This window comes from Mus caroli, unplaced genomic scaffold (genome assembly GCF_978045245.1).
Source record: "Mus caroli unplaced genomic scaffold, Mus_caroli_1 scaffold_1, whole genome shotgun sequence".
In the NCBI taxonomy this organism is placed as follows: domain Eukaryota; kingdom Metazoa; phylum Chordata; class Mammalia; order Rodentia; family Muridae; genus Mus; species Mus caroli.
In genome coordinates this window covers 151393259-151465005 of record NW_028227256.1, presented here as the reverse complement: position 1 = coordinate 151465005, position 71747 = coordinate 151393259, and the positions used below count along the sequence as shown (strand labels likewise).

Below are 71747 nucleotides of genomic sequence, written 5' to 3'. Positions count from 1 at the left end.
CTCAGTCTGGATCAACAATCACCATTTCCCAGGAGAGTTCTAGTTGTACCTTGTTGGTCCATGTGACTTTTAATAGTGCCATGTTTTCAAAATCATCTGAGTTTGGAGAACAAAATGCAAAATCACCCTGTTCCAGTATAGACGAGGGGCAAAAGAGTAGAGAAGAGAACGCTACAAAATGAGTTGCTCCAACGCTCAAAAGCAAACCTGCTGGTGGCTTTGATGCTGTCTGGGCTGTCCCTGCCCCACTGCTGGCTCACTGCTGGCTTTGTCTCTGATGTTCCCTTCCAAATTGTTTGTGCCTCTCTTGCGCAACGCCAGAGCTATGAATATAAGACAAGAGGAAATGAACTTGGACCGTGCCTAGGGATTCTTACAACCCCCAAGGACCTTTTTAGTAGGTCCCTGCCTTGCTGTAAATTTAAATCTCCCAGACCATCCTTCTAGCTCCAACAGGGTCAAGGACTCTCTGCCTGGAAAAATCTAGGAGTCAGCCAACAACAGGTCCAGAGTCCTGTTAGGAACATGACGATGACAATGACCAAAGCTTCTCCCACCTCTACTCACTCCTAACTATTTGTTGGGAGTTTTGTTTTAATATATATAATTTATATAAATAATATTTATATTTATATATGAATATATAGTATATTTATATAATAATATATACTTATAATGAATATAATAAAATATTTAACTATTATACATATAAAATATTAAAATACATAAATATACATTTTCATTTATTTTTTTAGATTTATTTATTTATTATATGTAAGTACACTGTAGCTGTCTTCAGACACCAGAAGAGGGCGTCATATCTTATTTCAGGTGGTTGTGAGCCACCATGTGGTTGCTGGGATTTGAACTCTGGACCTTTGGAAGAGCAGTCGGGTGCTCTTACCCACTGAGCCATCTCACCAGCCCCTAAATATACATTTTTAGAAGGCAGGGCCTCATGGAGCCCAAGGTGTCTCTAAGAATGCAAGGAAAGCTGGCCTCCTGATCCTCCTGCCTCTGCCTCTGGAATGGGATTGTAGACATGTGCCATGCCTTATTATGTCTAAACCTTTTGTTTTATCTCGCTGTGTCCCCAAGACTCTCCGGTATGATATGTTGTAATTACACACTGGGTGAAAAATATTTAGAACTCAAAGAGCCAAGCTGATACTTTCATTTTCTTACTTACTACTTGGTGACATTTGGTGTTTCAGCCCCTCTGAGTTTCAGCCTCCTAATTCAGAGGGGCAGAACATGCAAGAATGGCTAGCTGGCACTGGATAAATCTGCTCAGATTTACACCTATGCTCTTGCAGAGGACCAAAGTTCAGTTTCCAGCATCCACATCAGGTAGCTCACAACCGCCTATAACTCCAGTGCCAGGAGATTTGACACCCTCTGCCCTCCGAGAGCACCTACACACATGTGGCACATATAAACTCGGGTAGACACACATGTATGCACAAAAATAAGTATTTTTAAGAGAGTGTCTATTTTAGGAGCCATGGATGAGTTGCTAGAGTTGGTAGAGTGCTGGCTTAGCATCTGTCTTACTTAGGGTCTCCATTGCTGTGAAGAGACACCATGGCCAAGGCAACTTTTATAAAGACAAACATTTCATTGGAGATGGCCTACAGTTACAGAGGTTTAATCCATTATCTTCATGGCAGGAAGCATGGCAGCCAGTGTCCAGGCAGACATGGTGTTCTAGAAGGAGCTGAGTGTTCTACATCTTGATCTGAGTGCATCCAGGAGAAGACTGCTTTCCAGACAGCTAAGAGGAGCCCACCCCAAAAGTGACACACTTCCTCCGACATGACCGCACCTACTCCCACAAGGCCACACCTCTTAATAGTGCCTCTCCTTGGACCCAGCATATTGAAATCACCACAGTTTCCACAAAGTCTAGGTTTGATCCCTAGTTCTGAATAAAACCAGGATGTAGTGGCTCATGCCTATAATCCCAGCACTCCAGAGTTTTAGAGGTGGGAAGATAACAAGTTCAAGGTCATCTTCAGCTACATAGCTAGCCTGAGGCCAACCTCTGCTACTTGAGATCCTGTCTCAAAACAACAAACAAAAAAATAATTTAAAATGTTGCAAGACATAGTAGTGCATGCCTTTAATCCCAGTACTCAGGAGGCAGAGGCAGGTGGATCTCTGTAAGGTCCAGGCCAGCCTGGTACACAAAATGAGTTCCAGGACAGCCAGGGCTACACAGAGAAATCCTGTCTCAAATAAACAAACAAATAAATAAAATGCCTATTTTACAATATAAATAACAGCTGTAATTAAGAGATTTCAGTGATGAAGAAGGGAGATTTCTATTGATTGTAACATGGCAGTGCCGATGTGTGGACATAGAATAGATATGGCATAAACTCCCAAAACAACAAAACAATAAATGCTAATTTCTGGGTTCTGGTTGGTTCTGTTTAGTTTGACAGCACTGGGGCCTGAAGTCAGGTCCTCACACCTGATAGACAAACATCCTTACCCCTGAACTATATATATCTCAGACCCTGCTTGTACTTTTTTGTTTGTTTGTTTGTTTGTTTGTTTGTTTTTGTTTTTCAAGACAGAGTTTCTCTATATAGCCCTGGCTGCCCTGGAACTCACTTTGTAGACCAGGCTGGCCTCGAAGTCAGAAATCTGCCTGCCTCTGCCTCCTGAGTGCTGGAATTAAAGGCATGCACCACCACGCCCAGTTCCCTGCTTGTACTTTTATTTGAAGACAGGTCTTACCAAGTCCTCAACTGGCCATCCTTCTGCCTCAGCCTCCTAAGTATTAGAATTAGAGATATATGCTACTAGACCCAACATTAATAAGTACTACCTCTAAATAAGGCATGAGGTTTGAGGAGTGTGATGGTTTGTATATGCTTGGCCCAGGGAGTGTCACTATTAGAAGATGTGGACCTGTTGGAGTAGGTGTGTCACTGTGGGTGTGGGCTGTAAGACCCTCATGCTAGCTGCTTGGAAGTGAGTATTCTGCTAGCAGCCTTCAGATGAAGATGTAGAACTCTCAATTCCTCCTCTACCATGCCTGCCTGGATGTTGCCATGTTCCCACCTTGATGATAATGGACTGAACCTCAGAACCTGTAATCCAGCCCCAACTAAATGTTGTCCTATAAGAGTTGCCTTGGTCATGGTATCTGTTCACAGCAGTAAAACAGCAGTTAGTACTAAGACAAGGGGAAAATTAAAATTTTTCGTTTTATTTAGCAATTAATGTGTGCCAAGTGTCATCCTGGATATTGGGAGTTATATAGGAAAGGTATTAATGAATGAATTCATGCCAACAGGGTCCTCATAAGTAAATAAGTATCAAGTTAAAAGGCAACATATCTTCTTACTTTACCATGATGTCAGGAAAAATGAGTATGCATTTATGTTTGCATGCATGCACATGAGTGTGAAAGAACCTAGTGGGGAAACCCCCACTCAATTCCCGTTAGGTGTGCACCCAAGAATCACGAACAGATGACCATCTTGATGTAAAAGCATGAGGTAGTTTAATGGCGGAGCTCCAGGTCAAAACGTATCTCACGCAGGAGACAGTGGTTTCGACCCCAAGGCTTGGAAGTTAGGGACTTTTATAGAAAAGGGGTGGGGCTGGGGGAGGAATTGGCGCGGTTTCACATGATTGGTCCATTTAAACATCAATAGACTGTTAGAAGGGCGGGAGATAGGGAGGTGCCGGGCCAGTCCGGCATATCATTCTCTTTATCTTTATGGCTAAGCAGCTTCAGGAATGTCTTAACGACAGGCCTGCCCGGGCATGTCCTGACCTGTTCTGCTATGTTCTCAGCCCCAGGTTTCAAAGCTCACAAAAAAAAACTCTTTGGGCTATTTGACATACATTACATGAATCACAGGTCTCAAGTTTTATTTCCTTTCAAGTGCAGCTCCTGCAGAGAGAAGAGGTCATCAAATGGCTTGGAGTCAGAGTTATAGGCTGTGGGAACTAAAAGGGGCTGTAGGGGAAAAAGTGGGGAGGGAGGATAGCCCATGTCTGGCCAGAGTTCCTCCTATGCTCTGGGCAGGCAGACACGGGAGGGCTGCCAGACGCTTTCCACTCAGCCACGGGTGGACATCTAAGCCACTGACCCCACTTGACAGGGGTGGACAAGGGGCAGCCCCTGATGGAGGCCCCAGAGCGACACCCTGTAGCCCCGGGGTTATGGAAGAGAAGGCAGAGGGAAAGTTCCCACGCAGGCGAGAGTAAGCACAGCAAGCCGTGATGATCAGAGACAGTCTATGGTTTTAGGTCTTTATTGTAGAGAGGCAGGGAGAAAGAGAAAAGGTAAGAGAGAGAGAGAGAGAGAGAGAGACCAGCCATGACCAAGCGGAGAGAAGGGGGAGGGGGAGGAGTCAGAGAGAGAGAAGAAAGGCTAGAGAGTAAGAGGAAGAGAGAGGAAGAGAGTGAGAGGAGAGAGGAGAATAAGGGGAGTAAAAGCAAGAGAGTGAGGTGGGGCCAAAAGCCCATCTTATAGTATGCTGTTATCTTTACTGTTGCTAGGTAACTGGGGAGGAGTTTAGCCTGAAGGTCAGAAGCTTGGGACATTGTCTACATGACTTCTAGCAATGCTTCTCCTGTGGGGGCTGTGGGGGCAGTAACTTCAACAGGAGCCAGGGTCCAGGAGACATGAGAGAACTCCTTCTGTCCCATGTAAGTGAATTATCACCACTGGGTCCCGGGGTTCAACATCTAGCCTCAACTGGAAACCAAGCTGTCTGTGTATAGCCCAATTCCCCACAATAGGTCACCCAGTATAGGTGCTGGGAATCAAACTTGAGTCCTTGGCAAAAATACTATGTGCTATTAACCACTGTGCCATGTATCTGAGCCTTCCCCCCAATTTTATTTACATATAAATTTTGATGTCTATTTATTTATTTGCTTTGTTACATCTTTTGAGATTAAGTCTCTAGAGTCTCACTATATAGACCAAGCTGGCCTCAAACTGGAGGTTATTCTCTTGCCTCTGCCTTCAGAGAACTGGGATTATAGCTGTATTTCACAACAGGCCAAGTTATGATATTTTTTTGTAGTTTTTAAAAAAAAAAAAAGAGTTACTTTATTCTTAGAGATATGTATGTGCACACCAGTGAAGCTGCCTGAGGGGAAAGCAGCATCAGATCCCCCCCCCTGTACCCCCTCCTAGTGGAGTTACAGACAGTTGTAAATTGACCAGTGTGGGGGCTGGGAACAGAAGTAGGGGTATCTGTTACTCTGTAAGAGTGGTTCACGCTCTTAGCCACTGAGTCATTTCTTCTTCCCTCTTTACACTGAGTTTTAAAATGCTGTCAGAGCAGAAGGGACCAGAAAGCCCAGTTTAGCTCAACAGCTGCAGAGCCCTTATAGAAGAATAGGCAAGCACACTGTCCTTGGCAGGATTCTTAAGCATCCAGCAGCATGGTTAACTTCTGAGCTGGGGAGATTCTGTTCTTCTCTTCCTTCTGCAAGCAAGTTTCTCAAAAAGGAGGGCAGGGCAGGTAAGAGTACCTGCCACCAAGCCTGGCGACCCGAGATCTGCATAGTGGAGAGAGATGAGTTCCAATAGTTACGCACACATACATACATACATAGATATAAAGTGTTTAAAAAGGAAGTTTTAATTTTAAAAGCAGGACAAAGTAAAGAGACTCTATATCCCTCTTTTACTTTCTTCTCTGGGGCTAGTGGCCAATTTTAAAATTGAAACACATTTGTAAGGCCACTGAGATAAAAAAAAAAAAACAAACAATCAAACAAACAAATTTTTGATTCAGAAATTAATCAGTCAAGACCTAGATGCGGGCTAAGGATATAACTTGGTTGGTAGAAAAATTGCCAGACAAGCACAAAGCCCTGGATTCGTTCACCAGGAGAGAAGAGAATCTACCAGGCCTGGTGGTAGATTCCTAAATGCAGCATTTCGGAGGTGGAGGCAGGAGGGTCAAAAGTTCAAGGTCATCTTCTTATGCTTAGTAGGTTCGAAGCCATACTGGGATAGATGAGATTCCCATTTTAAAAAGTTTCAAGAAAAGGAAGAGAAGGTGAGGGAAGAAAAGTAAAGGGAGAGAGAAGGGATACTATTCCATCGCATATGAAAGTGTTTCAACTTCATAAAGTTTGCTTTGACATTTAATGGGAGCAAGGCAGTGACTCACAGTGTTCAGACACCAGTGACTCACCAGAGGGGAAAGACAAGCAGTGTTTGAGATAACCCTTTGCTAAAATATATCAACCAAATTAGAGACATTCATTATCCAAGTGCCTTACCATGGACTCCCAAACCTTGTTTACTCGGACCAATGAGAGCATCTTGGTCATATATTGATTCTGCAGAGGAAGCCAGAAGCCAAAACATCAGCATATGGTGGTCAGCCACCCCCACCCACTTGGATATTGAATAGAAGACCACAAGGACTTCTACTTTGCCTCCTTTTGCTGAGTTTACAGCAGTGACAGTGCAGACTACCTCCCAGGAGCCCTGTAGCGACATCTGTAGACCAAAATGGAAGGCGGGAGTGTGGCGGGCATCTATTGAGTGAACACCAGAGATGCATGTTACTATATTACAAGGCCCAGGATAGCCCTCAGAACCAAGTCACTTCTCTCATGAGGCCAGTCAGTTCTGGGGAAAAGAACTCTTGGAGGGTAACTTGGGAAAGAGAAGTGTCTTGTAATGCAGAAAGAAGACAGACTTAGAACATTGACAGCTTTTGCATATCATGGAATATGAGAAGAGGCAGGTACTTCGAATGGAATCTCCCACAGAAGTTTGTGACCAGAAGAAGAAAGTGAGCTGCCAGTGGCTTCCCAGACTGCCATCTCCCTAAGGCTGCTCAGGTAGATCTTATGGGGCTGGAGAGATGGCTCAGCTGTTGAGAACTTCTCTTGCTCTTCCAGAGGACCTGAGTTCAAGTCATTCATACCACTCATTGTGGTGGGGTAGTCACCAAAGAAGACTGCTTGGACATGGGTTTAAGCCAGTAGAAAGCCTTAATTAGCCATCCAGCCACTATTCTGAGTGTTCAGGATCCCAGTGTAGCCTGAATCTTTCTCAGGGTGAGTTTCTAAGCACCAAAGCCACGTTCCAGGCTGACACACTTCAGTTAACAAGAACAGTTACCCAGAAGCAGAACTACAGAAGCCAAAAATCAAAGTTAGTACATTTAGAGACTTTCACAGAACTATGGGCTTCAATGGATTAGACCTTTGTTCTAGTTTTGGCAGATAGTTCTGTCTACGGGCTGAGTTTTACAGTCGGAATGGTACACTTCCACCATGGAGTTGGTTGTACTAAGGTCTGGGAGCCTGTTATACCACATCAGGTTCACAACCACCTGTAACTCCAGGCCTAAGGGGATTCAACACACCAGTACACACATATATACACATAATTAAAAAAAATAATAAAAATAAGCCTCCCTTAAAAAAAATGATTAGATCTGATGAAATTCAGATCTGATGAAACTGTCTCTCTTTTCTTTGTTTTTGTTTTTTTTTTTTGTTTTGTTTTGTTTTGTTTTTTCGAGACAGGGTTTCTCTGTGTAGCCCTGGCTGTCCTGGAACTCACTCTGTAGACCAGGTTGGCCTCGAACTCAGAAATCCACCTGCCTCTGCCTCCCGAGTGCTGGGATTAAAGGCGTGCGCCACCACGCCCGTGTCTCTCTTTTCTTAAGGGCGAAATTATTATCTGGAATTCTTCATGTCCAACCTTTAAAAACAACTAGACAGGATCTCACTATATCACCCTGGCTTGTCTGGAACTCTTTATGTAGACCAGGCTTGCCTCAAACGCAAGAGATCTGCATGGTTCTGCCTCCTGAGTGCTGGGATTAAAGGTGTAAACTACCACAATGAAGGAATGTTCAACTTTTTGAGACAGCAGGCAACATTGCCCTTTACAAAGTCCATGCTCAAAAACAACACAGTTGATTATAAAAGAAATCACAAAAATCTTAGGATATTTTAGTCAAGTTTATGATTTTTGCTGGTCCAAATTCATAGTTACTACTGTCTGAATATATCCAAATATGGCCTACAGTAAGGCTTGGACAAACTTGATAAATGCATACATACATAAAGCTATTCCTAATTATTAAAAAGTAATCTTACCACAGAAATAATCATCCATCCACAGAACACTGGTCAAATAAATTTATGAGTCCAAACATAGTAATGCTTAACTATAATCTCAGTGTTTAGAATATAGAGGCTGAAGAATCAGGAGTTCAAGGACAGACTGGACTACATGAGGCCCTGTCTCAAAGACAAACTAACCACCACACAAGGTGTCAGGCACCTTTATTCCCAGGACTCAGAAGGTAGAGACAGGCAGATCCCTGTGAATTCAAGGCCAGTCTAGTCTAAATAGCAAGTTCCAGGTCAGCCAGGACTACGTAGTGAGCCTAAAAGCAAAAACAAAAACAAAAAAAAAAAAAAAAATGAAAATAATAATAATAAGCCAAGAAGTTAACAAATAAATATGACATATGTCTTCATGTAAGAAAACTTGTTCTGTCCATGAAGAAAAAGGAGCTGAGTGTGGGGAAAGAAATGGGCATCAGTAGTGGGACTCAGTGAAAAGTCAGTGAAAGTGTTAGCTGGTTCTTATAGATACAGAGATTCTAGGCTGCTTCAAGTGCTTCCTCATGGCCTAGGGGGAGGAGTCAAGAAAAGATGAGAGAAAAGAACGGACTTAGTCATATCTATCTGGCTTAGTCATTGTTCTATTGCTGTGAAGAGACATGATGATCAAGTTAACTTTTACAATGGAAAGCATTTAACTAGCCATGGCTTACAGTACAGAGGTTGAGTCCCTACCATCATGGTGGGAAGCATGGCAGCACACAGGCACACATGGAGCTGGAGAAGGAGCTGAGAGTTCTACATCCAAGTCCACAGGCATCAGGAAGAGAGGGAGCCACTGGGCCTGGCTTTGACATCTGAAACCCCAAAAACTCACTCCCAGTGAGACTTTCTACTCCAACAGGCCACAACTACTCTAATAGGACCACACCTCTAGTCCATCTCAAGTAGTGCCACTCCCTGATGACTAGGCATTCACATATAAGAGCCTATGGGGGGTGGGGGTGGGGGTTCGTATTCACCCTACACACTTCCTACTTTTAGTTTTCATTTTGATTGATTTAATTCATTTTTTGAGACAGGGTCTCATCTAGGCCAGGCTGGCTTCACATTTTATACATAGCTGAGGATAACCATAAACTTCAAGTTCTGCTGTCTCCTTGTCCCAAGTGCCAGGATTACAGCTGTGTTCCACCACACATCTGGCACATGTTCTTGAGGGATTTGTTCATTTATTTGTTTGTTTATGAAACAGGGTATTAATAATGCCCCAAGTAGCCATTCCTTGCCTTTTTCCTGTTGTGAAAGGCTTACAAGTGTGTGCTGCTAAATTCAGTTTATCGAGGAACCTCTGTACTGCTTTCTATGACCACAGGCATTTACATTCTCAATGTTCCCCAATGATTAGGGATGGTAATTCTTTTCTCTCATTTCCTTTGGCCAGTGAATACATTTGTATATAGTATTACTTTCTTTAATTTACTGTGGGTGTGTTCACATACATGCATAGCCTACTGAACATGTGACAGAAAAGTCAGAGAAAAACCTGCAGTAGTCTGTTATCTTCTTCCACCATCAGGATCCAGGGACTTAAACTCAGGTCATCAGAACACATTATCATTTTCACAAACTTAAAACCAAGCCAGCTATGCGGCTTGGACCTATAATCCAAGCACTTGAGAAGCTAAGGTAGGAGGATTTCTGTAAGGGTAAGCCTCAGGGCAGCCAGCCTAAACTACAGTGTGAGACTTTGCTGCAGGAATATCTAAATAAGAATTAATATATTCTACATGTGCCCACCCTGGGAACACGCGGTTGCTCTGCTTACATGCCAACCTTGAAAAGAACTCAAGCTGCTTTCATGAAAATTATCTCATTTATCTTCACAAAAACACCGAACAATTAAACGAGGGTGGTGGGGGTGGAGACAGGAATCTGGGCTTGTTAGAGGCTTGGTACATCGTGTGAATCCAGAATAAGATCTGTTCTCTCTGGCTAAGAGGTGGCAAGGGCACAAAGGAGAGAGCGTTAGATTCAACAGAGGGAATTGTCTAATACAGCGAGAGCTGGGCCTGGTGGTGCAGGCCTGCAGTTGCTGCTAGGGAAACTGAGGCAGGAAGTTCACAAGCTCAGTTCCTACGTGACCTGCAGTGAATGCAGTACTCGCCCGGACAACTGAGTGAGCGCCTACCTCAAAAATAAAACCGGGAAAGAGAGCTGGGCAGCAGAGGATGGGGTCACACACCAGAAATACCAGCACTCGGGAGGTGAAGGCAGGAAAATCCCGAGTTTAAGGCTAGCCTGAGTTATAGTGACTCTGTCTCTAAAAATGGCTGGGTGTGGTAGCCCACACCTTTAATCCCAGCACTCATGAAGCAGAAATTTGCAGATCTCTGTGATTTTGAGACCAGCCTAGTTCACATAGTAAGTTCTACCCTGCCTGGCTACAAAAGGAATGGATTGTCTAAATAAAACAACAACAACAACAACAACACACACACACATACATGTATATGTGTGTGTGTGTCTCCAAATTGGTAGTGCACATCTGTAACTTCAGTATGTTGTAAGTGGAGGCAGGAATTCAAAATAATCCTTGGCTACTTAGAGTTCAAGACCAGATCAAGCTAATCATGAGGCCCTGACGTACTCCCCTCCCCAACAAAAAGAAATGAAAGAAAAATTTAATCAAAGCCAGCCCCAGTGGTAAAGGCCTGCAGTAGCTATTCAGGAGGCTGGGGCTGGAAGATGAAAAGTTCACGGTCTGCAAATACAAAATGAATTCAAACCCAACATGGATAACTTAGTAGGACCCTGTCTCAAAATAAAAAGGAGAAAGATGCGGGGCTGGAGAGAAGGCTCGGCAGGTAGGAGCATTGGCTGCTCTTCCAGAGGGCTCAGTTCCCAGCACAGGGCAGCTCACAGGTGTGTGTAACTGCAGCTCCTGGGCATCTTTGTCTCTGACCTTCAAACGCTCTTGCACTCATGTTCACATGCAGATACTCGCACCTGCATTTATTTAATGTATACTAGTGTTTGATCCACATATATGCTGCATATCCCATGTATACCTGGCACCCACAGAAGCCAGAAGAGGGTATTGAGTCTCCTGGGAGTGGGGTTACACATGGTTGTGAGCTGCCATATGGGTGCTGGGAATTGAACCTGGGTCTTTTGGAAGAGCAGTCAATGCTCTTAACCACTGAGCCATCTATCTTTCCAGCCCTACCTACGTATAATTTTAAAAAGTAATCTTATAAAAAGTTTTAAGTCAGCTGGGTGTGGTGGCACACACCTTTGATCCCAGCACTGTAAATCCTGTCTTGAAAAACAACCAAGAAAATGTTTTAAATCAAAAGAGGAATGTGGTAGAGGGCCTGCCTAGCATCCGCAAGGTCCTGGATTCTGTTTCCTGTCCATAATAATAATAAAAATAAAGGAAGGGAGGGAGGGAGGGAGGGAGAGAGAGAGAGAGAGAGAGAGAGAGAGAGAGAGAGAGAGAGAGAGAGAGAGAGAGAGAGAGAGGATAGAAAGATTGAAGAATGGTGTCCCAGTGACATTTTTAATACTTTGTATTTTCCACAGGTGTATGCATGTGGTATATAAAATATATAAGGGAAGGCCTGAGGGAAGACAATGAATTGTTAAGAATTTTGACTTCCTAGGATGGTAAAAGGATAGGATTGTTAAAGGGGACTTTAGCCTCTCTGTGTCTTAAATTTTTACAAGGCAGTTAAGCGGTTGCTTTCGATGTTTAACTGCCTCCAGAAGAGCTGATATCCTTGTCCAGAGAGCTCTGACTTTTCAGACTTGTTCAAGTCTAGTTCAGTACGATCTATGCAGCAACTGACCATTTTTAATTGTATCATCAATCAATCTATCTATCTATCTATCCATCAATCATCTGTCTAGCTATCCTCTCTCTCTCTCTCTCTCTGTGTGTGTGTGTGTGTGTGTGTGTGTGTGTGTGTGTGTGTGTGTGTTCTTAAGCCTGTGGTCAGATTCTATTCAGTGCTAACACATGGAGCTTAATGAACATATTGGGTATATACCCCCCAATACTTAGGAAGACACTAGTCTAGCCTGGCTTTGAACAGGAAAAGGGTTTGCTACTTCACCCTCAGTGTCCCTAGAGTCTCCAGCTCAGAGCATGTGTCAGCCACATGACCCACTATTCAGAGCTCCAACACACAAGAAAATGTGGACTTGAACCAGGGAGCTATGGGATTTCACACCTTCCTAAGCAAACACACACACACACACAAACACACACACACACAGAAGCAGAGTGTGATGCCACACACAAACGTAATTCCTGGTACTCAGGAGACAGAGGCTGGGAGGATCAGGTGTTCAAATCCATTCTTGGCCACAAAGCAAATTCCAGGTCAGCCTACATGAGACCGTGTCGCCCAAAATCCCAAACCAAATAAAGGAAACCTTGCAGAGAGAGGAGAGGGATGAGCATGGATCCAGTATTCAGGGCTATAGATCCCAGTCTACTTATAGCACTGGCAAGTGGGGACAGAGGAGGGCATGGAGTGAGGAGGGGAAGGGAGTGGAAGGATGCTCTTGATAACTGTTTGTTTGAACCTGCCTAGGCAGCTCCCTCAACATTTGTTTAAACAGCAAGCTAGGAACTGGGATGAGGGGATGCAACTGAAGAAGTCTTGGGAGAGAGGAAAACAATTGTTTCACCCTCAGTGTGTGCATTAGTTAGGATTTCTATTGCTGTGAAGGGACGATATGACCATAGTAACTGTCTCTCTTTTTTTTTTCAAAAAACAATTTATTTATTTTGTATTTGCATTAGTGTTTTGCCTGCATGTATGTCCGTGTGAGGGCGTCAGATCTTGAAGTTAGAGACGGTTGTGAGCTGCCATGTGGGATGCTGGGAATTGAACCCAGGTCCTCTGAAAGAGAAGTCAGTGCTCTTAACTGCTGAGCCATCTCTCCAACTCTCCAACCATGGCAACTCCTAGTGAGGTAAACACTTAACTGGGACTGGCTTACAGTTTCAGAAGTTTAGTTCTTTATTATTATGGGAGGAAGCATGGCAGCACACAGGCAGACACAGCCCTGGAGAGGTAGCTGAAAATTCCACATCTGGATCGGCAGGCAGCAGGAAAGAGAGTGGACATTGGGCCTGCCTTGAGCTTCTGAAACCTCAAAGTCCACACACACACACACACACACACACACACACACACACACACACACACCCATTGCACTGGTCCTCCAGCAAGGCCACAGTAATAGTGCCACTCCCTATGGACCTGTGGGGGTCATTCTCATTCAAACTGCAATATGGAAGCCTGAAGCTTAAAATCCCAGGTCACATTTCATCAAGACAATGGGACTGTTTTCACATGGGCCAAATCTCTCCAGATGTGACGCCCAGAGCCTACTGTTTAGTTATAGTCAGAGGAGCAGCCAGAGTAGACTGAGAGGCCATTTGAAAGTAGTTCTGGTTTCTTAATATCTCTGTGATAAGCCACAATAATCAAAAGTTACTTGGGAGGATAGGGTTTATTTGGCTTGCACATCTAGGTCACAGTCTATTATTAAAGGAAGTCAGGGCAGGGATCTGGAACAGGTACCATAGGAGAATGCTGATTGGTGGCTCACTTACTGCCTTAGGCTCAGCTAGCATTCTTATACAGATGGACCACCTGCCTAGGATGCTAAGTTCCATAGTGGGCTGAGAACCTCTTGCATCAATTGGCAATCAAGACAATGCCCTATAAATATACCCAAAGCCAATCTGAGGCAGCTCTTCAATTGAAATTCCCTTTCCCCAGTCAACTTTATCTGTCAAGTTTATAATTAAAAACTAATCAGGGGGTAGTAGTGGCGCATGCCTTTAACTCCAGCACTTGGGAGGCAGAGGAAGGGGGATTTCTGAAAAAACAAACAAACAAAAAACAAAAAAACAAAAACAAAAACAAAACCCAAAAAACCAACCAAACACCGGCACCCTCCCAGCCGGAGGACAGAGACCTGCCCTGCAGAGAGCACCATCTTGGCTCCGGGACTCCGCCGAACTTAGTCTACAGGTTAGAGTGAGGACCACAGAGGCAGACAGCTTCTGGGACAGGCGGGAGCCACAGAGCCGCTGAGGCAGCACCCTTTTGGGGCCGCAGACTTCCGGCACCCTCCCAGTCGGAGGACAGTGACCTGCCCTGCAAGGAACGCCATCTTGGCTCCGGGACTCCGCCGAGCTTAGTCTGTACAGGTCAGAGTGGGGACCACAGAGGCAGACGGCTTCTAGGACAGGCGGGAGCCACAGAGCCGCTGAGGCAGCACCCTTTTGGGGCCGCAGACATCCGGCACCCTCCCAGTCGGAGGACAGTGACCTGCCCTGCAGGGAGCGCCATCTTGGCTCCGGGACTCCGCCGAGCTTAGTCTGTACAGGTCAGAGTGGGGACCACGGGGGCAGACGGCTTCTGGGACAGGCGGGAGCCACAGAGCTGCTGAGGCAGCACCCTTTAGGGGCCGCAGACATCCGGCACCCTCCCAGTCGGAGGACAGTGACCTGCCCTGCAGGGAGCGCCATCTTGGCTCCGGGACTCCGCCGAACTTAGTCTGTACAGGTCAGAGTGGGGACCACAGAGGCAGACAGCTTCTGGGACAGGCGGGAGCCACAGAGCCGCTGAGGCAGCACCCTTTTGGGGCCGCAGACTTCCGGCACCCTCCCAGCCGGAGGACAGAGACCTGCCCTGCAGAGAGCACCATCTTGGCTCCGGGACTCCGCCGAACTTAGTCTACAGGTTAGAGTGAGGACCACAGAGGCAGACAGCTTCTGGGACAGGCGGGAGCCACAGAGCCGCTGAGGCAGCACCCTTTAGGGGCCGCAGACATCCGGCACCCTCCCAGTCGGAGGACAGTGACCTGCCCTGCAGGGAGCGCCATCTTGGCTCCGGGACTCCGCCGAACTTAGTCTGTACAGGTCAGAGTGAGGACCACAGAGGCAGACAGCTTCTGGGACAGGCGGGAGCCACAGAGCCGCTGAGGCAGCACCCTTTTGGGGCCGCAGACATCCGACACCCTCCCAGCCGGAGAACAGTGACCTGCCCTGCAGGGAGCGCCATCTTGGCTCCGGGACTCCGCCGAACTTAGTCTGTACAGGTTAGAGTGAGGACCACAGAGGCAGACAGCTTCTGGGACAGGCAGGAGCCACAGAGCTGCTGAGGCAGCACCCTTTTGGGGCCACAGACATCCAGCACCCTCCTAGCTGGAAGACAGTGGTCTGCCCTGCACAGGAGCCCTCTGCCTCAGGAGCAGGAAGCACATCTTGGATCCAGGACTCCACTGAACTTAGGAACTTAGTCTGCACAGCTGAGAGTGTGTACCACAGAAGCCTACAGCTTCTGTGACCTGCCAAAGCAACACAGCATCTGGGAAAGGTCCTGTTTTCCGCCTTCTTCTTCGGCCAGGAGGAGGTCCAAACCCCAGATATCTGTACACCTTCCCTTTAAGAGGAAAGCTTGTCAGCAGGGAGTGCTCTAACCACTGAAACTCAGAGGAGAGAGCCTGTCTCCCAGGTCTGCTGACAGAGGATACTCAGAATCCCCAGAAGAACAACCTCTGAACAGAGACAACTATAACAACTCCAGAGATTACCAGATGGCGAGAGGTAAAGGTAAGAATCTTACTAACAGAAACCAAGACCACTCACCATCATCAGGACCCAGCACTCCCACTTCGCCCAGTCCAGGGCACCCCAACACACCTGAAAAACTAGACCTGGATTTAAAAGCATATCTCATGATGATGGTAGAGGACATCAAGAAGGACTTTAAAGAACTACAGGAGAACATGGCTAAAGAGTTACAAGTCCTTAAAGAAAAACAGGAAAACACAACCAAACTGGTAGAAGTCCTTAAAGAGAAACAGGAAAACACATCCAATCAGATGATGGAAATGAACAAAACCATACTAGACCTAAAAAGGGAAGTAGACACAATAAAGAAAACCCAAAATGAGGCAACACTGGAGATAGAAACCCTAGGAAAGAAATCTGGAACCATAGATGCAAGCATCAGCAACAGAATACAAGAGATGGAAGAGAGAATCTCAGGTGCAGAAGATTCCATAGAGAACATGGGCACAACAATCAAGGAAAATGGAAAATGCAAAAAGATCCTAACTCAAAACATCCAGGAAATACAGGACACAATGAGAAGACCAAACCTACGGATAATAGGAGTGGATGAGAATGAAGATTTTCAACTCAAAGGACCAGCAAACATCTTCAACAAAATTATAGAAGAAAACTTCCCAAATCTAAAGAAAGAGATGCCCATGAACATACAAGAAGCCTACAGAACTCCAAATAGGCTGGACCAGAAAAGAAATACCTCCCGACACATAATAATCAGAACAACAAATGCACTAAATAAAGATAGAATACTAAAAGCAGTAAGAGAAAAAGGCCAAGTAACATATAAAGGCAAGCCTATCAGAATTACACCAGATTTTTCACCAGAGACTATGAAAGCCAGAAGATCCTGGACAGATGTTATACAGACACTAAAAGAACACAAATTCCAGCCCAGGCTACTATACCCAGCCAAACTCTCAATTAACATAGATGGAGAAACCAAAGTATTCCACGACAAAACCAAATTCACACATTATCTCTCCACGAATCCAGCCCTTCAAAGGATAATAACAGAAAAAAACCAATACAAGGACAGGAACCACGCCCTAGAAACAACAAGAAGGTAATCCCTCAACAAACCTAAAAGAAGACAGCCACAAGAACAGAATGCCAACTTTAACAACAAAAATAACAGGAAACAACAATTACTTTTCCTTAATATCTCTTAATATCAATGAACTCAACTCCCCGATAAAAAGACATAGACTAACAAACTGGCTACACAAACAAGAACCAACATTTTGCTGCTTACAAGAAACTCATCTCAGAGAAAAAGATAGACACTACCTCAGAATGAAAGGCTGGAAAACAATTTTCCAAGCAAATGGTCTGAAGAAACAAGCTGGAGTAGCCATTCTAATATCAGATAAGATTGACTTCCAACCCAAAGTCATCAAAAAAGACAGGGAGGGGCACTTCATACTCATCAAAGGTAAAATCCTCCAAGAGGAACTATCAATCCTGAATATCTATGCTCCAAATACAAAGGCAGCCTCATTCATTAAAGAAACTTTAGTAAATCTCAAAGCACACATTGCACCTCATACAATAATAGTGGGAGACTTCAACACACCACTTTCACCAATGGACAGATCATGGAAACAGAACCTAAACAGGGACACAGTGAAACTAACAGAAGTTATGGATCAAATGGATCTGGCAGATATCTACAGAACATTTTACCCTAAAACAAAAGGATACACCTTCTTCTCAGCACCTCATGGTACCTTCTCCAAAATTGACCACGTAATTGGGCACAAAACAGGACTCAACAGATACAAAAACATTGAAATTGTCCCATGCATCCTATCAGATCACCATGGACTAAAGTTGATCTTCAATAACAAAATAAATAATAGAAAGCCAACCTTCACGTGGAAACTGAACAACACTCTTCTCAATGATACCTTGGTCAAGGAAGGAATAAAGAAAGAAATTAAGGACTTTTTAGAGTTCAATGAAAATGAAGCCACAACATACCCAAACTTATGGGACGCAATGAAAGCATTTCTAAGAGGAAAACTCATAGCTTGAGTGCCTCCAAAAGGAAACTAGAGAGAGCACACATTAGCAGCTTGACAACACACCTAAAAGCACTAGAACAAAAGGAAGCAAATTCACCCAAGAGGAGTAGACGGCAGGAAATAATCAAACTCAGGGGTGAAATCAACCAAGTGGAAACAAGAAAAACTATTCAAAGAATCAACCAATCAAGGAGCTGGTTCTTTGAGAAAATCAACAAGATAGATAAACCCTTAGCCAGACTCACTAGAGGGCACAGGGAAAGCATCCTAATTAACAAAATCAGAAATGAAAAAGGAGACATAACAACAGATCCTGAAGACATCCAAAACACCATCAGATCCTTCTACCAAAGGCTATACTCAACAAAACTGGAGAACCTGGATGAAATGGAGAAGTTCCTAGACAGATACCAGGTACCAAAGTTGAATCAAGATCAGGTTAATGATCTAAACAGCCCTATATCCCCCAAAGAAATAGAAGCAGTCATTAATAGTCTCCCAACCAAAAAAAGCCCAGGACCAGATGGGTTTAGTGCAGAGTTCTATCAGACCTTCAAAGAAGATCTAATCCCAGTTCTTCACAAACTATTCCACAAAATAGAAACAGAAGGTACTCTACCCAACTCATTCTATGAAGCCACAATTACTCTAATACCTAAACCACAAAAAGACCCAACAAAGATAGAAAACTTCAGACCAATATCCCTTATGAATATTGATGCAAAAATCCTCAATAAAATTCTTGCTAACCGAATCCAAGAACACATCAAAACAATCATCCATCCTGACCAAGTAGGTTTCATCCCAGGGATGCAGGGATGGTTCAATATACGGAAATCCATCAACGTAATCCAGTATATAAACAAACTCAAAGACAAAAACCACATGGTCATCTCGTTAGATGCGGAAAAAGCATTTGACAAGATCCAACACCCATTCATGATAAAAGTCTTGGAAAGATCAGGAATTCAAGGCCCATACCTAAACATGATAAAAGCAATCTACAGCAAACCAGTAGCCAACATCAAAGTAAATGGTGAGAAGCTTGAAGCAATCCCTCTAAAATCAGGGACTAGACAAGGCTGTCCACTTTCTCCATACCTATTCAACATTGTACTTGAAGTCCTAGCCAGAGCAATTCGACAACAAAAGGAGATCAAAGGGATACAAATTGGAAAAGATGAAGTCAAAATATCACTTTTTGCAGATGATATGATAGTATATATAAGTGACCCTAAAAATTCCACCAGAGAACTCCTAAGCCTGATAAACAGCTTCGGTGAAGTAGCTGGATATAAAATTAACTCAAACAAATCAATGGCCTTTCTCTACACAAAGAATAAACAGGCTGAGAAAGAAATTAGGGAAACAACACCCTTCTCAATAGTCACAAATAATATAAAATATCTTGGCGTGACTCTAACTAAGGAAGTGAAAGATCTGTATGATAAAAACTTCAAGTCTCTGAAGAAAGAAATTATAGAAGATCTCAGAAGATGGAAAGATCTCCCATGCTCATGGATTGGCAGGATCAACATTGTAAAAATGGCTATCTTGCCAAAAGCAATCTACAGATTCAATGCAATCCCCATCAAAATTCCAAATCAATTCTTCAACGAATTAGAAAGTGCAATCTGCAAATTCATCTGGAATAACAAAAAACCTAGGATAGCAAAAACTCTTCTCAAGGGTAAAAGAACCTCTGGTGGAATCACCATGCCGGACCTAAAGCTCTACTACAGAGCAATTGTGATAAAAACTGCATGGTACTGGTATAGTGACAGACAAATAGACCAATGGAATAGAATTGAAGACCCAGAAATGAACCCACACACCTATGGTCACTTGATCTTCGACAAGGGAGCTAAAAACATCCAGTGGAAGAAAGACAGCATTTTCAACAAATGGTGCTGGCACAACTGGTTGTTAACATGTAGAAGAATGCGAATCGATCCATTCCTATCTCCTTGTACTAAGGTCAAGTCTAAGTGGATCAAGGAACTTCACATAAAACCAGAGACACTGAAACTTATAGAGGAGAAAGTGGGGAAAAGCCTTGAAGATATGGGCACGGGGGAAAAATTCCTGAATAGAACAGTAATGGCTTGTGCTGTAAGATCGAGAATTGACAAGTGGGACCTCATGAAACTACAAAGCTTCTGCAAGGCTAAAGACACCATCAATAAGACAAAAAAACCACCAACAGATTGGGAAAGGATCTTCACCTATCCTAAATCAGATAAGGGACTAATATCCAATATATATAAAGAACTCAAGAAGGTGGACTCCAGAAAGTCAAATAACCCCATTAAAAAATGGGGCTCAGAACTGAACAAAGAATTCTCACCTGAGGAATACCGAATGGCAGAGAAACACCTGAAAAAATGTTCAACATCCTTAATCATCAGGGAAATGCAAATCAAAACAACCCTGAGATTCCACCTCACACCAGTCAGAATGGCTAGGATCAAAAATTCAGGTGACAGCAGTTGCTGGCGAGGATGTGGAGAAAGAGGAACACTCCTCCATTGTTGGTGGGATTGCAAGCTTGTACAACCACTCTGGAAATCAGTCTGGCGGTTCCTCAGAAAATTGGACATAGTACTACCGGAGGATCCAGCAATACCTCTCCTGGGCATATATCCAGAAGATGTCCCAACCGGTAAAAAGGACACATGTTCCACTATGTTCATAGCAGCCCTATTTATAATAGCCAGAAGCTGGAAAGAACCCAGATGTCCCTCAACAGAGGAATGGATACAGAAATTATGGTACATTTACACAATGGAGTACTACTCAGCTATTAAAAAGAATGAATTTATGAAATTCCTAGCCAAATGGATGGACCTGGAGGGCATCATCTTGAGTGAAGTAACACAATCACAAAAGAACTCACACAATATGTATTCACTGATAAGTGGATATTAGCCCAAAACTTAGGATACCCAAGATTTAAGATACAATTTGCTAAACGCATGAAACTCAAGAAGAATGAAGACCAAAGTGTGGACACTGTGCACCTTCTTAGAATTGGGAACAAAACACCCAGGGAAGGAGTTACAGAGACAAAGTTCGTAGCGGTGATGAAAGGATGGACCATTTAGAGACTGCCGTATCCAGGGATCCATCCCATAATCAACTTCTAAACGCTGACACCATTGCATACACTAGCAAGATTTTGCTGAAAGGACCCAAATATAACTGTCTCTTGTGAGACGATGCTGGGGCCTAGCAAACACAGGAGTGGATGTTCACAGTCAGCTATTGGATGTATCACAGGGCTCCCAATGGAGAAGCTAGAGAAAGTACCCAAGGAGCTAAAGGGATCTGCAACCCTATTGTTGGAACAACATGATGTACTAACCAGAACCCCGGAGCTCTTGTCTCTAGCTGCATATGTATCGAAAGATGGCCTAGTCAGCCATCAATGGAAAGAGAGGCCCATTGGACTCGCAAACTTTATATGCCCCAATATAGGGGAATGCCAGGGCCAAAAGAATGGGAATGGGTGGGTAGGGAAGTGGGGGGCGCTATGGGGGACTTTTGGGATAGCATTGGAAACGTAATTGAGGAAAATATGTAATAAAAATATTAAAAAAAAAAAAAAAGAAATTAAAAAAGAAAAAAAGTAAAAAAAAAAAAAAAAAAAAAAACCAACCAAACAACAACAACAACAAAAAACCCAAACAAACAAACAAAAAAACTAATCGGGACCAAAGTCAGGGTTGGAGACCATAAAAGAGACAAGCACACCAGTTCACTGGTGTTAAAGGGGAAAACATTTGGAGAAGTGAGGCAGCCAAGCTCTTTGAGAGGGCATGGAGGATGGGGATGAGACCAGCTTACCAGATAGATGTATAGGTAGTTGGGTTTGTCCAACCTTTTTTGTTATTTCGCTTTGTTTTGTTGAGTCAGGGTTTCAGTGTGTAGCTCTGGCTGTCCTGGAACTCACTCTGTAGACCAGGCTGGCCCAGAACTCACAGAGATCCACCCACAGTCAACCCCATCAGCCTCCGGCTGTCCACCCTTTCTTAAAGTCTTGCTGTAAACAGAGGGCAAATATACCAACAGCTTAGCAATGATAAAGTTAAGGAGAAGAGGAAGGCAGAGTTGCCTAGGCAAAAGTGACCTTCAGTTAACAACCTTAAGGAACCTTAAGACACTGGCTAGCTACGAGTTTGGTGTTTGTGACCAGCCACACCACACCCTCTGCCACCCTACCTTAAAGATAGGTGCCTCTCGCCTCTTCTTCACTTCAAGTCCATTCCTCTTTTATTGTTTTTGTGGTCTCCCAGAAAATATGAACTTCAGATGGACATTCTTTAATAACCTAAAACCAGCAGAAAAAAAGAGGAAGTGGACACAAAGTTCCACTCCTAACCAAGAAGCTATAAACTGATCCCTGCTGAGACAAGGAAAATCAGTGTGCTCCAACAGAGCCATGCTAAGTACATCACCACACTCCAGGGGAGGAAGAGTTAGCCAACACAGAACAGACTCCATGTTTTTTGTTTTTTAGTGTTTTTTACTTTGTCTTGTTTTGTTTTGTTTTTTGGTTTTGTTGTTGGGTGTTTTTGTTTGTTTGTTTTGGTTTGGGTTTTTTTTGTCATCTTAATGCTTGGATATTTTAGTTTTTGAGATAGAGAAAGAAGATGAGCAGGATGAGTGGAGAGGTGGGAGGAGTTGGGGCATAGGAAAGAATATGATCAAAACATATTACATGAAAAAATTAAATTAAAGATCTTATTAGCTAAGGAAAATGGCAATTAACAGACATGCATAGTATTCTGCTTGTTTTAAACATTGATACTTGAAATAAAAAGTGACTTTGCAAACAGACAACAACAAACAAACACCTAAAACCAAAGATATAAACTCATGATGGTAGATGCCAAATGACTGGGTTAATGCACCCATTTAAATTATACTATGGGCTGGAGATACAGCCGAGTGGTACAGTACTTGTCTGGCATGCACAATGCCCTGGGTTCACTCCCCAGCAGCTCAGAATAAATTAAATAAAAAATACTGTGCAGGCAACATTATACAACCAGACCTTGATAGAAATTGGAGAGTGCTTTCCAATTGACTGGGAAGAAGCCAGAAGCCCAGACCTTGAAAGTTGGGAAAGCATGTGTGTCATCCAATCCAACGTTCTTACTTTATAACTAAGAAAACCAAAGGTCAGAGAGGAAGTGAGTTACCCAAGATGCAGAGCTAGTTTGGGGGTTGTAAAAGCCAACGCAGGGTGCGTCCACCAGGTCTTTACATGTCACATCATGAGTTCCTGGGAGCTGGATTCTCTGAAGAAATTCATACAGGTTCATGTAGACATTTGAGGGCAGAGTTGAGACTTGATGGTGAATTATCTGACTTCCAAGTTTTGCCTATGTGCTTAATTACTACTCCTAATTCCCTGAGTAGTCTTTTCTCTGCAGTCCCAGAAAGTAGCATCAAGAGGTTGGAGTTAGCAGGAGCAATGGTTCAAATCCTATTACTGCTTATAATTGCTCATGGACTCACATCATCACTCTTATTCTGCCTGGCAAACTCTAACTATGAACGTATTCATAGCCGTACTATAATTATAGCCCGTGGACTTCAAATAATCTTCCCACTTATAGCTACATGCTGATTAATAGCAAGCCTAGCTAACCTAGCTCTACCACCATCAATTAATCTCATAGGTGAAAAGTTAGGCAAATCGTCCTTTCTACAGCTTCAGATTTTCAACAGTTAAGCAAAGATTATCTACCTTGCACACAGAGTTGCAGGAACAGTATAAAACCAGCTGAGAGTGACTCAAGCCAGGCCTGTGGCCAGCCCTCCTACACAGTCTCACATCAGAATCCAGGAGACCAGTGACTTCGGCCTTGGGCCCCAGTTTTGAGTCACAGAGAAGACCTCCAAAATTCTAGGTGGTAGCAGCTAGTTGGTAGGGAAATCTTGGGCATTTGACTTGAAGCTAGGCTTACACAGCAAGCACACTTGCCAATGCTCTTTAATTTGCTTTGAAAATTATAGTTACTTAAAGGCATGGTAGGGCACACCTTTAATCACAGCTCCTGGGAGGCAGAGGCAGGTGAATCTCTTGAATTCCAAGCTAACCTGGTCTACATAGTGAGTTCCAGGACAGCCAGGATTATGTAGAGAAGTCCTATCTCAAAACAAAAACAAAAATCTGACAGGGTCTCTTGGAGGAATGAACTATGTCTAGTTTGAGGGTTGTAGTGAAAGATCCTGACAGAATGTAAAAGGTCACAGAAGCCCTGAAATTGGCAAAATAGATTTCATTGTTAGTAGAAGTAGCTTCACTGATTTAGAAAAATAGAGGTGCACAATGCTCTGGCCACTCCTTGAACCTGTGTGTCTGCCAATGTTCTGACCATTCCTTGAGCCCAGGTGTGTGCCCACTGCTGCACCTCACTGCCAGGTGTTTGTGATATTGGTTGCTGGGATAGAGTCGGAAAATCTCCCCAGCAACCACAGCCGGGGCCAATCCGGAGTTGCTACACCTGCACCAGACTCTTTCTTTGTACCCGTTCCATACCCATTTCTTGAGAATAGACATTGTTTAGATCTGGAAATCCCCTACTCCCCCTTCTCCTTTCCCCCCTGAGGGCCTATAAAAACTGAGACCCCTTTCCCCTCGAGGTCGACTCCTCTACCCCTGCGTGGGATATGAGTCATCCCCAGAACTCTGGCTTTCCCCGAATAAAGCCTCATGTGGTTTGTATCAAGCTTGGTCTCTCATGAGTTCTTTGGGGTCTGCTATTGTCCTGAGGCTTGAGTGAGGGGCTCCTCTCGGGGTCTTTCAGTAGATAGAACTCGGTAACAGGATATTTTTTTCGCCCAAGTTTGACTTCCAGTTCTTAGAGGAAATAGGAGGATTCCCACCCCCCACCCCCCAAAAAAACCTTACTATTAAGAAATGCATTTTGGGGACTGGTGAGATGGCTCAGCGGGTAAGAGCACCTGACTGCTCTTCTGAAGATCCTGAGTTGAAGTCCCAGCAACCACATGGTGGCTCACAACCATCCTTAAGGAGATCTGACTGGTGTGTCTGAAGACAGCTGCAGTGTACTTACATATAATAAATAAATAAATATTAAAAAAAAAAGAAATGCATTTTGTGGCTACCCAATAACTGGCCCAACTTGAGAACCAACCCATGGGAAAGCACCAATCCCTAAAGTTATTAATGATACTTTGTTATGCTTGCCAACAGAAGCATGTTGTCCTCTGAGTGGCTCCACACAGAAGCTGACTCAGATACAGACACCCACAGCCAAACAGTGGATGGAGCTTAGGGACTCTTATGGAAGAATAGGAGGAAGAGTTGTGGGCCCCAAAGGGGATAGGAACTCTACAGGAAAACCAACAGAGTCAATTAACCTGAACCATTGGGGTTCTCAAAGTCTGAACCACTAAAGAAAGCAGGGGTGAGACGGAAAAGAAGGAAGTTCATGTAAGTGGAGGGGCTTTGGGAGTCCAGACTCTGGTGACTAAGCCTGGCTGCAGACCTGGGGAAGAAAGGCAATCTGAGTCCAAAGGTGGTCAGGTTAACAGCATCTCTTCTTGCTGGGGGAGGTCAGGGTTTGGTTTGAGTTTTGGTGTTTTGCTCTTTGAGGGACAAGTTCTCTTGAGAATAGCCCAGACTCAAGAGCCTCTGCCCTCAGTCTACAGGTGTGTGCCAACTCCCTCAGCTTAGTTTTATCTAAGACTTTAAACTGGTTGGGTAAGGCCCATACACAATATGGGGCGGGAAGTCTTTCATTCAATGTCTACCTATACAAATGCCAGTCTCACTTAAAAAAATAAATAAAAAACTACCTTTACTGGCAAAATCCAAAACTGTTGGCCAAACATCTAGGCATTTGCCAGGCTGATACTTAAAGTTTGCCCAACACATTTTCTTTCCTAAAAGCTTTGTATAAATAAAGACTATGAAGATAAAAGGGAGCTTTGTATAGTTGCTTCTCATGCCTTATCAGTGTTTGCATAAAGCTTTATAGAAACCATCTGAGGTGTTCAAGTTCTAGCAAGCTGAAGAAGTTTCCAGGCAGTTGTAATTGTACACCTGAGGTGGGTTTATTGTCTAGGGCAGTGGTACTCAACCTGTGGGTTGCGGCCCTTTGGGGGTGGAGCAAGGGGTAGGGAAGGATATCAGATATCCTTCCTATCAGATATTTACATTATGATTCATAACAGTAGCAAAATAACAGTTATGAAGTAGCAACAATTAAAAAAAATAACTTTATGGTTGGGAGTCACCACAACATGAGGAACTGTATTTAAAGTTGGCAGCATTAGGGAGGTTGAGAATCACTGCAGAGGGAGAGGGGGAGGGGGAGGGGGAGGGGGAGGGAGAGGGAGTATTGTGAAGTTTTTTGTGTTGTTTTCTGCTTTGCAGTAGAGCCTTGCGCAGAGCTACAGATTTTCTTTGCCATGAAACTGGGGGTTTTGAACCTAGGGCCCTGTGCATGTAAAACAAGCCCTCTCCCACTGAATTATATGCCTAGCCACACACCTCCTCCTTGGTGTTTTTTTTTTTTTTTTTTTTTTTTTTTTTTTTTTTTTTTTGGTTTTTCGAGACAGGGTTTCTCTGTATAGCCCTGGCTGTCCTGGAGCTCACTTTGTAGACCAGGCTGGCCTTGAACTCAGAAATCCGCCTGCCTCTGCCTCCCGAATGCTGGGATTAAAGGCGTGCGCCACCACGCCCGGCTGTTTTGTTTTGTTTTGTTTTTGTTACTGTTTGGGGGTTGTTTGTTTTTGGAGACAAGATCTTGTACACCCAAGGTCAGTTTAGAACTGTCCATGTAGCCAAAGCTGACTTTGAACTTCCTTTTTCTCCTGCCTCCTCCTTATAGGTGTGTACCACCTTATCTGATTTTATGTAATGCTAGATAAATAAACAACATTCCCAGCACTAACCATTAGCTCTTTTCTAAATTTTGTCTTGATACAGTCTTGCTAAATTGCACAGGCTAGTCTCTAAGGCTCTTAACTCTTCCCAGGCAGCTGGGATTGCAGACATGCACTGCTGTACTTAGCTAAACACTAAATTTGTATATGTTTTTGTTTGTTTGTTTAGTTGGTTGTGTTTTTGAGACAGGGTTTCTCTGTGCAATTGTCCTGGAGCTCACTCTGTAGACCAAGCTGGCCTCAAACTCACAAAGATCTGCCTGCCTCTGCTTCTCGAGTGCTGGGATCAAAGGTGTGCGCCACAGCGCCTGGCTTGTTTCGATTATTCGATGTGGTGCAGTGACTCAAGGTGAGAGTATGATGAAGGTTACAGAACCCTGGATTTCCGAGGGATGCTAGCATTTGGGCAGGAAAGTCTGGAGACCAAGAGTTTACAGACAGCTTGCACTACATAAAAACATACCCAAAGCAAAGAGCACTTCTTCGGATGGTATCTCTAAATTTGCAAAACTAGACAGAAAATGGGTTCCCAACAGTGCCTCTTGAAGGAAAAGGATGAGGCGATTTTTCCAGATCACGTCTTCTGGAACGCTTGTCTGCCTGCCTTCCCTGACAAGGCTGCATGACCCTCAGGAGAAGGCACTAGGCAACAAGAAGGACACAAAAACTATAGCTGCTCTGGGCCAAAGGGAGGAGGGGACCTGGAACCCGAAGCTGCTATTTTTGTCTTCTCCAAGCTTGGTGGCAGGCAGGAATCTCCAGCAGGACAAATCTGCAGAGCCTAGGAGCCAGGAGGTCATATGGCTCTGACAAATGCAGGGCCCCACCCCTGCCCCACCTCCCTACACACCCCCAGGAACCTCCTGTCATCAGCCATCTTCGTCATCACCAGCCTAAGATAGAGGCATCCTGCAGCCTTTGCAGGAAAGGTCAGTTGACTTAAATAGCTGTCACCAAAGCTATGACTTTCCTGGCTGGAGAAAGGAAACCAGAGCCCTGAAAGCTGAGGTGCCATGGGGGCTGGACCCACCTCTAGGGTAGGGGAGGGACTGACAGAAAAAGGAGCCTAACAAGATTTGTCAGACATCTGCTATGTCCCTGACACAGGGCTTTGGCACAACTGCAGAGTGGCCTTACTTAGTCCCGAGGGCTGTACGTCGACAGAAGCATTTCAGAGGAGATGAACCTGAATCTCAGGGAGATTAATAAAGTGACGTCCCCTTCTCTACCACCTGAGCACCCCAGAATCTCAAAACTCCAAACTGCAGAGAAAGATAGCAACAAACACTTCTTCTTGTTGCTTCTCCAGCATTAAGATTATAAACTTGTAGCTGGGCGTGGTGGCACACGCCTTTAATCCCAGCACTTGAGAGGCAGAGGCAGACGAATTTCTGAGTTTGAGGCCAGACTGGTCTACAAAGTGAGTTCCAGGACAGCCAGGGCTACACAGAGAAACCCTGACTCACAAAAAAAAAAAAAAAAAAAAATATATATATATATATATATACACACACACACACACACACACACACATATATATAAGCTTGTGTCTTGATTTTTGTTGTTGTTTGTTTGTTGTTTCTGTTTTTGTTGTTTGTTTGTTTGGCTACTTAACACAACCCTAGAGTTATCTTGAAGAGGAATCTCAATTGAGAAATACCCCTCCATCAGATCAACTTGAAGGCAGCTTTGTAGGGCATTCGTGACCAATGATTGATGTGGGATGGGAGGGGGAGGGCCCGGCCCACCTTGGGCGGTGCTATCCCTAGGCATGTGGTCTTGATAGTATAGGAAAGCAGGTTGAGCCTTGGTGGACAGTAAGAAGCCACTCCGGGCACTTCCTGTTTCAGTTCTTGCCTCCAGGTTCCGGCCCTGGCTTCCCTCCTCTTCTCAACGGGAACAACCTTAAGCTGAAACAAACCCTTTCCTCCAGCAGTTGCTCTAGGCTGTGCTGTTTCTCACAGCAATAGAAACCTCACTAGGAGAGCATGCACCACCAAGTGTAGGTGTTGCCAGTAATTGTATAAATTCCAGGGATAATTTTATGAGTAAAAGCATATATTATGCATATGATGTCTGTATATTAGCATGTATACACATGTATTTATATACAATAGACTATATTTCTTTTAAAATAATATTTTCTTATACATTCCTTATATATTTATATAATACATTTATGTATAAATATGTTATACATAAATTCTACTGTATATAAATATATGCACCCCCCCCCCATCACCACAGTTACTCTCTCGTCCAAAGTTTCAGTCAGCTGAGGTTAACCTACATCTGAAAACACTCAGTGAAAAATCCCTGACTGCAAAAGTTAGATCGTGCTTTCTAGCATGTGTGCGAGCCTGGGTTTGACCCTCTTCATCCCCCAAAGTCAAACAAGTTCTAGGCATTAGATTGTATATATGGCAGTAAGAGTAGCAGGGATAGCCTTGCTACTCTGCCTGCCTGGGTCATGAACCATCCTTTGTTCAGAATTTGTGCTAGCAATGCTAATTAGCACCTGAGAGTGGTCTCCATCATCAGATCACAGTGCCAAAGTGCCCCGTGTTAAATATCCCATGTTAAGTTAGTAAGGGCAGGAATGGTGGCTGATAATGTGGATATATCTAAGACCAGCTTTGGACTTCCCTAGGGGGCAAGATGAAAGTTCTTTCTTTTTGTTTGTTTTGTTCTTTTGTTTCTTTTGTTTTTCTAGACAGGATTTCTCTGTGTAGCCCTGGCGGTCCTGGAACTCACTTTGTAGACCAGGTTGGCCTTGAACTCAGAAATCCGCCTGCCTCTGCCTCCCAAGTGCTGGGATTAAAGGCATGCGCCACCACGCCCGGCAAGAAGAAAGTTCTTAATCAGTGATAGAAAACAAAAACAAAACCCAAGTGCTGATATAGTTAAAATATATGATAAAACCAAGTCTTCTGTCTGTAATGTGTGTTCTTTCTACTATATGACCTCAAGCTGTAAACATTCCAGGCAAGAGCAATGTAGGCAATCGGCGTGATGGCACACACCTTTAATCCCAGCATTTGAGAGGCAGAGGCAGGCGGATTTCTGAGTTCGAGGCCAGCCTGGTCTATACAGAGAAACTCTGTCTCGAAAAAACAAAACAAAACAAAACAAAAGAGCAGTCTAGCCTGGGGCTCACACTGAGCCAGCCCCCCACCCCCACTTTGAGAACCTGCCACAGGGAGATTGCCTCTGGTTTGAGTTCCAAGGGGGTGGGTTTTATTTTTCAAAGATTTATTTTTAGTTATGGAGATCAGGGGTACCTGTAGGTCCCTGCAGAGGCCAGAAGATGCGGGTTCCCTGGAGCGAGAGTCATGTGAGTGGTGTGAGCTGCCCTGGTGGATGCTAGGAACTGAATCTAGCTCTTCTGTAAGAGGGGAGTATGCTTTTAACCACGGAAACATTCTCTTGGCCCCTCAGTGGTGAGTTTTATGAGACCCTATCAAAAGAGAGAAAGAGACAAAGAGAGACAGAGACGCACAGAGAGTGAATTAGCCTGTGTACGTTTAAGAAAAATATGGGCCGGGCATGGTGGCGCACGCCTTTAATCCCAGCACTTGGGAGGCAGAGGCAGGCAAATTTCTGAGTTCGAAGCCAGCCTGGTCTACAGAGTGAGTTCCAGGACAGCTAAGGCTACAGAGAGAAACCCTGTCTCAAACAAAAAAAAAAAGAAAAGAAAAAGAAAAATATGGTCTATATGGGACTTGTTGCTATCTGAATTTTCAAGAATCTGTCTATCTGCACTGACAATCAAAACAGCCCTAACCTGGAGTGTCCCCAGACTCTTATATCCCAGTCCTGCCTGCTTAGAAAGAATGGGAGTTCCTAGGGTCTCAGGCTTTGTCAGAACAGAAAGTAAAGAACTACCTGGAAATGTGGCCAGTGGCTGTTGCCACAGGGTTCCCACCTCTCAAAAGCGGCTGTCTTGTCTGGCTTTCTCAATGCTCTGCTCCCGCCCCTTCAGGTAAATCCTACAATCCTCCCCTTAGGAGGGTCCATTGTCTAACCCCCGCCCCCCCCCCACCCCCCCCCACCCCCGAAAACATGTCCATGTCCTTTCTGACCAAAGCTCCTTAGACACTCCACTTCCTGCTTCCTTAGACACTCCACTTCCTGCTTCCATCTCTGTGTGTTTCCATGTTTGTGCTTTCTCTAGGGACTGAGGAGAGAGGTTTTGTAGCGGTCTCCAGGGTCTACCTAGCATGACTGCTAGTTGTGGTGGTGCAGGACTGCTAATGTCGTTCTGGAACCATCTTTAGTAAACTTGGTGGTGACACCAAGGACAGAAGCTTGGCCAGGATACGATGCACAGCCTGTGTGGTGCCCTGGAACTCGCTCTGTACACCAGGTTGGCCTCGAACTCAGAGATCCGCCTGTCTTCTGAGTGCTGGGATCAAAGGCGAGCACCACCACCACCACCTGGCTCCATTTTGTTGTTGTTGTTGTTAATTTGGGGAACTTTAAACATTTATTCATGTATGCATGCACTATGTATATGCCACATGAGTGCAGGAGCCTTCAGAGGTCAGAAAAGAGCCTTGGATTGATTCACAGCTCATTGTGAGGATTTGGTTGAACTGAGTGTAGGACTTCTGGAAGATTAGAGAACACTCTTAACCATCTAGCTACTTTGTTTTGAGAGATTGACTTATTTTATATGCGTGTTTTTGCTGGCATGTATGTATGTATGTATGTAAGTATGTATATACCACATGCAAGTCTGATGCCCATAAAAGACAAACGAGGGTGCTGGATCCCCTGGAACTGAAGTTTCAGAAGGTTGTAAGCCACCATGTGGGTGAACAAATGTGTACTCACTTTATATAGTACACCAACACCAGACTAAAATAACTATTCCACCTAAGTCGGGCTTGGAGGGTGCTAGTGAGCTTAGTGGGCTTGCAGGAGCAGGGGTGAGGGTGAGCTTAGTGGGCTTGCAGGAGCAGGGTGAGGGTGAGCTTAGTGGGCTTGCAGGAGCAGGGTGAGGGTGAGCTTGGTGGGCTTGCAGGAACAGGGGTGAGGGTGAGCTTAGTGGGCTTGCAGTAACAGGGGTGAGGGTGAGCTTAGTGGGCTTGCAGGAGCAGGGGTGAGGGTGACCTTAGTGGGCTTGCAGGAACAGGGGTGAGAGTGACCTTAATGGGTTTTCAGGAGCAGGGGTGAGGGTGACCTTAGTGGGCTTGCAGGAGCAGAGGTGAGGATGATAGCTTCCCTGTCGCTTCACAAGTGGAACTCTGCTAAGGTCTAAGCATTCCATTGCTGGTAGGACAGCATTCCATAAGAGCAGGCCCGTTTATTCCCTACCAGGACACTAGGCATGCATTGTATCAGCCGGCCACTGCCCTTGGAATAGACCCTAGGGTGATACCTGCAGGCTGCTGGCATACAGTTCAGTACACAGAGTGAGAGCTAAAAGATGACCTAGTGCCCAGATAAAATGAAGAGAGTACTTTTCATGATAATATATTCTGTCTCTCGGGACCGAGAACTACGAAAAAGCAGCAGATGTTAAAGAATCTCATCCCATTACCGCCCTCACCTCTATTTTTCTCCTTCTCCCCTCTTATTCCCCATCCTCATTCTCTTTCCACTTCCTTGAATAGCCTCTTTCCCCTTTTCCCTCCTGATGTGACCTCTAGGTTGGCTCAGCTCCATGTTCAAGATGTTACTTACATAATATGGCTTACGAAAGCAAAACAACCTGCTGCCTGCCCTGCCAGGCTGTGAAGCCCAGCACGGAGAGGAAGAGCCTGGGCTTCTTTGGGGGTTGATGAGGCTGGTGGCTAGGGGTGGGGGGTGGGGTGGGGTGGGGTAGGGAGACTGAGAATGGACACAACTTGGAACCAACACTTACATGTTCTACCTGTAGTAGCCTGTCTGTCTGTCTGTCAGTCTGTCTGTCTGTCTATCTTTCAATCTCTCTCTCCCCCCTCCCTTTCTGTCTTCTCCCTCTTCCTCCCTCTGTCCCTCCCTCTCCCCAAGGTTTCAAGTAGCCCAGGCTGGTGTTGATTTACTTTTGATTCTCCTACTTTCACACACACACACACACACACACACACACACACACACAGAGAGAGAGAGAGAGAGAGAGAGAGAGAGAGAGAGAGAGAGAGAGAGAAAGAGAGAGAAAGAGAGAGACAGAGAGACAGAGACAGAGAGAGACAGAGACAGACCCCCCAAGCCAAGTGCTGAAATTACAGGTGGTGTGACATCAAACCTGATTTGTGCAGTGCTGGGAATCAAACCCAGGGCCTTGTACATGCTAAGAGGACATTCTACCGAAGTAGATTTAAACCCCAGTTCTCCATCTCTTCAAAGGGATTCTGCCAGATCTGACAGAGACAGGAGGCAAAAAGAAACCAGGGGACTAAGGACCATAAGGACCAGGGCCAAAGCTTATGCTCATCTATCCTGTTACTAGCGCTGGAGGTCTCCCGAAAACATTACAATAACCTACATTAGTTCAGTAGCATCCAGAAGTTTCCTCTGTGCGTGTGTTTACCTTTCTTTATGCTCTACAAGCACTCGACCACAGAGCTCCATCCCTGTCCCCATGGTTGTTCTCTGAGCGAAAGGGCAGAGCCTCCGCCATATTTACAGATGCCTTGGAGGGACTTCCAGTTACTTTATCCCCTGGGGGATGTCCATGGCTCCCAGGTCCTGGTTATTCTAACAGAAACATCAGTAAGGCCCAGTTAAGAGTCGCTCCTGAGAACACTTCAACAAAACCACCACACAGTTTTGCAGTTCCTGGGCTTTTCTTTTCTTTTCTTTTCTTTTCTTTTCTTTTCTTTTCTCTTCTCTTCTCTTCTCTTCTCTTCTCTTCTCTTCTCTTCTCTTCTTTTCTTTTCTTTTCTTTTCTCTTCTTTTCTCTTCTCTTCTCTTCTCTTCTCTTCTCTTCTCTTCTCTTTCTTTCTTTTTTGTTTTTATAATTTCTGCAGAGGATTTAGCTTTCTTCTCTGAGGAGCAGAAGAAGGACTGACCTATAGAGTTGCTGTTTAGGAGAACTTGATCCAGCGTACCAAAATAATTTATGTACATGCTTCTACAACTAAAAACTTTTTATCCCCCGAGACAGGGTAGCCCTCCATCTCCTCTCCAAGTGCCAAGATTGCAGGAGTGAACCCCCTCATCTGTCTATTTTTTTGTTTGTTTGCTTGTTTTTGAGATAATATTTTACTTTTTAGTTCAGTATGTTCTGGAAATTGATGTCCAGTACAGGTTAGTCTCAAACTTGCAGCAAACCTCTTATTTTAGCTTCCTGGGTTCTGGATTTTAAACATGAGCCACCATCCTCAGTCTGTCCACATATTTTAAAGTTTAAAGGTAAAGTTTGGTAACAACTATGACCAAGGGAACCTTGGATGGGAAGGAGCTATCTCACGAAAGAACTGCAGTCTGAGGTCTGAGATCAGGCTAATGTGAATATAGAAATTACAACTGGATTTATAGGCTACAAAAGCCGAATTTATTAGCTCAATGCATCAATGCTTTAGAGGCTTGTTTGTTTGTTTGTTTTGTTTTGTTTTATTTTTTTGAGACAGGGTTTCTCTGTATAGCCCTGGCTGTCCTGGAACTCACTCTGTAGACCAGGCTGGCCTCAAACTCAGAAATCTGCCTGCCTCTGCCTCCCAAGTGCTGGGATTAAAGGCGTGTTTTGTTTGTTTGTTTGTTTGTTTGTTTGTTTTTAGGTTAAATCACTTTATTTGAGAAAAGAGGACACGAAAACCCTGCCATTCTTGCAGAAAGCGGCAGCAACATCCTTATCCAGGGGAACCTGAACATGCAAATGGCACCACGAGTTTATGGACACTAGCACTTTGGAGGTTGTATGTTGCTGTGAATGTGGCCTTTTTAGTCTTCCTGGCTCCAAGTGTGTTAAGTAGCTTCTAGTGGACCTTCCTGGTGTCTGGGATGGAGAAATACATAGAGATAATCAATATTTTCTGCCCAGACGCAGACCTAGAAATGCTTTGTGTGCATGGTGTGCTGGGAGTCTGACAGTCTTGAAGCTGGGCAAGCTACAGGAAGCCCTGAACTCCATTCGAAGAGCTACATCCGAAGCCCTGAACTGGATATCCTTAATCTCATTCTCCGACGGTCAAGAGAGCGTAATTAAAGGAATTATGGAATTAAAGACATCAAAGAAACCAGACACTTTCAATAATAGACTTTCCCCAGGGTAACAGTTTAACTTGGGCTATGGTCTCAGGGCCAAACTGCCCTTTATAAATGGAAAGATCTGCCCGGATTCTCTGATAGGCTTGCTGAAGGAACATGAGGACATGGCTGCTCCAAGATAGAGTTGAGGAAAAGGGTTTTATTGTAGGTATCGGGGAGAGTTCAGCCAGAGGCATCTGGAAGGGTGCAGGCTGAACAGACAGGAGAGAAGAGAGAGCAGCCTAGAAGGAAGCTAGCACACAGTGGGAGATGGCAGGTCTATTAGGAAAGGGAATCCCAGCCTCTGGGTAGGGGGCAGCCTGAGAAGAGCTAGGAGGAGCCATAGATACCTAGAGAGCCTAGTCCCTGGTTTCTCTGGGACCTGACACCTTCCATCTTTCTTGGTGGTTTCCCTTCCTCTTAAGTGGATTCAATCTAATCCTTCTCATGCCCTGCCTCTGATCACAAATCTGGACAGAAACTTACCAGGGGACAGCACTATGGAAGGAGGGGCCCTTGTAGAAAGGAACTGAACCCAGTTCTTCTTCAGAGGCTGCGTGGGGCGCCCACAGATAACCTGCAGCTTCTTAAGAGCCCCCAGAGAGCCACTCAGTAAAGTGTTTGTACATTCCCCATCCTCAGAAAGGGCATCAGATGATGCGCATTTGCTGTCAAACTGCTGTTTTGGGGTAATTTGTTAGGCGGTGATAGAGGACACATAATGATTCCATCAATGATATAGATTCCTCAGAGATGGAAAGTGCTGGGTTAGCGCTCTGGTTTGTTTAGGAAATTCCTACAGCACAGAGAGGCAGAGTGGGGGAGGGGGTCAGGGAATGGACCTCCCTGAAGGAAATTCATCAAAGCGCCCGTGGTCATATACTCCCTTTCCTGCTAACAGAAGATACTAAGCCGGGCGTGGTGGCGCACGCCTTTAATCCCAGCACTCGGGAGGCAGAGGCAGGCGGATTTCTGAGTTCGAGGCCAGCCTGGTCTACAAAGTGAGCTCCAGGACAGCCAGGGCTATACAGAGAAACCCTGTCTCGTAAAACCAAAAAAAAAAAAAAAAAAAAACCAGAAGATACTAGCTCATACAGGTTTTTCCCCCGCCCCCCCCCCAAAGGAATACAGCATGATAAATTGGAAGAGCATTCTTTTCTTCCAAAACACAAATTTGATTCAACGGTTTCTTTGCAGTGTGGGTGTGATGGCTCATGGAATGGAATTCTAAATCTAGAAGGAATTGGGGGGGGGGGGGTGTGCGTGCGTTCAGGCTTACCACAGTCAGAATCCACAAGGATATTACCAGTTTTTGTAGGAATTAGTCAGTTAATAGATCAATAACCACATTTGGAATCAAGGAGACGAAGAACTCTATTCTGGGCAAGATAACTGACATTAAGTTTGAGGGCTCAAACATACACCATTAATACCAGAGACCGTTAATACCTGTGCGTTAACTGCCCCCATCCCTCTATATACCCTTCCCTTGCTTTGTATATACTTCCAGGGGTACTGGTAATAACCTTTCTCTGACAGTTTGTGTTCACATTATTAAAGTTTTCCTTGGCTGAGCCCCAAGTGTATTTATAGAAGCATTAATAGGTTTGCAGTTTCTAGGCCTTAAATTCGATTAGGAACGAGCTTGTTTGGGAAGCTCCTACAAGGAAGCTCTGATCGGAGTCTTCTCTTACAGAATTGTGTTTCGAAATTTAGCTCCAGTTGGATCACAATTCCTTCCCAGAGACAAGACTCGTGTGTAAAACTCCCCTCTCTCCCCAATATGATATTGTCTTACTCTCTGCCAAAATGGCCCACACAATCATTTGAAGATTAGCCTGTATCCTTCTTGGTAGTGTCAAAGAAATGTGCAGACTCTAAGAACAGGGCAGAAGAGGAAGGGGGAGTAAAGAAGAGGAAGAGAAAGAATTTTCCTTCACTGGCCACCCCTACTCCTCAGTGACAAGCTCTCATCAAAACATCAAATAGGGCCAAAGTTGGGCCTCAGTCTGCTTGTGTGCTTGATTGGTTTAGACAGGGTTTCGTGTAGCCACGGCTGACCTCTAACTGACTATGTAGCACAGCATGAACTTGAACTTTTGAGCCTTGTCTCCACATCCTGAGTACTGGTTCAGGCACTTCACAGCACTTTTGAATTTCTTTTTTTTTTAATGTGGTGCCCATTGCTTCCTGCCTGCTAGGGAAATATAAACTGGGTTATATTCCCACCCACTCCATTTTTATTTATTATTTTATTATTTACTATATCATTATATATTATAAATATATTTAATTAAAATATCATAGCTCATAATTATGTAATACATTATATAATGTATTATATTTTGTAAATAAACAACATATTATAGATAATATATTAATTTAACATATAATTTATTAAATCTTTGGCAGTATCTTGAGTGACTCTCTAACGTCAATAAGGCAGAATGGTAGTAGTCACAAAGGAGTTATCCTAAAGCAGTCAATATTCTGCTAGCAGCCCTCAGATGAAGATGTAGAACTCTCAGCCATGTCTGTACCATGCCTGCATGGACGTTATCATGCTCCTGCCTTGATGATAATGGACTGAACCTCTGAACCTGTAAGCCAGCCCCAATTGGTCATGGTATCTGTTTACAGCAGTAAAACCCTAAGACATAGGATCAGTACCATATATTTAATGTGTGTATATAGCACATATAAACACACACACACACACACACACACACACACATATATATATATATATATATATATATATATATATATATATATATATATACATGCTCTCACCAATTTGATATGTGCATATGTACACATGCATCTGTCTGCATATATAAAATGTGAGTTGCCTTTATTCTACAGATGTTTTTAGTGCTTGTGTTTTTTAATGATGATTGACCTAAGGCTATAAAGGGTCAAGTCTCTAATCTGCTCACTTTGTTTACAGTAGCAATTTGCTTGCATTCTTTGGGGTTTTATGGAGAATGGCCGCTTTCTATTAGTTATAACCCTTGAAGCAACATAAAGCTCATGGCAGCTTGATTGCAGCCAGAATCAAACACAAGCAGACATTCTTTTCCCTCCACACAGGCTTATTCAGTAGGGTCATAATGTTGGTAGTGGAAATTAGCAAGTTTGATCCTTTAAGCTCATTACTCAGCCAGACAACTGGGGCCTTGTAGGTTTCACTACCACCCAGCAGAATCGCAGACTTTAAAAAAGCTCACAAAACTGACTAATCCTTAAATATTGTACTGGCTGGTTTTGTGTGTCAACTTGACACAAGCTGGAGTTATCACAGGGAAAGGAGCCTCCCTTAAGGAAAGGCCTCTATGAGATCCAGCTGTAAGGCATTTTCTCAATTAGTAATCAAGGATGGTGGGAGAGTCAACTATGGGTAGTGCCATCTCTGGGCTGGTAGTCTTGGGTTCTATAAGAGAGCAAGCTGAGCAAGCCAGGGGAAGGAAGCCAGTAACATCCCTCCATGGCCTCTGCATCAGCTCCTGCTTCCTGACCTGCTTGAGTTCCAGTAGTAACTTCCTTTGGTAATGATCAGGAATGTGGAAGTGTGAGCTGAATAAACCCTTTCCTCTCCAACTTGCTTCTTGGTCATGATGATTTTGCAGGAATAGAAACCCTAAGACAAACATAGACCATGAAAGCAAACTCTGCCGGCAACACAGACAGGTCTAGAGACCTGGTGGAAGGGAAGCTGGTCCCAGCTTTCTGAGATTTACTTCAAAGCCCTTCTGAGTGAAGCATCTGCTCCCGGGGTAGCACCTTACTCTCCAGACTTCACGCTGCACTGGAACAGGTAGGTCAGCAGGAGCTGGAGTTGTGAACCTTTGGGCGAGATATCTGGAGCACCAGCCCAAAGCATCAGGTCAAACTCTGTACCTAAGTGTTCCGCCCTTCCCAGACACACAGCTCTGACTTTCACATGCTAAGACACGCCTTAAAACTCTGTGCACTTGTGATGCCTTTAGTTCCTACCTCGCAACTGACGTGACACTAAACGCTTGTTTTGTCTTGAAAGAGTGTCTGAGGGCTGGAGAGATGACTCAGCAGTTAAGAGCACTGACTGCTCTTCCAGAGGTCCTGAGTTCAATTCCCAGCAACCACATGATGGTTCACAACCATCTGTAATGGGATCTGATGTCCTCTTCTGGTGTGTCTAAAGAGAGCAGGATGTGTACTCATATACAAAAAAGTACACAAATCTTTGAGAGAGAGAGAGAGAGAGAGAGAGTCTGAGGTAGCCCAGGCTGGCCTCAAACTGGCTACGTAGTGGAAAACGACTTTGAAATGAACTTTTGGATGGGCTGAGAGTACAGACATGCACCACCTTATACCTGATTTACATAGCTTTCTGCTTGCTAGGCAAGCATCTAACGGCTAAGCTCCCACTTTGGGAAGTCGAGTTTAAAGAGTATACTGAGACAACTGGGACCTCACACCCTCCAAGGCATTACTCCATTGAGCCAGAGCCCACATCCCTCTCTTTAAGGCTGAAAGTTTGGCAAATATTGTTTAATATAGCCCCTCATTCTGTTTAATCCATCACTGATACAGTTATCAAGTAACTAGGTCTGTTAAAAAACCTTGGAAACGTAAGGGGATTGAACTATGACCGGGAGAGCAGATCTAATTCTAGGTTCCAGGGTGGAGAAGGAAATACTTCTTCCCACCTGCAATCCCGATCCTATTAAGTTAGGATCCCTTTTCAAGTAACCTTGGGGAGAGAACTGGCTGCAATCGGCTACAAAACAATGAGAAGGACTCAGGTCCTGTGGATGACCCAGGGAAACGGCCCCTGGGAGGGAGAAGGTGGACGACTATTTATTATTTTTAACATGAAGACTAGGAAGATTCTGAGGGTAGAAGAGGGCACTTAAAAAAAAAGATCTGTGTATGTTGAGTGCCATGCTGGCATGTATGTTTAGGTGTCGTTTGCATGTCCAACTCTCAAGAAAGCCAGATGGGCACCAGCTCCCCTGGAACTGGAGTTACAAGTGGTTTCATGCTGTTTGGGCTAGGGTCCTCGAAAGAGCAGCAAGTGCTTAACTGATGAGCCCTCTCTACAGCAGGAGGGCAATCATGCCAGACTAGCAGGTTTATAAGCTACTAGGTTTATATTTACTTTATAAGAGAAAGTAGAATTGGAGAAAACTGTCACTTTAAGATGTTACGGGCCGGGCGTGGTAGCGCACGCCTTTAATCCCAGCACTCGGGAGGCAGAGGCAGGCGGATTTCTGAGTTCGAGTCCAGCCTGGTCTACAAAGTAAGTGCCAGGACAGCCAGGGCTACACAGAGAAACCCTGTCTCGAAAAACCAAAAAAAAAAAAAAAAAAAAAGATCTGTTACAACAGTCTCTACTAACTCAAAGCGGTAGTATGTTACCATCTTTAAATTACCGTTGCCCACAACAGCAACAGTGGGGGACTTGGAAGGCAGAACCTGGCAGATCTTGAAGATTCAGGCCAGCCAGGGATACACAGAGATACCCTCAAAAACCAGCAACAGCGGAGCTAGTATATGCTCTGGATAGTTACTTTCTACTATCTGGGCATATGCACAGCAGCACAGTGAGAGAGGAAGCGCCTCTTTTAGCTTAGTGAGGAAAATGCTTAAACAGCAACAGGACACAGTAAGGACTCAGCCAGGCTTGGTGGCACAATGTGGGATCCACATCAAGACTTCAAGCCCAGCCCGGGATGAGTTCCAAACTGGAAATTCTAGGGAGCGGAGCATGAAGTGTAAACATGGAGGTTTGGAACCCAGGTTCAGTGGTCCACAAATGTTGTCTCCGTTGTCCTGAAGTCTGGGAACCTAGGCTGGACAACCCAGGGAAAACCAGGGTAAAACAGAGAACTCCAAGGAACCTAGTGTTTGGTTAATTAAAATCTAGGACAAGCCAATGCCCCGAGTGTAACAGCCTTCAGTGGCTTCAATAGGTGAACAAACCTACTGTGTAGATAGCTCACAGCAGCTGGACCGAGGAAGAACAAGAACAGGGGCAGCCAATACACTGTACCACGCTGTATTAAATATCCTGATAAGCCAGGACTGTCAGTGTTCGATAAACCAAGCCCTGGCACTGGAAGAGAAACAGAGGTTCCCATTTGCCAGGAAATTCTAGCAGCCTAGTCACCCAGAGCTGAGGGTAGCCTTGAAAGTGGCCAGGCCCAATGCGAGACCTTAAAGTATCTGTGTCTTACTTATTTTGTGTAACTTGATAGCATGATCCTTGAGTCTGAACTGTTAGACAAACTGCTTTCAAAATGTAAGATCAAACATGAAACTGGGAATTGCCAGTAAACCCTACTCTGGAGCAAGAACTTTCAAGTTAAAGGACGGACAACAGGACTTCATCTTAAAAACATAAGTACAGATAAACATATTTTGCCCATAAACAAGAACCACCCCCTTCCCTTTCTTTTGATAAAGAAGGAATGAAATAGCACTTAATTTTTGAGGGTTTTTTTTTTGGAACCACAAAGAAACAAGTCAGAGGAAATCTTATAAATGTTAGGTTGATTTATAAGCGCTGCGCTGGCAGTTACAGTCTGTTTACAGTGAGTTATCTAACCGAACATACTATACATGGCAATTAGAAGTCATCATGGCAAGAGAAAAACCACAGCTGGCCCGCTGCCGACACAAACAACCAGAAAACTCAAGGGCAACAGGCTGGGGTGGAGGTGGGGTGTGTTTATTATAAAAGAAAAAAAAAAAAGACTATCGGCTTTTTTCAGAAGGAGAGGAACAGTCTGCTGGTGGAGGGGACACTAGGAGACAAGTGTTTTAACTCTAGGCCTGTCCTTAGTTCCCCTAAGAGCCAAGTGGAGGGAGACACTGAAACAAACAGGCAATTCTGTAAAGTTAGAAACCCTACAAATCTGATTAAAATCTAAACTTGTTTTGCTTTTAAAAAATTTAATATATCAAAAGGCCCGCTTTAGTGACATGCTAATCCCACCAAAAAAATAACCCCAGTAAACCCGCACCCACCCACCCATCAGTAACAGTGTTCAAGTTGACCAGCCAACTCATACTTCTAACTCGTGTGTGGATTAAGTATACACATCCCCTAAACCGAAGCCTGGGGACAGTGGTGGCAAGTAGTGGCATCCCACCGGCTACCTGTCCAACATCTGCTCCTGCAGAGTGGGCAGGGAAACCCTAAGCAGTAATGAAGCTGAGACCCCAAGATAACCAACTTTCCCGGTACTGCATCCTCACCCCTACCTCAAGAGAGCCTCACTTCTAAACCAAGCCCCTCATCACTCAAACTTGGCACCCAGTGAATAGGATGGTTCTCTCAATTAGAAAGACATATATCCACACATCCATATATATAACTTTTTGTTTTTAACATTTAAATATAAAAATACTACTCTGCTTTGTGTTATAAACGGAGGACCAAGAAATGCCAACTTTTTTCTTCCTTCGCAGTAGGGCCATCCATCAGGTGACGCACTGAGCTGTGTTCGCAGAGGGGATGGACGCCCCTACCCCAAGCCAAGGAAGCACAGCACAAGGGGATGGACGCCCCTACCCCAAGCCAAGGAAGCACAGCACAAGAAACCAACCTTCAACTCCTCACCTGACTTCCATTTGGAACAGAAAGCTGGTTTCCCCTTTAGAAATAACAGCTCTCTACCAACAGTGGAAATGTCAATCTAAGCCATTGGGCCTGCCCTTTCAACTATCCTGAAGAAAAAAAAAATGTCCTCTTTCACCATAAGTACACCCGCTTTGTGACAGCTATGCCTACCGGACATGCATACCCGATGAGATGAAGCAGTGGGTTACCCTCCCCCCCACTAGAAAGCTAGATAGGAAAGAAAGGGTTGGTGTGTAGAGATTAAGAACTTGACCCCTCTATTCTGACCAACAAAAGCAAGATTAACTGGGCACGAGGAATAAAAAGACCTTGGTATTCCATCCTTTGAGTTACAGTGGGGACAACTGGGAGAGGGAAGAGCTGGGAGAGGGATCGCTGGAAGTCTAGTCCGCTTAGTTCTTGTATTGGAAGGGTTCGTCGCCTGTTTCGTTGAGGAGACACGTGCGGACGATGGCTTCTGTCACCGCATAGGGGTCACAATTGGCAGAAGGCCGACGGTCTTCAAAGTAGCCTTTCTTCTCCTGGCCGACAGTCCGGGGAATGCGGATACTGGCACTGCGGTTGGCAACACCGGCAGAAAAGTCGTTGATGTTGGAGGTTTCGTGGAATCCAGTCAGACGCCGGGCGTTGTCCAGGCCCCCCTTGGGATCGTAGGCGCGGATGTGGTACTGGTGCCTCTTGCTCAGTTTGTCAATGGCCTCCTCAATGCACCTAGTGGAAACAGTGAAGATGAGGGTCCACTGACAAGGATGGGAGCAGGCATGAATCCCAGAAGAAAGAAGGCACCGTCTCCCTCAGGCCAGTCTTTAAAATGCAGTGCAAATTATCCACTGGATGGAAAGACCCCCATCACTCGCCTCTTCCCACCAGTAAGAATTAAGCTTCCCATTTGCTTGTATTTTTACTTAGTTCGAATGCCTGAATCCACTGTCAGCTTTTTCGTTAATTCTATTCCTAAAGCATTACCCTATCACCTCTCCAACAGGCACAAAATGACAGGCTTACAACAAATACGCAGAGCTAGGCATGTACGTACAGTCTGTGAGAAGCCCAAGTACCCAAAGCCCTTCTACTCCATGAGGCTCCAAAGGAAGGTACTTACTTCAGGCCATTCTCCTCCCGCATGGCCTTGGTGCTGAAGTTGGTATGGCAGCCTGCACCATTCCAGTTCCCTGGAATGGGCTTGGGGTCAAAGGTTGCTATCACCCCAAAGTCTTCGCACACCCGATGCAAGATAAAACGGGCTATCCAAAGATGATCTCCCATTCGGATCCCCTCACAGGGTCCTATCTGGAATTCCCACTAGAGAGAAAAAGTTGACCTTTAAGATTCTCCCTCTGTGATCCCCCCACTTTGTGACCCACCCTCTGTGACCCACCCCTGCTAGCCCAAAGTCCCCATGTACCTACCTACCCAGGTCTTCAGAGGAGGAAAAAGGCGGGCACCATTTACCTGGGCAGGCATAACCTCTGCATTTGTCCCCGTGATCTTGACTCCAGCATACAAGCAGGCCCGGTAGTGAGCCTCCACGATGTCCCTGCCATAGGCCTTGTCTGCTCCCACACCGCAGTAATACGGGCCTGAAGGAGGTTCAAGACACAGCAGGGAAGAGTCAGTCAGGGAATCCAGGAAACCCCAAAGCCAAAAACTAGGAGGGCCTAAACCTGCTTTCCCGAGTCACTAGTCCTGCCTTCAGCTGCAGGCGGGAGAATTTAGGTTATTCCTTCTTTGCCTCGGCCTCGGTAGAGGCCCTGCTTACTTTGAGTGGCTTTTCGTTAGTTTTGTGTGTACTTGCATATTTACAGTACGGTCAGAGGCTAACTTGAGGGAGTCATTTCTTGCCAAATGGGTCCCAGGAGGAGATTCAGGTTGTCAGGCCTGGTGGGTAACCACTGAGCCATCTCACCACTTTCTGTCACTTTAAATGCTAACCACCTCTGGATGTGAGGGATGCAAGGCCGGTCTACTGTTAAGATTCTGCGGCTGGTCTCCCATTTTCTCATTTCAGGATTGCCCCTATCTCTGGGGAAGGGGATTTCCTGGACAGTAACAACTGAGGGGAGGAAGTTTCACCCTTTATCTAGTGGGACGTACCTTGGGGTCCAGGGAAGCCATTGGAAGGCCAACCAAACGGGTGGCCGTCTGTTCCCATGAGAGTATATTCCTGCTCCATTCCAAACCAGGGGTGCTGGTTGCTCACCATGTCCATTATCCGTTTACAGATGTGCCTCAAGTTGGTCTCTAGAAATAAAGAATCAACATGCCATCAGGACTAGAGCCCTCTTATACAGAGACTGACCCAGGCCACCACGTTTTATCACCAAGGAAAATGGAAGAAGTGATAATTGTCCATTTGCAGGAAATGGCTGATAGATTTTTTTATAATTAAAGTCGGCCACGCAGTCTCATGGGAATGGAATCCGAGCAAGTGGTCACCCTATCTGCATGCTGGCCACCATCCCAACACCACACCCCAGGCACTTATTCCCAGATTCACAGGACAACTGCTTCTAGTTGTCAGATGTATTCCCTAGTGACTCAGGCACTGAAGGCCAGATCTGTCATTTATTGAGAATAATTTGTCCATTAGGTTCACATGCCAGGTGAGTTTAAGTGCTAAGTATACAGTTATAACTGGTACAAAAGTAGATAGGTAGACAGACAGACATAGATATGAGTATAACTGAAAACAATTCCCAAGCTAGAAAAAAGTAACCATCTGAGTCTAAGATATTAACAACCTTCGTTTTGGCAGGGCATGGTGGCACACGCCTTTGATCCCAGCACTTGAGAGGCAGAGGCAGGCGGATTTCTGAGTTCAAGGCCAGTCTGGTCTACAGAGTGGGTTCCAGGACAGCCAGGGCTACACAGAGAAACCCTGTCTCGAAAAAACTATAACATATAAGAAAATGAAACCCCAAGAGAGGATGTTAGGTGACACACCCAGGTGACAGGGCAGGTACAGAGCACACCTTTTACCAATAATACTACTGCCCTTTGAAACAGAAGCACTTAAGGTCCAGGGCCACCAAGCTTTACTGGCATTGCTAGAAGATATTTCACAGAAGTGAGACTTCCCCAGGTTCAAAGCTATCTGAAAACAGAGATGGATAGCACAGTGCAAACCAAACTCCATGTGCAGGTAGGGTAAATGCACACGGATGCTTCATCCAGAAGTCTCCATGCTCATACTTGTGAGTATTCAGACTCAACAAGCTGTCTGGGATAAAACTGATAGTTAACGTGCAGTACTCCCAAGTGATCGTGGCACACGGCTCATACATGTGATCTTCCAATGACTTCGGATGGACTCTTATCAGAAAAGACCACTGAGATGGCTCAGTGGGTAAAGGTGTTGCCACACGAGCCTGGCAACCTGAATTCCACCTCCAGAGCTCACATAAAACAGGCAGGAGACAACCAACTCCAAAGCTGCCCATTGACGTCCACGCACCCAGCAAGGCATGCTCTCCTACGCATGCTCCCTGTATCTCTCCACATACAGCACACACAATTCAGAAGAAAAAAAAGCAGAACAGTGGTAGATCTAGTATTTAAATTCAAAAACTACAGAACTTTTAAACACAGGCTTTTTGATCAGCAGGTAGAGGTTGCCTGTCAGCAAACAGACAGAAGAGCCAACACTGTACAAACAATAAAAGGAACCATGGAAGAAAGGACGGAGCACACTGTTCCCAACAGGAAAGTTCAGGGTAGAACAGACACCCTGCCGTCCCTACATTCTTAGAGAGCGCCATCCCTACATTCTTAGAGAGCGGCTTCTCAATTCATTTGAGAATGTCACCTCCCTAGGGTTTCAGGAATTACAGCCAGCCACACCCATCCCATACGTGCCTGCAGGCTTCCGGTTATACTTGAAAACTTCACATAGCACCAGCTTGTTGGGGTCTTTGCGGAAGGGGTCTCGAAACATGGCAACAGGATGGAGATACATGTCGCTGTTGGAGCCTTCAGACTGAAAGGTACTAGAGCCATCAAAGTTCCACTCAGGTAACTCTGGGCAAAACAAGGAGAGAAAATTAAATTAACTTTAAACGTGTTATTTGAGCCTTGCAGGAAGAAGCCAGACGAGGAGGAGGGTTGGCTCTCCTGGAATTGGGAGTTACAGATGGTTGTGAGCCACTATGTGGGTGTTGTTAACTGAACCCAGATCTGTGAGAGCAACAAGAGCTCTCAATCACATGAAAGCCCACAACTGTCTGTAACTTCAGTTCCTGCGGTCCTCACACTCTGGCACTGAGCACATGGAGAACACACACACACACACACACACACACACACACACACACACACACACACACGAAGGCAGAACACCCATATACATACAGTTTTAAAAGTTTTCAGTGCACACGCTAAGAAGACGGTCAGCATCTTACTCATCCTTTTGTTGCCCACCACGAATTTGTCTTTATGAGGAGCGAGGTGCATGTGATTGCCTCTACATCAGGGATAACCTGATGTCACCTATCCCTGTCACCTATTCCAGTTTCTCCTGATCTGAGATTCCCAAGAGCCACCTGAGCAGAAAACCAGTCCTCTCTGTACGTGTCTACCGTATACTCTGGTCTCACTTCCAGTGTGTCAGACACATACAGGACAAAACCAAAAAACACACAAAAACCCCACCACCTCCTCTAGGCTATCATCCTCTCCCTTCTCCCACTCCCCACAGGTCCAACTGTTGTAGTTCAAGTTATGCTTGTATATGAACAGTTGCTTCCCCACCGCTTGCTTGGTCTTTTCCCTACTGTCTTAGTGGTTGGGTTTGAATCTCCAGTTACCTCTGAGTTCTCAGAAAGCAGAGACTCAAGAACCTACCCACACTCTGCCAAGTACCAAGCATACAATCTATGCTCGGTTATCTGGTCACTCGTTCACTCAAACAGAAACATCCTTAGAAGAGCAACCCATCCTCAGCCAGGTAGATGGTGAGGGGGCCACACCTCTCCTGAGCAGCTATGGCCTACTTGGTCTATGCTGAGAAACACAGGCTACAACTAAAATAAACTTAGAAGTATATACAATTATAAAGTAGCGCGGCAAAAACCATTTTATGGTTGGTGGTTGCCACGACACAAGGAACTAGCCTTATTAAATGGTGGAAGCATTAGGAAGGGTCGAGACCAAGTGTTCTATAAACTAGATAGCATATTCCAGTTATACCAGTCCTCTCAAACTAGATTCCTGGGGTTGGCCAGGTTAGCAACACAGCAGCCTCCCATCCCCTACAAATGTGACCCAGTGTTTTTCTTCAATGTACCAGCACACGAAAGATTCCATCTAAATAAAGGCTTCCATTGTTGCCACGCCTCCAGACTATGAAGCAGCTTGCTTACGGGTGACTGACTAAGGTCTGAAAAGCCTTGCAAACCACACAGAAGGAAGGTGGATCCGAGGCTGTGCGCACACTCCCAGGCACACACACACTCCGCCCCGGCACTCACCTTCCACACACTTGGGCTCACAGTCCAGGGTACGGGTCTTACAGCGCAGTCCTTCTCCAGTACCATCAACCCAGATATACATGGCTTGGATTTTCTCACCCTGGGGCAGGGACATGTACATTTGCTTGATGCCTTTGTTCAAGTGGGAACTTGCTGAGGTGGCCATGGTGGAAGGTGTTCTGGAGAGAGACAGAAATCACATTTTATTAACATCGAATCCAAAGGGATCCCCCTGTAGGGACGGCAAGGGAATCAGACTGGTGTGTGTGGTGATTTCGCTCCGCTGGGACTCACACATTGAAAGGTGCATTGTTCACTCTGCTTTCAAGGGGTTTAAAGTTTTGTATTAGACAAGGATCATGCCCCCTCAGGGGGACTAGTTAAGGGATTTTAATAACTGTTAAACTTGAGAAATGTTAGCAGGAGAGAACAAAAGACGTTCATTAACAGAATATCTTATTCCACCCAACAGAACTACCTTATTGCCACAGAAAGACTTGATTAATTGACTGTTGATTCTTCCTTTGTCTTCTACTCTCTTGGAACAACCTTTTTTTTTTTTTTTTTGTTTTGTTTTTTTGTTTTTTTGAGACAGGGTTTCTCTGTGTAGCCCTGGCTGTCCTGGAACTCACTTTGTAGAACAGGCTGGCCTTGAACTCAGAAATCTGCCTGCCTCTGCCTCCCAAGTGCTAGGATTAAAGGTGTGCGCCACCACACCCTGGTCTTGGAAGGGATACACACCCCATCGTAATCTCTACATCCCTACATTTAGACTATTTACTTATTTGAGACAAAGTCTCATTGTGGAGCCCTGGAACTTGTTATGCCGACCAGGCTAGCCTTAGAATCAAATCAAATCTGCCACTCTCAGCTTCCTGAACGCTAGAATTAAAGGTGTATGCTACCACCATCTTTAGATTACACAATGAACTAGAGCTAGCTGTAAGACTTTAAAGGCTAACATATTCCTGGGAGAAAGAAAGGCTCTGTATTATCTGCCACCATTAAGGTGGTAAAAAGTAAAGCCATACTCCAAGGAGCACACTGCTGACTGGTTTTTTGGGGTTTTGTTTTTGTTTTTGAGACAGAGAAATCTCAACAAGCCCTCTCTCTGTCCTAGTACTTACTTACTCATTATGTAGACCAAGCTTTCCTCAAAATCAGAGGATCTACCAGTCTCTGCCTCCTGAGAGCTGGGATTAAAGGTATGCCCCCTCCACACCAGGCCTCAACTGCTGACTTCATTACTGTGATGAAAAGCCTTATTCCAGAGACAGATTTCAATGTGAAAATTAACAGTATGACAATCCCACTGGATAATATTTTCTGGTATGTAGAAAAAATCCCACTTCTAAGTTTACAAGCCACAGGAGTCAAGGCAAGATCTTCGATGAATCTGAGGCTATAAAAAACCAGCCTCAAAACACAAGAGGAAATGCCCCCCTCCCTAATCTCCCCGGATAGCCGGAGAGGGAACATATTGTTCTCTTCCAATGACTTGGGCAACTTTCTGAAGTACAGTGGCAAAGTTTCTATGGGCAACCGTCCATGTTTGCCCAAGTGAAAACAACTGCTTTCTCCCTCCAAAAGCCTCACCCTTCCCCCAGGGAACAGATGAACCTCTGCTGTCAAGTCCGATGCAGAACCAAAGCCTCTGCCTACACCACTTAGAGGCCTGGATTGTAATTCTAGATGGCTTCAAATTTACACCACCCATCAGCTTTCCTCCTCCGCCGTCCCCCCCCCCCCCCCTCCAGCATTAATCAACTGTTAGGGGAAGCTGAGTTCCTCCTCTGGCCCTGGTTCCCTGAGACCAGCTGGGTGCCAGCAGCCTAGTGTGTACATAGATAGCACCAACTGGTGTCCCTGTAGTGCAAAGTGGAATGGGTTCTTAAAATTCTGAGTAGTTTCTGCGGGTTGCCAGATGCACCCGGGGTCCTTCGCCCTGACTTTTACTCACCCCAGCCAGTGAGAATCAAATGCACTGGGGTTGTACTCTCTAGACCTCCTCTTTTTAGAGCAGTGTTCATGCCTCTCCTCGTTCTCGATTTCTCGCTGGTCTAAGCAACGGAGCTTTTTGGGCGAGGGCGATGGAGTGGGGGACCCAGACCGTTCGGTGGGGGAGGTGCTGGAATAAGACGGGTGGGATTTAATCTTAACCCTCGACTTCTCCCCGTAGTTCACAGAGTAGCCAACAAAGCCTAATGTATTAGAAGGGGACTCTGAGGACCGAGAATCTCCATCTTCTACGTCTTCAATGGTTGGTTTCTTTGAGTATTTGCGGCTGGGGGAAGATCCCCGCTTCCCGCCCCCGGAGGAGTTGGGGCAATCCACTTTGAAAGCAGCCCTTCCCACTAAAATGTCCGGAAAGTCGGCGCCCCGACCCTCGGGCCCGCGTAGATCTCAAGGCCTCTCCCAGGGGGCCATACCCCGGCGAGGGTAGAGGCCGGGTGGCGAGAGCGGGGCGACCGCGGGAGGCACAGCGCCGCCGCTGCAGCCTCCGCTTGGCGCGGCCTCTCCACTGCGGAGCCCGCCGGCCACTCCGGGGCTCCGGCTCTCCATTGTTCGGTCATATGGTAAAGGCCTAGGACACGGCGTTGGGAGCTGGGGAGTGGTGCCATCAACACTTAGGAGCACCATCCTCAACCAGACCACCCACAGCGTGACGACGCCCCCCAAACGCGCCGCCCAGGAAGAGAGGATCAAGGCACCTACGCCCACCTAAGGCAAGAACCCTCTCCCGCTGGGACCATCAGAAAGCCCCCGATCTCCGCGTGAACCCCAGCCCAAGACGCCGGCCTCCCGGGGCGGCGCCTCCGGCCGCAAGTATAGAACAGATCAAAACAACCCGCAACCCCGCCCTTCCCGGAGCTTGGCTCACAGCGCGTCCTAGGAACACCAAGTAGAGCGGGCCCCGGCCGCACGCTGCAAGCACGCGGGAGGCACGAGCGCTGCATCCCGCTCCGTACAGCAGCAGACTGGAGCTGGGAAGTAGAGTGCGACGCCACAGCCCGGGCGGCTGTGCATTCCTGGACCCTCCGTGCGCTTACCAGAGCGGTGGCCGGCCGGATGATGGATGGGTGAACAGGCCACGAGAGCGAGGCGAAGAGCGGAGAGGAGATGGGTGTGCTGCTCAGACACTCTGCTCTACTCCCATTCTCGGCTCTGCAGGGTCGCTGGCTGCTCAGTACTTTTTATTGACAGCTTGTGCCCGCCCCCAGTCGCCTTGATTGGCTGGCCTAGGCCAGGAAACCCGCGCCCATCAGCTGCTGCGCGCCGGAGCCCTGAGGCCATTGGCCGAGGAACTGTGCGGGAGCCGCGGGGTGGGGCGAGCGAGACTCAGAAGAAAGAAAGAGAAAGGGGCGTGGGGGAGGGGAGGCAGCGGCGGCTGGAGGAGGGCCAGGGCCGAAGTTGCAGGATGCATTTGCAGCTTGCGTTCTTTAGCGACCTCTGGACCCTCGAACCCAGGCTGAGGCTTTCTCAGAGTCATTTGGCCTTGGCCCTTTGCTTCCTTAACGGTACAGAGGTTTTCGAGGAGATCTGTCACTGAAAATCCAGAACCCCAGAGGAGAATTTTACCCTTTGTTTGTTGAGCGAGCCTGGGGACGGGTTGGGCTGGGGAGAGGCAGGGAGCCCTGCTCAGGCGCTGGGAGAGAGAGAGACATGATTCCCAGAACCTGGAGGGCCCTATCTTCCTGATTTCATGAGTGGATTTGGGGAAGTGGTCAGACTGTGATTTCACGGTTTAAACACAAGTGCGATGTTTCTATAAAGAGGATTCTGGACGTCCATAGTCTATTTGATGTTGCCTTGTGTGTGTTCCCGTCTCTCAGCCTTTCCATGCCCGAGTTCCTTGGATCTGCAAAATAAAGCAGATGGAAGGACTTTCAGAGCATTTGACCGGGAAAGCAGGGTGGCAACATGCCTTTAATCCTAGCACTTAGGAGGCAGAGGCTGGTGGGTCTCCTGAGTTCGAGGCCAGTCTGCTCTACAGAGGGAGTTCCAGGACAACCAAGGTTTCACAGAGAAAACAAACAAAAAAGCAAGGGGGGTGGGGAGAATCCCTGGCTTTGCTTCCCAAGTTGTTTGTAACTGTGTGTGTTGGGGGAGAGGGAATGAGTTTCTCTTTCCTAACCCTGCAGTGATGGCTGAGATAGTGTGTGAATACTGTAGTGAGACAAACTGAAAATGTGCACAGAATTTACCTGTAAAAAATAGACGTGGCCCATATATTGTTATTAACGCTATGTTCTGAGCAGTCTCTTTCTAGTACATGAAATCCACCTCATGGCTGGGCTGTATTCTGTCTTTCAGGAGCCCTGGCATTCGAGATGAAGTTTTCTATTTAGATGCCAGAAACCCACGCTCTCAGTGCCTTTGGAAGAGGAAGGGATGAAGTTTGTGCTTCTGCTTATGTATGTCTTGCACCACAAATATGAAAAAGAAAGGTTGCCTGTGACCACACACGCATAGCTCGGCCTGTTAGGTCAACCTCTGTCAATCTCCCCTAAGTGTGTCTGACACAGTGGCTCATAGAAGCTGCATGCACCTCAGGTGGCGGTTCGAGTAGTCTTTGGACCAGAAAGGCACCTTGCAAATTCTGTGTCCTATTCAGTGCTGCTATGTGAAGCGTTTTACCATGAGGTTGTTCAACAGCCGGGCTTCACATCAGGCAAACCCAAGTACACTTTGAGTAGTAGCCAAATTAGTAGCCACACAAACTCTGTCTTAGCATTTGTAGCAGGGATGACAATGGGACCTGGAACATGAAGAGGGTTAGGAAGACAATGTCATCTCATAGGCCAATATAATCTGAAGAGACTGAGTCGTTTCTTTCCATGATTATTCTGTGTGTGCATGCATGTATGTGCACATGCACGTGTGTGTGTGTATGTGTGTGTGTGTGTTACACACTGCATCCATACATGGAGAGGTGAGAGGATGACTTTAGGTGTCTTCTATCACCCTCTACTTTTTTTTTTTTTTTTTTTTGAGACAGGGTCTGTCTCTGAACTTGTAACTTAGCAACTTAACTAGACGGGTTGCCCCGTGATTCCCAGGGGTCTTTCTGGATCTGCCTCTGCACAGCTTGAATAAGTTACCTGCATTGCAGATGACTTTTTACATGGTTGCTGGAGATGAACTCCGGGACCCTCATTCTTTTGAAGAGAGGACCCACCAGCAGAGCTGTGGCACTGGCACTGCACCCCCCACTCCTGCCCCGTGCCCACTCTGCTGATGCAGCTTTCCGCCTCCGTAGTGAGCTGCGCCATTACTTAAAGAAGTAAGGTGTAGACCCAGCAGCAGTGGGCTCGGCTGTCTTCCCATTTCTTCTTTTAACTCTTCAGCTTAGGTGGTTAGAAAAGGAATCATCAGAAGGGAGAGATGTTGCTCTTATGTTAGGAGATAGTGAATTCCAGATGGCAGCCGCCGGCCATCAGCCAGGGCAGCTTTCAGCACTCCTCACCAGGCTCCAAGGTGGGAGCAGTGAACACGATAGAAAGGACAATATTCCAGAGCACGTGTGCTGTTTTCCGTGGGTTTCTTGCGTTTCTGCCATGTGAGTGCCTGCTTCCTTTCCTAGACATGTTAACCTCCTTGGCTGCTTATTCTCCCGTAGCCCTCGAATAGTGTCCAGACTGTTCAATAAACACGTATTGACCCCACAGCACCATCAGCGGCAGCATCAAGAGAACATTTGCTATGTTTCCAAGAATAGAAGCGGATTTGCTTTGATCCTTTCATGTGACCAGGAACATCTCATGTGACCACTGACTTTCAGGGGTAAACAGGCAGCTTTGCCCCCTTGGTCTGCCCCACATGTGTTTAAACCAGCCAAAGCAGGACCCAGACAAGTTCAAGGACTGGACTGGGGAGCTTTGAGTATACCATGGAAGAAGAGTCCCTTAGCTGCTTTGCCCTCTGAAAAGCCACCTGTACTCTTAGAGGAATTAAAAGAACAGCCTGTTCCTCCACTTTGACTTTGCTATGTCTGTCCTTTATTCTCCCCTAAATTGCCACCGAATCCATTTTCTGCCCCCTCCTCCCCCCCCCCCCCCCGTAAAGGCGGCAAGACGATTGAACCCGTGAACCTTCAGCCCAGGCCCACACAGTACCAAGGTTAATGGGGGTCTGATGGCAAGTGCTTTGAAGTTGAGTTTCTCACTGAATTGAGTTCCTCTGTCCTCAGGGTGGGTGGATTGGGAGAGCAATATTGCTAGGAAAGAGCTTGGACCAAATTTGCAGAGATAGCCCAGAACGAAGCATGTTCATCAGCGGTGCTCGGCTGGCTAGACTGATGGCTTGAGTAGGCTTTCCTGCATTCTTATACATTCTTTCTCTGAAGCTCTAAAGCTCCTAACCTAGTGTCATAAGAGGACAGCTGTGCGATTACCTTGTACCCGTGATGCAAAGTTTAGGATATAGTTCCACTGAACCCAAATCTTAGACTGTAGCTGCTGGGAGTGGAGTTTGCTGCCTGTGTGGCTGATGTCAGCAGGCAATCTGTGAAAACTTTAAGCTGAAGAGGCACAGTGTGGACTCAAGTTGCAGTCACCCAAAAACCCAGCCCAGAAGGTAACTTGTTTGGTTTTTTATAAACCCAAATTAGATCTGACCAAAAGAATAGAGCATAGCAAATGTTAAGCCAAGCACCCGCCCCGCCCACCCCCCAAAAAGGAGAAAGATCACTGGAAGTCGGTAGCATTCCTGGACCCTGTAAAGTGTATTTACAGGGCAAAGTTGTATTAAATCAGCCTCTCAAACTTCACTCCGCACAATGAAAGAAGGTAAGACCAGCTTGTCCTTGAATTCGATAACCTAAGACTGGTCACGAGAGGGAGTTTTCTTTACATAGCTTAATCACTTGATACTCTTCAGTTTAAGAGAAGAAATTCAAAGTTGGGGTGTCAACTGTCTTTCACCTGATCTGAGTTTGACCAATGTTCAGTGAAGACACTCACAGAGAGAGAGAGAGCACCCCATTTCTCAACCTGCATATTAGTGGAAGGTTTGGGTCTGTTTGGACTCTATCTCAAAGCTTGCCTCTGCTAGGAAGTCACATGAAGGGTTTGGGGAGAACCAAGTTCATCTGTCACAGCGTGGGGAAGCAGGGGTCCTACTGAGACTATGGAAGTCACAATCACAATTCTAGAGTTCAACCCCCATGTCTGTCTTTCCTACTTGTTTCTGGGACAGGCTAGACAAGCAATCTATTGCTGAGCTATATCCCCAGCCCACCCTTTATTTATTTATTTATTTATTTATTTATTTATTTATTTATTTATTTTATTTCCAGAAATGGGATTTCTCCATGTAGCCCTGGCTGACCTAGAACTTGCTCTGTAGACCAGGCTGGTCTCAGACTCAGAGCTCTGCCTGCCTCTGCCTCCTGAGTGCTGGGATTAAAGGCGTGTGCCACCACCATCACACCACCATCGTATTTAGAGAGACATGGAATTTTGAGCAAGTTTTCACTTACAATAATCTGACACTAACTCAATTCATTTACCATGTGTGTAATGAAGGGGCACACATGCCCCCCGCCTGTGTGGAAGTCAGGGGACAACTTTCAGGAGTCAGTTCTCTCCTCCCACCATGAAAACTGCCAGGTTTGCACAGTGGCTGGTGCCTTAACCCACGGAACCATCTCTCTGGTCCAGACATTTTGCTTTTATTTCCCAGAGTACATGCAGCTCTGTTTTTGTTAGTTATATAGCTGCTAGATGGTTTAAACTTTACTGAAGCCCACTTGAAAGTTCAGGAAAGTTGGCCTGTGATGTAAAAACTGAATTGAAACACGTCCTTCAGTTGGTTACTTTTCTCAAAGGAGTCCACAGCTGGGCCTGCACAGAGCCTTTTATCCCTCACCCCTGACCCCATTAGCTGGTTTAGATCCCTGTTTATCTCATATTTGTCAATTTTTAACTGGAAACACACAGCCCTATGGTATGTATTTTGGATTCTTGGGCAACATTTAGCCTGCTTCTGCGCTTTCTCTCTCCTCCCCCATTTCTTCTTTTTAAACTGGTTTTTGAAAGACTAATATGCTGGGGTTGGGGACCGAGGTGCTTGGACTGAGTGATGGTGCTATTGTGCCCTCTAGTGGTGGCTTGTGAGAATTTCAACCATCTCCCCAGAAGGCTTGAGTGTGAAGATTTTCTCGCCTGTTACATATTACATATGATAAATTGATAGTGCCCAAGTGTTTCGCCTACACTGGCTGTTTGAGAGAGATTATATTCATATCACTGCCTGATTACTGGAAGTTTTTCATAAAATTAGTCTTCAGAAGCCCAGAAATGGGCAGCCTACTCTGCTTGCTTCTCACCCCACATCAGTGTGCAAGGAAGGTGGACAAAAAAAAGGACTCTGCTAAATCAACTGAGACAAGCCTAGGGACAAAGAATAAAGGGGAAATGGATTCAAAGGCTTGATCATAAACAAGCCTTATCCTCAGCCCTCACTTGGGTCTGAGCCCAGAAACATAAGGCAAGCCAAGAGCTGAGAGTACGCCAGACTTTATTCTTACGAGAAGGGGAGTTGGGCAGAAAGTCTCACATAAACTTGTCCTTTAGGGGTGTCTGGGGTATTTGCACTGTGCCACTTCCTCTACCAGGATCTCTGGCTGGCCTCACCCGTTCTCTCTCTGCTCTTCTTCCCCTGAATCCTTGTTTAATCTTGGGGATAACTTCCTTCTCCATCGCCGTTAGGGAGGGGCTGATACTCCTATTGCTATGTTATGTTATATCACTCACTCAGTAGCCTGGGTGACACTGTCAGACTTGAGGCTGACATGAGGCTTAAATAGCTGACTTATCTCTTTTCTCCAGCAAGTGGACGCATAACAGCAGTTTCCTTAGAGAAGTACATATCATAGCAGTGATACTAGCTGGGGCGGGATGTGGTTCTGCGGGCAATTGCTGGCGGGCTTGGGTCTCACCCTCAGTACTAAGCAACTCAACCAAAGCACCACCACTAATATCAAAAGACTAAACAACGTAGGAACAGATTTTGTGTCCTTACTCTCCCCCAGGACAAGGAAAAAACGAGAGAGAAGGTGACCTCAGGCTTTCGGATGGTTACCCAGAGGTTGGCAGAGCCTCTTACCTGTTGTGTAACACAAAGAGAAGGAAGGATGGGTGGGGGTGGGCAGTGGAACCAGATGAGTGGAATCAGGAGCTGCCACACAGTTGGAACGCACACAAGGAATTGTGTAACTTAGATACAGCCAAGGCCTTCTTCTTCTGAAACCTACACGTTGGTGAGAGAGAGCTCCCCAAGGAAAATTATTTCAAAACCAGGACAAAGTCAGATGTGTCAGATGGTTAGGGAAAGAGAAAGCAGTGTTCCTGCAAGTGCCCCAATGACAACAGAACAACAAAATCCATGTGAGCTCTCTCTGCCTTGTGAGTGCTCACTGCCTCGGTGGCAGAAGGTTGCAGTCTGTGTGTCAACTGAAAGACAAAATAGAGACCATAGAATGGCTTGAGATTCGAAGAGGAAAAGTTACAAAACCCAAGGGTAGTGTGTAATAAGTTACACGTGTAAGGGGGTGAAGAAAGCTTTTGCTAGAGTAGACATACCAAGCATTGACATTCTAAAAAAATTCTGGATAATGTAAATTTATGTGATTATTAAATTACCTTTTAAATGACTATGTATAATTTGAAATGAAGTCTGTCATTAAAGATCAGGGAGGGGACGGTAAAAAAAAAAAAAGGAAAGGTAAACTTTACTTTTTATTTCTGAAATAGGATTTACCCCAGCTGGTCTCAGATTCAATATGCAACCAAGTATGATCTTGACCTTTTGATTCTCCTGCCTCTGTCTAGAGGCTGGGGTTGTACATATGCTGTCTGTGGTGCTGGGAATTGAACCCCCCAGGGATATGAACATGCTAGGCAAGCATTCTGTCAGCAGAGCTCTAACACCAGCCCTAAAGAATATAAGTTCAACCTGCATCATATCCACCTTTAATCCCAGCACCCAGGAAGTGGAGGAAGGCAGATCTCAGAGTTTGAGGCCAGCCTGGTCTACATATATATTGAGTTCCAGGCCAGCCAGGACAATGTCATGAGATCCTGTCTCAAAAACAAAACAATAAAAAAGAATCAATCTACTTTATCAGAATGAGACAACTGATGCCAGGTTTGAGCTGTGAGGAATCTTTATTCCCTCAGGTGAAGCAGCATTCGGTGGTGCCTCAGAGAAACAGCTCTGAGTGCGGAATTCTGGGCTCGAGCAGAGACTCCTCTCTTTAACGCCATTCTGTTTCACTCTCTCCCCCCTGGCTTTGCCTGCATGTGGACCTGTCCCCCAGTCTTCTTCCCTCCCTCTTCTCAAGTCCCATCACTCTTGGGCCCCTTCTCCTCAGCATTAACTGCAGGCTCAGAGACAAGGAGTGCAAACTGCCATCCTCCAGGGCTGCTGCCTTCACCAAGGAATAAAGGTTGCACTGCAAGTGCCCAGGAGAGCCCACAGGAGGAAGATGGGGTGGCGTATATGCCCAGGTATTCTAGGCCCTGTCACATGGAGAGATCTTTGAAAGGAGAGGAGCCTGGTCATCTTTGTCCTGCTGCTCTGCCTCCTCCAGCAGCTTGTAGAAGGTTCCTGAAGAGCTCTCCTGATACAGCACTTCCTTGGACCCCATCAGCCTCAAGCTGGGACTGTAACAACGGTGCCAAAAGGAAGAGACACCATAGATTCCCAACATGCATAAGGCGTTGATCATCACATGCCAGCAGAAGAAGGTGGTGACAAACATGATGTCACTGATGTCATCATCCTCCCACGGGAAGCCAGAGACCGGTCTAAAGAGAATGAAGGCTGCCTGAATCAGCCACGAGCCCATTATCAGGATCAGGAAGGTCTCTATCATCCAGAGGTGAAACATCTCAGGAGCCCACAGCTCTGCCGTCAACACCAGCATCAGCAGGAACACCACCAAGATGAGGAGAGAGTGAACCTGCAGCTCCACCCCAGATGATTCTTTAACGTGAGACACCAGCAGCAGGAGCAGCACGTAGACACCCAGGACCGTGGCCCCTCTTTCTAGGAGCACGCACCTCTGCCGTAGCACGTTCTTGCTCACCATTTCTACACAGCCATCAAGGGTGAGAAGGAAGAACATGGTGAGGTGCTGCCACTCCTTGGGGTACATGAACCTTGGTGGCACCCCTTTGGTCATTAATGTCAGCCCTTCTTTAACACAACTGATCTCATAAACGATCAAGAGGGAGCCAATCACAACCTTCAACCAGCCTGCATGGGCTATTTTCCACAGCCGGGCCCATTTCCCCTTATTCTTGGAAAGGTAGGAAGGATATAGAAGAGTGTCGTTGAGTATCACGGCTCTGGAGACTATTACTGCTTGATACAGACCATAGAAGACCAGAAACAAGCCTGGAGATATATGGCCGATAAAGTCTCCCATTGAGCTATGAGTCTTAACAAGGTGTAAAACTCCGATACACAGGCTGCAAGGTCTGGGCTTTGAGAATTGTCTTCCACTTAGTTTTATCACCCCACTTCACCCACTGCTCACCACAGAGGGGAAATGTTTCTTGAGACAAACCCACGCAGTTGGCAGAGATGTGGCCCCCATTGCCCCATTCTCCTCTGGTGCACTGGGAACTGAGTGGGTTCTTGGGGGCTTCTCCTGAGTGGCTTTGGCTCATGCCTGTCCCCGGCTCAAGTTTCCTTCCTCTCATCCTGCCTGGTACTCAGTAGGAAGGAAATAGTGTGCTGGGTTACTGCAGTACCCAGAGAAAGCCTGTGCTCACTTGTACTCCCAAGTGTCTGCTGGTAATTCTCAGACCTAAGTTCAGTCTAGCTGTAAAGAAGGATGCGTTTGTTCTGGGCACAGACATAGAAGCATTGAGATAGGACATAGAAACATTTAGATAAGAGACATATAATAGCATCCACCTGGCTTTTCTAGTCTTCTGTTGCAGACATATCTTGAAGACTAGAGAGTTCCCTCTCCTCCTCTTCCACCCTTCCCCAGCTCTTCCTGACGACCACCACCAAACCATCACCATCTTTACGGCCAGGAGACAAACCTGCAGCAGTGCGGAGGTGGTGGTGTACCTGCGCCAGCAAAACTAAGCTTGAATGAAGTTTCCCAGAATTCCCTTCCCCACATGGCCCCAAGCAGAGGTCGGCTACAAGTGGAGTTCTCCCAAGTCTGAAGGCAGGAGTGGACAGCAGCCCAATCACACTGACAGAGTATGGTGCCAGGTACCACTGTCACCCATGCATTTTGTTATTCACCTGTTAGGTTACTTCCAGGGGTGATGAGCAGGTAGACCTGGAGCTCCCTTAGATTCTCCTGCAGTCTGCCTTCCATTGAGCGGTGATGTGGCGAAAGGCAGGTGCTGCTTCCAGTTGATCTTGAAACTACTGCAGGCCCACCACACAGTAGGGCAGCAACCTTCCCTAGGTTCCATCATCAGCTCCCGCAAATATGCAAAGTCTGCCCTTTAAGAAGACATCCACTACCTGTATCTTCTGAATACCACTGCCTCTATAACCTATTCGAATATGAGAAATTAGAGATAGTCCCTAAAACGTGAATAACACTGACAAAAGTGACCCCAGCAAGCTGGAATTAGCCATTTAGTGTGTAAGGGGAAACAGTTCACTTGCCTCATCTCTCTCTGATACTGGTTAAAGGATAGGGAGCATAGGCAGAGGGGATTGTGGAGAACAAAGTCCAGGCACAGAGCACACACATGGTCCTGGACTTACTGTAGAGGGTGCGTGGAATAGGAGTTTCCTAGGGAGAATGTGTCCTGAGTGAAAAGGAAATTCAACCGGATCATGAACCAAGCTGACACCAGTCTTTGGCATAACCATTTTCCTTCACACTACCAGCCACTGCAACACAGAGGCTGCCACACCTGTACGCTAATGGTACCCAGGTGAGGAGGAAGGATGCTAATACCCACAACACAGCACCGGCTCCTGGGCCCTCATCCCTATCCAAATGTGATGTGCTGGTGGAATCACATCCTGATAAGCCTATCGCAGCACGACTGAACCTAACCTACAGAACACAGGGCTAAGGAGACAGTTCAGCTGGTAAGGTGCTTGCCATCCAAGCATGAGAACCTGAGTTCAGTCCCCCAAACCCATGAAAAAATGCTTGCATGATGATACATGTAATACTTTGGAAGCAGAGGCAGGCAGATCCCAGGGCTTGATGGCCACTCAGCCTATCCTACGTGGTAACAATAAGGACAATAAGAAAGCCTGCCTCAAAACAAAAAACAAAAAAAACAAAAAAGCAAAAGCCAACCAACCAACCACCACCAACAACAAAAAACCATGATGGGGGCTGGAGAGTTGGCTCTGAGATTAAGAGCACTGGCTGCTCTTCCAGAGGTCCTGAGTTCAATTCCCAGTGGCCACATGGTGGCTCATAAACTGTTATAATGAGATCTGGTGTCCTCTTCTGGTGTGCAGGCGTACATGCAAGCAGAATACTATCACAAATAAATAAGAACTTCAAAAGAAAGAGAGAAAAGGATGGTGCCTTGCAGGAGGGCCAACCCCAGAGGGTCTTCTTTCTTGTTCTTGGTTCTTCTTGAGGCAGCAGAGGGGGAAGAGCATCTGCAGGGTACCACTTGGTCTTCAGAGATATTTAGGGTTGCTGTATAATAATAAGACATTTTACCAGCCTCAAGTCTAAGGAGCTTAGCTGCAGTAGCTAACCTGCCTAAGCTCCTCTGAGGTGAGACACTAGTTAGCACCTAGTCATAAAACAGCAGGGGACAGTGACAAGACTTATTGCTGGGTCCCCTTTTTCTGACCAGGCAGGCAGTCAGAAGCCCTTCACTGGCCTGGCTGATTAACTCTTTGTGAACCAGGGAGGATAGAAAGGAAAATAATTAAGATGCTTTGTACAGGCAAGTATGTACAGACACATATACTTTCGAACATTCATACATCCATACTCTGGCTGGGTCCGACTGTCTGTCCCAATCAACTCCACAAGTATTCATGCATGCTTACATACATATACATATATCCTACACACAAACATACAGACAAACAGGCATATATATTTGGATGGACGGATGGATGAATGGATGGATGGACGGACGGATGGGGCAAAGCTCTCCAAGCCAAACGACTCAACCAACAAGCAACCACTTTATTTCTTTCGTTTGGTCGTTTTATACCTTTTAGACAAAAAGTTCTTTAGAAAATTACCTCAGAGATAAAATGTTACCTAGAATGGGAGTTACAGAAGGATGTTGATATTAAGTTCAAAGCAGTGTTTCATTATAATATACTCATTATAAGTTCAAAGCAAAAGATTTTACATGGCCTTGCCTTATCATAGTACACATCTGTGACTTTATCCTTGGACTTAAATAGTTCTCCTTGAACACAAAATTGTCCCAAGTTTATTTCCCTTTTTAGTGTAATTATGAAAGCTCATTGTATTTCTTGTTATGACGCCTTACTTACTATTCTGAGGAGTGGGCACATTGTATTCTTGATTCTAAATTTATTTCATCTTTCTAGCAAAGCAACTAAGACCATGTCTAAAAACTTTCCTCCTAAAATTATTTGAATCAAATCAGAAATTCTATAGAATCATTATCTATTTGACTATATAGCATCACTACAAGATAGTACATCTTTGTAGTTCTGCAGAGATCTGACCAAAAGGGTGGGCTAATGCCTAGTTCTAGTTACATATTTAATAATAACAAGAAATACATATTAATGGCAGGAATCTTTCCCAAGATGAATTTCTCCTGGGCCTTGCCTACTGACGAAAACCCATCATGGATTTTAATCCAAGGAAGATTCATCTCAGGAAGATCACCTGCTAGGTATTAGCTTCTCCTATGATGGCTCCCGACAGTGCATAAGGAGCAACACCCAGTATGGCATTCACATGCACCTGTGCACACATAGCCACATATATACCCACATGCACAACACACACACACACACACACACACACACACACACACACATACACGTGCGCATGCATAGACCATCAGAGCTACCAAGTGCACTGTAGGTATCATTATTTGATCTTGTGATTTAAAACTGACTAGGGGCTGTCAGTCTATCCACTGTTGAGAAAAAGCATCCTAAAACAAGCCATTGCAAGACAGGGCCTCTGTAATCTGTTCTTTCTCAAGGTGGCTTAAAGTCAGAAAAATGAAACATCTCCCTCTGCCCTTAAAGATGGCAGTAATTCAGATTGCTTCTGGCTGCTGAGAAATTTGGTACGCTGGGGAAATGAGTGTGAAGACAAATGGGGAAAATAAAGCTTCATTCTGCCTTCTGAATGAACCTACTTTATTTGAATTTAAAATTGCTTAGTGTGCCGTCACTGTAGGAAAATCCAGGAAACTCTATAAGCAAAAGGAACACTGCAAATCACCCATAGATGATTTCAGCTCTCCTCCTGATTACAAGGAATGATTTCTTTTCTTTTCTTTCTTTCTTTTTTTCCTTTCTTTTTTAAAAAAGATTTATTTACTTATGTATACGAGTACACTGTCGCTGTCTTCAGAAGCACCAGAAAAGGGCATCAGATCCCATTACAGATGGTTGTGAGCCACCATGTGATTGCTGGGAATTGAACTCAGGACCTCTGGAAGAGCAGTTAGGGCTCTTAACTGCTGAGCCATCTCCCCAGCCCGAATAATTTCTTCTAAATAAACTTTTACTTACTTTCCTTTCAAAAAATAAAAATCACCTGCATACCACCTTTGTGACTATTGTCACCAATGAGGTGACAAGCAAGCAGAAATGAATTTGTATATTTATCTGGAAGTTGGAATTCTACTATTAGCTCTCTCTTATATATCTGACAGGGTCCTACTATGTAGCTCTGGCTAGCCTGGAACTCAATATGTAGACCAGGCTAGCCTTGAACTCATAGAGCTGCTTGTCTCTGCCTTCCAAGTGCCAAGATGGAAAAGGTGGTGGTAGAGGAGGTGGTGGTGGTGGTGGTGGTGGTGGTGGTGGTGGAGATGGAGGAGGAGGGAGAGGAGGAGGGGGTGAGGGGAGGAGGGGGAAGAGGAGGAAGGGGAAGGGGGAGGAGGGAGAGGAGGTAAATTGGATTTCATTTTCTGTAAAGTGGAAGTAAGAAGGAATGTACAGGTGCTGCTATGTAGAGGTGAGCAGTAATTTCTCCTTGTGGTGAATTATCAAGATACCAAGCAAAGCAGAACTAGAACTGAATGCTTAGCAGGAGGCCGTTCAAAGGGAAAATCAATAGTGACACATCTGAAATTAACCAGGGAAGGGCACTCCTTGGCTGTCTTCCGTTCGTGTGTTCACCCTAGAAGCAGCACAGAACTCTTGCTCTGAGTACTATTAAGACCAGGCTAAGTAAGGCCTGTGTGGATAGGCTCCCATGTAGCTCACCCAGGCTTGCCTCAAACTCCAAGTATAACCAATTTGATTATTATTAAACAATCCGTCTGGTTCCCTCCCGTGTGCTGGGATGGCAGGCATGCACCACCATGCCAGGTTTATGTGGTGGCTGGAGAGCAAACCCTGGGCTTCATAAATGTTAGGCAAGCACTTTACCAGCTGAGCTCCATGTTGGTCTTTAATGCTGCCTCTCATCTGCCAGGGCTGTGGTAAGATGGGAGCTTCAGTTCTTACTCCCTTCCTGCATTCATCTGTCTCTCCAGCTGTGCCTGACTGCTGGGAGATGAGCATCAGTGGTCAGAGGAAGATGAACAGCAGCCCTCACCCCACAGCAACGAGAGGCTGGAACCAGCATGTATGCAGCACAGGCTTGCCCCTCTGGAGCTCCCATCTGGGGTGATCAGAGTCCCCATTTTGGCCCAACATCAAAGAACACATATTGCTTATTAACACATGAGCATCCTGATCCCAGGACTTCAAAGATAGGACTGGTCCTTCCCAAACCCGACCTTCCCACAGTAGTCGAAGGAAGCCAAGAGTGGTGAATGATTAGCAGGGCTTCCAGACAGCTCCACAGTCTGGGAACACAGAGTACCTGAAAACTTGTTCAGCTGGGGACCACTTGGCTTAACCACAGAAACCTACAAATGTCTATCATTCTAGCTGTTCCACACTGAGGCTCACCCGGACCCAACTCTTTTTTTTTTTTTAAATTGGATTTTTTTAATTTATATTTCAAATGTTTTCCCCTTTCCAGGTCTCCCCTTGGAAACCCCCTATCCCATGCTCCCTCCCCCTGCTTTTATGTTCTTCTACCCACCCACCCACTCCCACCTCCTCGCCCTTGATTCCCCTACAATGGGCATCCATCAAGCCTTCATAGGACCAAGGATCTCTCCTCCCATTGATGCATGACAAGGCCATCCTCTGCTACATATGCAGCTGGAGCCATGTGTACTCCTTTGTTGATGACTTAGTCCCTGGGAGCTCTGTGGGGTCTGGTTGGTTGATATTGTTGTTCTTCCTATGGGGTTGCAAATGCCTTCAGCTCCTTTGGTCCTTTCTCTAACTCCTCTATTGGGGACTGCACACTCAGTGGAATGGTTGGCTGTGAGCATCTGCTTCTGTATTTGTAAGGCTCTGGCAGGGCCTACCAGAGGGTCTCCACTTCCTGAGAATCCCCCAAGTCAGAGTCCTGCATCCAGAGTCCTGCTGTGTGTGAGGACATGTAAAGAACTGGGTGATCTAGTTCTTACCCTCAGAGCTTGCAATTTAGCTGAAAGCACAATACAGTTATACACATGTGAATACCTGTAACACTACCTAGACAGTCTCTATGCCATAGAATTCAAATTTGGGGCGGGAGGGGCGGGTTTCAAGACAGGGTTTCTCTGTATAGCCCTGGCTGTCCTGGAACTCACTTTGTAGACCAAGCTGGCCTTGAACTCAGAAATCCGCCTGCCTCTGCCTCCCGAGTGCTAGAATTAAAGGGGTGCGCCACCACACCCAGCTTGGCTTTCTTCTTTTTTTAATTCAATTTTAAAATTGCCTTTTAAAAAAATCTTTAAATCACAAAACAAGTAGTAAATGTGTATTCCATAATTTTATCAGCCTCTCAGTCCCCAAACTGAAACAAGCTGTTCTAAAAAGTACTCAGTCACCGTGTTGGTAATAGGAATATGGATTAATGACACAATCCCAACATAACAAAGCCTAGCCCTGTTGTCATGATGACACTCTGGAGTTTTGTTTTGTTTTGTTTTGTTTTAAATCAGGTATGGCACATCTTTTAACCAGCCAAATCTAGTTCTTCCTAAACTACCGTTGTAGAATGTGTAAACTTATACTTCTAGTCCTGATCTTTGGCTGCCTGCTCCAGCACCACTTCAGAGGCCAGGGACCTTTCCAGGAGTCTGAATTCTTCAACTTGGGAACCCTAAACTTTAAATTCTGTGAGGGAACTACAGCCTTCTGTCTGCCAAAGCTTCTCTGACCCTCCCATGGAGTGGTATTTCTGGAAGAAGGTACACAGGTTATGTCTTCTAACCTCCCAGTGACAAAGTCTGAACCACCCCAGGAATGGCTCATGAATGCAGAGTCAACGGATTAGTGACCGTTTATAAGGGTGACGTCCCCTGGGCATGGAGTGTAGATTCATTGGTAAAGTGCTTGCACTGCGCTGCTTTGATGATCAGAACCAAAGAAATCTGGTGTGATGCTATGTCCCTCCAGTCCCAGCTCTTGGAGGGACAGAGGCAGGAGAATTGAAATTCAAGGCCATCCTTAACTACATAGCAAGTTTGAGACCCACTTGGATATTTGAGACCCTACCCCAACCCTCCTTCATTAAAAAAAATGAACAAAAGTTATGCTCCATTTCATCTATCTTCCCACACTCAAGAGGAAGGGTTATACGAAGTGTGTCTTCTGAGGAAGAGCCTTACAGGTCATCTTAGAACCACACCGGCTGTGCCATCCAATTCTCTATCCATTGCCATAGCTTGCGATATAATGTATATCTTTTGTTTCTCCATCATATTGTCCATTCTTGAAATACTACTCAGAAAATAACTCCTAAGGATTTTTTAATAGATTTTCTAATTCCTTGGGCATTTTGATAGAACGTGGAAGATTTAATTTATTTAACCATGTTTACAAATGAGCTTCCATTGTGAGTTCACCTTTGTGAAATTTAGCTGTAAAAGGCACTTTTCCTGACAGCTACTGGTGAGTCTTGTTTAAGGCTCTTGTCTTCTGAGCAATTTCTGCACTGCTGTTTCAGGGAGGGGGCACAGAGGGGAACACATGGAAACACATGGAGAGTATTTGATAAATACTTCTTACATAGATGTAGGGGTACTGAGGCAAGGGACCACTGAGTCGCAGATAGAGCTGCTGCTGCCTGTAGGCCTCATGGGACATAGAACACAAGAGGGGAGAAATTCTGTACATGTGTGAGGATGATAATGTCATTGGTTGGCCTCATGCTGCTTATATTCTAATGCTATTATTTTAAAAAAGATTTATTTATTTATATGAGTACACTATAGCTGTCTTCAGACACACCAGAAGAGGGCATCAGATCCCATTACAGATGGTTGTGAGCCACCATGTGGTTGCTGGGAATTGAACTCCGGACCTCTGGAAGAACAGCCAGTGCTCTTAATCGACGAGCCATCTCTCCATCCCTCTAATGCTAATGTTGTTTCCTCAAGACCTGGTTGCCCCAGGGACAGACCCATGTGACGATATATAACCTTGTCCCTAGTTATTTCTGATTGCTGAATAAAGATGCTGCCAATAGCTGGGCAGAGAGATGTAAGTGGGTTTTAGGGTTCCTGGGCCTGGGGATGGTGGAGGGGCCAGAGGAGAACCATGAGGGAGAGAAAAGAAGGTGAAGGAGGAAGGAGAAGCTGACATGGGTTAGGTGAGGCCATGAAAATGTGGCCCTAAGGGCTGGCCAATTGGAGTTGCGAGCAGCCCAGATAAACATAGTAAGTAATAACAGAGTTATCTCTGGGAGATGACACTCTAATAACATAGAGGGTAGATGTCTGCCCGCTCTGTGTGTTGTAAATATAAAGGCTGTGTGTGTCTCCTATCCAGGAACCAAGTGGTCAAAGGCAGGATAGAAACCCTGGATTGGGATTGAAAATTTCTACAGCGTGATGTAGCAGGTTGAATGGTGGCTCTCAAACCCACAAGTTCTAAAACCCAGCCATTGTATAAGTGTCTTTTCTTTAAAGCCCCCTTTCATGTCTAGTTGAGTCTCAGAATGAGATCATCCTGGGTCTCACGTAAGTCATGAATCTAGTGGTTCTCAAAAAAAATACAGAGGGGGATTTAAAGTACAAAGACACAGAGACAATAATACAAGCCAGAGACGGAGGTAGAAACCGGAGTGATGGGTCTACAAGCCAGGATAACAGCTTCCAGAAACCAAGACAATGTACTGCTGAGTCTTCCTTAGAGACCTGATTTCACACTTCGAACACACAGACCTGCCAGGGCTTTCTGTCTGGGTTTTACTGTTTTCCCACCAGCGTTGCAGCAATGCAGTGGTGTCCTGTGAAAACATCGCAGATGGTATCATGGTGACAGGACAAGGCAGTCCCATGAGAACCCCCTCCTTGGTCCACTACTTCTAGGTTTCTTTGGGGGCTCCTTACTGTCCAAGGCCTGTCATAAGCAAGAGGATCAGGTAGCTTCATGATGTGCTAGAGAGTCGGTCAGCTTTCTAGGAGAAAGGACAGGATGGAAAAGAATTGGCCATGGTTCTGTCAGACAAGCAGAAGATAAGCTGCGCAGCTCATTTCTGTTGTATCCAGAGTAACCATAAACTCTGATCTCTTCAGAGCAGTTTGGCCTTTCCTCAGTTCCTCAACTAAAAAGGTTCCCTCTCCCTCTCCCCCTCCCCCTCTCCCTGTCCCTCTCCCTCTCCCCCCTCCCCCTCTCCCCTCTCCCCCTCCCCCTCTCCTCCCCCCTCTCCCCCCTCTCCCCTCTCCCCTCTCCCCCTCTCCCTCTCCCCCTCCCCCTCTCCCTCCCCCTCCCCCCTCTCCCCCTCTCCCTCCTCTCCCTCCTCTCCCTCTTCCTCTCTCCTCTCCCTCCTCTCCCTCTCCCTTTCTCCCCCCCCTCTCCCTCTCTCCCCCTCCCGTCCCCCTCCCCTCTATGCTAAGACTTGGTGCCCAGTGAATCTATTTTAGGAGTTGGATACTCTGGAAAGTGGTGCCTAGCTGGAAGAAGTCACTGATGGCATGGTACCTTTGTCCTTTGTCCTGGTCTCCTTTCTCTTCTCTGCTCTCTGCTGCCATAATTAAACAGCCACTCTCCATTCTCCATATCTTTACATCCTGCTTCACAATGGCCCAGATACAAGGGAGCCAGATGCTCACAGACTAAAACCATGGGCCAAAAGTAAATCTTGCTTCCTTTAAACCCTTTCTCCTCCGGTATTTGTCAAATAGGTAAAAAGTATAACTATACATAAAGTATACATAAAATTTGTACCAGAAATGGGGTCTTTTCTGTAACTGCCTTCCCATGTGGAAAGAAGCACTTGAAATTGTTTGAAAGAAGGATTTGGAAAATGTAAAGATAAGGGCTAGATAAACCTTAGAATGCATTTGGTTGAGTTTAATGGGTAGCTCTAGTGGGAACTCATTAGACTGTTGCGGCCCGCCCGCGGTCCACAACACGAACGGTTCAACTGAGAATGGCAGTTCCCTGCAAAGAGAGGTAACTAGATAGGGCGGAAGAAAAGAATGAAGCCAGGACAACAAGTTCTGATCGAGGCTCAATTTAATATTTCCAAACACTCAGTTTATAAAGGAAGGGGGAGGGAACCCAATTTCCCGCCAAGTAACTCAGGGTCCAGTAGCAGGACGAACACGTGTGTGCCTCCAGGCAGCAAGGTCAGGTTCCAGCAGTGGGCGTGGCAGGACGAATGAGCCGGTAGCTCCACCCTAGAGCAGGCAGGTTCCAAGCTGGGGGGAAGGGAGACCACATTTCCCCCCATTAGATAACAAAAATAAAAATAAAAAAGGGGTGGCCTGTGGCAGAAAGATTATCTATGTTCAATAGTTCTGCCTAAGTTCCTAGGGCTAAAGAAAAAACCTATTTCCGTGGGATTTCTTAACTATTCTAATGGTAAACTGTATCTGGCTAAGGCTGTAGGCTCTGACTTTATAATGCTAATTAGTGCTGAATAGGTAGCTACCTGTTTGCCTTTTAAGTAGGGCGTTGGAACCCTGGCTGAGTTTAGCTAAACAATTTTAGAATAACACTGAACTGATAATTATCCACAATTTTGGGTGACAGGCAGGGGAAACAGTGAGAAGCGATTAAGACTGGCTGGCTCCTAGTACAAGGCCAATTGGCTTTTTTATTTTTTGGGTGGGAGGCAGTGAAGGGCTTGCTCTTACAACAGCAAGGTCTCCAATCTCTCTCCCCCCTGTTAATTAAGTTTAAATAGGCAATGCTTAACAGAGGTGATCAAAAGATTTTCTCATCCGTAGATGAGTGGGCCTTTAACCTTGACTTGGGTGGACATTAACCTGATTCCTCCCGTGAGTATTGTAACAACTCACATCTGTGGCTCTTGGTATCTTTTGGGGAGGGGAGGCAGAGCCGTAAGTATTTTTAGTGTTTAGCTGGAGTCGGATACCAACCTCTTTCAAATCAGGTGTGTCGCACAGGGAACTCAGAAACGGTCAAATTGGACCTTCCCTCCGCAGTGATCTCCTGCGCCAAGCGGTACCCATACCGTATTCATATGATTATGAATCAGTATCGCAATTCTGAGTTATTGCGAGGCCTCTATGTGAGACTTGTCAACCTCAGATTTAGCAAGGCCTAGACAAGAATTATGTCAGTATTAACACCGTTAATTTTGGTTAAAATAGGAGCTGAAGGTCTTTCCTCTTCATCTCTGTTATTCCCAGTAGCCTGAGGAACTAAGGACACCTTGCAGTAACAGCAAGGGTGAAAAGCCAGAGGCCAGTTAAGGGACTAAGCCTATATCTATCAAAATAAGAACTAATCTTTGTAAATATATATGAAATTTCTACTTCCCTAGCTCTCCTGGTAAATCTAAATCTTATCTTAGACTGAAAAGCCACATGCTGGGATGTCCCTGGAGGGGAGATTAGCAGAACCACCTGTTTGCTCTTAGGGGCGGAGAACCGGAGAATGTAGATTGACCTGCTCGAGAGAAGGAAGAATACTAAACAATTAGAGTGTAGTAATGTAAATTTTCTGTTTGGAGAAGTCAAGGTACTTTATTTAGATGCAAATTGTAAAGCTAAAGTTTATCTCCGGCCTTTTGTAGGGGAATTGGCTCAGAGGAAACAGTGTTTTTTGAGAGCTTCCACTCCCAGCTCAAGAGGAAATTTAGTTTGTAGATTGATACTTACGAGGAGAGACAGAATCTGTGTTTACCTGACGAATTAATCTCTCTGGTAGCCACCGTGCTTCATCTTCATCTCGTGAAAAAACACAAACCGACCCTCTTCCCCAAATTAGGACTGGATCTGGACCCTTCCATTTATTAGTCAGGGGGTCCTTCCATTTTGCCAATGCATAAGAATTAGAAGTAACTGGGTGCCAGTGGCGTTCCGCTGCAGACTGACCTTTAATGTCAGTTTGCAAAAAGTTTAGGACAAATAAGGTAAAGGCAAGGTGAGCCTTTGGTGACCTTGGGGGATATAGATGCCCCTCTTTTGTTTTAAAAAGCCAATTTTTTAAGGTGCTATGAGCACGTTCAACTATTCCTTGTCCCATGGGGTTGTAAGGAATTCCAGTTTTATGTTTGATACCGAATTCTTTACAGAATGTACTAAAGTTTTTACTAGAATAAGATGGCCCGTTAT

The 71747-nt window shown here is 45.6% G+C and overlaps 2 protein-coding genes across 3 annotated transcripts; both read right to left on the bottom strand.

Annotated features, from left to right (window-relative positions):
• Positions 1 to 41566: 41566 nt before the first annotated feature.
• Glul (glutamate-ammonia ligase) lies at positions 41567 to 51153 on the bottom strand. 2 transcript variants are annotated; one of them, XM_085842034.1, is made up of 7 exons: positions 51018 to 51153; positions 47968 to 48146; positions 46358 to 46519; positions 44597 to 44743; positions 43955 to 44082; positions 43605 to 43804; positions 41567 to 43213 (listed from the first exon to the last, which is right to left on the bottom strand). In XM_085842034.1, exons 2-7 carry the CDS (start codon positions 48131 to 48133, stop codon positions 42895 to 42897), a joined length of 1122 nt encoding a protein of 373 aa, XP_085698160.1. In that variant the 5' UTR covers positions 48134 to 48146; positions 51018 to 51153; the 3' UTR covers positions 41567 to 42894. The 2 variants fall into 2 exon arrangements, with proteins under 2 accessions (XP_085698160.1, XP_021020545.2); XM_021164886.3 differs by lacking the exon at positions 51018 to 51153 and adding an exon at positions 49928 to 50074.
• A 6959-nt stretch (positions 51154 to 58112) lies between these two features.
• On the bottom strand, positions 58113 to 59401 carry LOC110288586 (transmembrane epididymal protein 1A). The gene has a single exon (XM_021155146.2). The coding sequence runs from the start codon at positions 59399 to 59401 to the stop codon at positions 58484 to 58486; it is 918 nt and encodes a 305-aa protein (XP_021010805.1). The 3' UTR covers positions 58113 to 58483.
• Positions 59402 to 71747: the final 12346 nt, after the last annotated feature.

Excerpts from the sequence above, each read along its gene's own strand:
- LOC110288586 (XM_021155146.2), bottom strand. The coding sequence starts at position 59,401 with ATGGGAGACTTTATCGGCCATATATCTCCAGGCTTGTTTCTGGTCTTC.
- Glul (XM_085842034.1), bottom strand. The coding sequence starts at position 48,133 with ATGGCCACCTCAGCAAGTTCCCACTTGAACAAAGGCATCAAGCAAATG. Across the intron at positions 46,520-47,967 it reads TGAGCCCAAGTGTGTGGAAG|AGTTACCTGAGTGGAACTTT; the intron begins GTGAGTGCCGGG and ends TGTTTTGCCCAG. Across the intron at positions 44,083-44,596 it reads TGGCTTCCCTGGACCCCAAG|GCCCGTATTACTGCGGTGTG; the intron begins GTACGTCCCACT and ends AACCTCCTTCAG.